Raw genomic sequence first — 72,089 nt, forward strand, 5'->3', positions numbered from 1 at the left:
TCTGCCATAGTAGTACTGCGAGGTGACTACTTCTTTATTTAAATGATTACCCCTGAAAGTACAGGTTTATACCCTTTAAACTGGTAGAATCTTGTTTAAATTTTCTTTCCTTCTTTCTTTTATTGAGAACATTTCTGTGTTTGCTTTTTTTGATTGAATGTTTGTGAGGATAATGATCTCATCGTTCAGTCAGAGGACTTGATCAAGACAAGGCTCGTGCAAGGCAAGGTGTCACTGAAAATAGTATAGACTACAGTGCATATCCACACCTGCATGTGCATAACATATTTTTTTAAATAAGAATTTGATATAGGCAGCCTGCTGTATTTATTGCACATAGATCATAAAAAGACACCTGGTTTTGTGATTTAATAAACATTTGGTGGGTGATAATATTTGTCCTATTTCATACATACAGACTTACAACCCAGCTATCAAATAATGTTGTGAGAACCATAGAGCTTGGTGAGAGCGTGGTGGTCCTATAGTTATTTTGCATACAACCTTCCCACAACTTTGTGGGAATGGTGCAGAATAGTAACTTGGCTTGGGGACATTCTCAGCATATTTAAGGAACTTGACAAAAAAACAACACTGTTAATACTTCCAGCAGAACATTTCCTAAAAGTTCAAACATGGTTACATTTCATTTCAATTTTGGGAATGTTTTGGGAATGTTCTCCAACTGGTTTGACATTGGGAACGTTCTCAAATAGTTAAGAAACAACGTTCTTCTGTGGGAATTTCAGTACTTCAGCATAATGTTTCCTACTGGCTTCCTCATAGTTCTATTTAAAGTCATGTTCTCAAATTGTTCCAAGACTGTTAATTAATAACCTCTTAAGGATCCGTCCCTTTTTTCAATTTTCACCTAAAATTACATACCCAAATCTAACTGCCTGTAGCTCAGGCCCTGAAGCAAGGATATGCATTTTCTTGGCACCATTTGAAAATAAACACTTTGAAGTTTACGGAATCCCTGGCCGTGCCCTCAGAGCATGCGTAGACCAGCTCATTGGTGTGTTTACGGGCATATTCAATCTCTCCCACATGCTTCAAGATGGCCACCATTGTTCCTGTACCCAAGAAGGCAAAGGTAACTGAACTTAATGACTATCGCCCCGTAGCACTCACCTCTGTCATCATGAAGTGCTTTGAGAGACTAGTCAAGGATCATATCACCTCTACCTTACATGCTACCCTAGACCCATATCAATTTTATTACCGCCCGAATATATCCACAGACAATGGAATAGCCATCACTATGCACACTGCCCTATCCCATCTGGACAAGAGGAATACCTATGTAAGAATGCTGTTTATTGTCTATAGCTCAGCATTCAACATCATAGTACCCCCCCAAGCTCATCATTAAGCTTGAGGCCCTGGGTCTGAACCCCACCCTGTGCAACTGGGTCCTGGAGGTGAAGGTAGGAAAAATCACCTCCACTTTGCTGATCCTCAACACTGGGGCCCCACAAGGGTGTGTGCTCAGCCCCCTCCTGTACTCCCTGTTCACCCATGACTGCGTGGCCAACCACCCGAGCCACTGCCTGTTCCCCCCGCTATCATCCAGAAGGCAAGCGTCAGTACAGGTGCATCAAAGCTGACTGAGAGACTGAAAAACAGCTTCTATCTCAAGGCCATCAGGACTGTTAAAGGACTGTAACGAGCACATCACTAGCACATTAGAGCCTGCTGTCTATAGGCACAGACTAGGAATCACTGGTCACTTTAAGGAATGGAACACTAGTCACTTTAATAATGTTTACATATCTGGCATTACTCATCTCATATGTATATACTGTATTCTATACTATTCTACGGTATCTTAGTCACTTAATAATGTTTACATATCTTGCATTACTCATCTCATATGTATATACTGTATTCTATACTATTCTACTGTATCTTAGTCTGTTCCGCTCTGACGTCGCTTGTCCATATGTTTATAGTCTTAATTCATTCCTACTTAGATGTGTGTGTATTGGGTATATGTTGTATAATTTGTTAGATATTACTGCACTGTTGGAGCTAGAAGCACAAGCATTTCGCTACACCTGCAATAACATCTGCCAATCACGTGTATGTGACCAATAAAATTTGATTTGATTTGAAGACATCAAAACAATCAGTTGTGTTGTGACAAGTTAAGGGGATATACAGAAGATGGCCCTATTTGGTAAAAGACCATGTCCATATTATGGCAAGAACGGCTCAAATAAGCAAAGAGAAACAACAGTTCATCATGAAGGTCAGTCAGTACGGAACATTTCAAGAATTTCGAAAGTTTCTTCAAGTGCAGTTGCAAAAACTATGATCTATGATGAAACTGTCTCTCATGAGGACCGCCACAGGAAAGAAAGATCCAGAGTTTCCTCTGTTACACAGGATCACTTCATTAGAGTTACCAGCTTCAGAAAATGCAGCCCAAATAAATGCTTCACGGAGTTCAAGTAACAGACACATCTCAACATCAACTGTTCAGAAGAGACTGTGTGAATCATGGTCAAATTCCTCCAAAGAAACCACTACTAAAGGACACCATTAAGAAGAAGAGACTTACTTGGGCCAAGAAACACGAGCACTGGACATTAGACCGGTGGAAATCTGTCCTTTGGTCTGATGGTTCCAAATTTGAGATGTTGTCTTTGTGAGACATAATAATAATATATAATATATGCCATTTAGCAGACGCTTTTATCCAAAGCGACTTACAGTCATGTGTGCATACATTCTACGTATGGGTGGTCCCGGGAATCGAACCCACTACCCTGGCGTTACAAGCGCCATGCTCTACCAACTGAGCTACAGAAGATTAGCCCGCGGCGTAGATTAGACGCGGCGTAGGTGAACGGATGATCTCCGCATGTGTGGTTCCCACCATGAAGCATTGAGGCATTGAGAGAGGAGATGTGATGTTGTAGGGGTTCTTTACTGGTGACACTGTCTGTGATTTATTTAGAATTCAAGGCACACTTAACCAGCATGGCTACCACAGCATTCTGCAGCGATACGCCATCCCTTCTGGTTTGCGCTTAGTGGGACTATCATTTGTTTTTCAACAGGACAATGACCCAACACACCTTCAAGCTTTGTAAGGGCTATTTGACCAAGAAAGAGAGTGATGGAGCGCTGCATCAGATGACCTGGCCTCAACAATCGCCTGACCTCAACCCAATTGAGATGGTTTGGGATGAGTTGGACCGCAGAGTGAAGGAAAAACAGCCAACAGGTGCTCAGCATATGTGGGAGCTCCTTCAAGACTGTTGGAAAAGCATTCCTCATGAAGCTGGTTGAGAGAATGCCAAGAGTGTGCAAAGCTGTCATAAAGGCAAAGGGTTGCTAATTTGAAGAATTTAAAACATTTTATATTTGTTTAACACTTTTTTTGGTTACTACATGATTCCATATGTGTTATTTCATAGTTTTGATGTCGTCACTATAATTCTAAAATGTAGAAAATAGTACAAATAAAGAAAAACCCTTGAATGGGTAGGTGTGTCCAAACTTTTGACTGGTACTGTATATGTTTCGTTCTCAGCATCAACAAAAAAGGCCCAGTACAGTCAAAATTCAGTTTTTCCGTTTTTTATATCATATTTTACAACAGCTAATGGAACTAACACTGAAAACATTGATCAGTGTTATCTCTTGATAGTTTCTGGTTGAAAATACAATCTACACGGGACCTTCTTATCAGAAGGTTTGCATGGGTGGGAGTTTTGGCTTTCCATGGTGACATCACCATGCATTCAACTGGTTAATAGACCAATAACAAAGAGAGTTCGAAACTTTTCTGCCAATAACATAGTTTTCCCCTCCCTCCGCACTCAGACCACTCCGAGACACTACTAGTAGAATTCTTGCTTGAGAATCGTTTTTTGCTATAAAGTCCATTTCAATGGAAATCTATTACAGGAGGGTACCTAATTTTTTACCCAGAATTGATTTGTTATTGATATAACAACGGTTGCGTTGAGATTTTAGGTGTGTTCAGGTGAGTTGGCCCTGCCCAATAATTGGCTAGACCTGGTCTTAATTAGTTCTTATTTCCTTTGAAATGGGTTCTGTTTGAATAGACTAGAATAGCTTTGTATTGCGTTAAAAAAAAACTGGCATGCTAGCTCCATCCTGGTGGCGCAGTGGATTAACTCCATGATGGCGAACAGAAGATGATAGTTTTGAATCTCACTGTCACAATAATAAATACATGTGTTTTCATGATTATTGCCTAAGGAAATTAATTTCCATATGTCCTATTCGTGCTTCGAGTTTAAAAAAAAAAGTTAACCCAGCAGTGTTATTAAGAATCTTATTGAAACATTCAGTGAAAGTTTTAAGGAAGTTATTTGGATAACTCAAAATCATTTCAGTTCTTAAAACTTTCAAGAAACCAGAATAAAACATTCTCAGAACCTCTCTGCAACCTAGAAATAAACATTCCCAGAACAGGCAACATTTTCACCTCTGTTCTTAGAACGTTTAAAAAACGTTCAGTTTTACTGGTCAGGAAAAGTATGGCTTCGTTTCCATAACCAATAACAGACGTTCTCACAACTTCCAAGGAACCAAATGTTCTAGCTTGGTAGGGTGTATTATAAGCATGTGTCCTTTGGAAATGGGTTTTAATAACACTGCTAACTTATTTTGGGTTAACGTTTTTGAACTCCAAGCAAAGATAGAGTGTCTCAGGAAGAGTTGCGATTTGCAAAAAAACACATTTCCAATTCATGCATATACAGGAATACACACTTCCCAGCTAGCACATTTGCTTCCTTGGAAGTTGTTGGAACATATGTTACCGGTTGTGGGAATGAAACCATCTGTTTCCAGTCTGGTAAAACTGATTTTTTAAAACTCTGTTCTTTGAAAGTTTTCCTGGGAGGTTTTATTAAAGCTCTGAGAAAGGAAATTATAAGTTATTTTGAGTTTTTTGAATAACATCCTTAAAACTTTCACTGAATGATTCAATAGAAAACCTGGAACAATTAAGATTATGTGTCTTGCTTAAGGGCACATCAACAGATTTTTACACTTTATCAGGTCTGGGATTGGCCAATTTGAACTTGTGGCCTTTTGTTTACAGGCCCAACGCTACACCACTAGGCTGCCTGCCAAGCACATGTGACTTGGTTGTAGTGTTCTGTAAATCGATACGCTGATCACAGTTGAGAGCACATCCATGTCCTTGGCTTGATCTGATATGGGTTTGGAGATGAGATGTGATGCATTCAGTAGAGAAATGTAGCTTCTGCAAGATATTCATTTTTCAAGTCTATTTTCTCAAGAAAATATTTCAATAATATTGACAATTCCACATAAATATCCTACACTAATTCCCATGCAGTCTACAAAACGAAAGACAGTCAATGTTTCCTTTCTGAATATTCTGTTGTTAGATGTGAGCTCCATCTCGTGTTTTCCCTGTCGCATTAGCCTGTCTGTGGGGCCCCTGGCTGGATCACCCTGCTGCCAGGACTTGGCTGTGCAGTTCTCTGCATCCTCCAGATGAGGCTGTGCACATCATAGAATAACATGTATATAGAACACAGTCATTTATATGTTCTCTATGGTGCCCATGCTATGGATGGTTTAGACTCTATAGGACAGTTTCCCGGACATAGATTAAGCCTATTCCTGGACTAAGAATAACAAGCACTTTCAATAGAGAGTCTCCATTGAGAATTATGTTTTATTCTGCATTAAAGTTAAGTTACCATGTTCCTACAGGGCCAGTTTCCTGTACACAGACTAGGCCTAGCCTTAGACTAAGTGCAAATTATAGCTGCCCAGACACTTCAACCTTGTTAATCTCACAACGTGTTGAATTCTCTTTTGTAGATGTCAGTTATATCCATATGGACAATAAGCCTATTTATATTATTGGATGGCCATGTTGTTCTCTCATATAGTAACATCTGACCGTCAAAGAGCCTGTAAGGAACAATTCAAGTCCCAGTCTTGAAAGTCGTCACTGAAGAATAGTTCTTACACTGATATGAATAACATACACAATTACGCTGTAATGGGAAGAGAAAGGATGGCCATTTAAGTCTGTCATTACAGAATCATTTTGCATACTGCTGGATCCTCACTTAGACACACACTCCTTATGAACCAGTGTAGGTGGCACCTATTTTTCTGCAACGGTAGTTATTCTATCAGTACGATGACCTTAGCTGGTCCCTGTGCACTACTACGTACAACACAAAAGCACATGTGTTTTGGGTGGAACTGCGTAAACCACAGAAGAGGTCATTTATATAAATAAAAAAGGTTTAACAAAAAAAAAAAAGTCATAATAATGGAGGTCTGACTTTTGACATGACTCTTTATTACGTTCCCTTACAAGAAAAATAAATTATATTCTATTCTCAAGAGCAGCAGCTTTGCAGTCTCTCCAGTCCCGCAGAACTGCATGGTGGCCATTGTGCATTATATCAACACTTACTGTAAGAGACAGCTGGTTAGCGGTGAGTATAGTAAAGCCCTATCCTACTCTACAGGCCAGAGACAATGCACTCTCATACTCAGTTGACCGCAAATCCTGGAAATGTATATTTATAGATGATGCAAAAAAACTTGAGGCAAATATATATAGTATCAGTATGACTGTTAGTATGTATGTATTGTAGTTGTAGAGTTGCTCAAAAGAAGAAAGGCATCCCACTAAGGGGGGAATTGGGGGAGGGGGGCTGAGAAGTCAGTGAATTCTAGAGTGAAATCAATTCATATCCATTGATAATCTCTGTTTGTTCGGATTCAAATTCACGTCATTTGGAACTTGGCACCTTCACAAATGTGTTTTGTTCCTTTTCCAGTCTATGTGCTCTTGTCATTCATGGTCGTGAGAACCTGAGGGCAGTCTCAAATCCGGTGGATATGGAAGAGTGGAGTGATGACGCTGTTGCCATGCATGCGGGATGTATAGGACAGGTTCTTTAACAGTGGTCAAACAAGCTCCTCTCTTGTCTTGTATGAACCTCTCTATCCTGAGGCCAAAGCTGTCAAACTTCCTGTTAGAATGTCATCGTTCAATAAACAATATTTGCTGGTCTGCATTATTGCAGGGATATTTCACATACTGTCTGTGTGAATTGAACTAGTTTTTTCACAATCTGAAAGCAATTTTACTGCAGTCTTTCGCTTCAGACCCTTTGACTGCTGTGCAGAAACCGTTTTCTTCCTGTTGATGAACGCCTCTAACCTCTGCTGTCAGCTTGATTACTGATGCAAAGGCGCCACCATCTGGACAAACATGTACATTACAGTCCTTATCCAAGCAGCGTGACCTATTGTTTTGGGTTGAGCACGCTATTGGAGGCTCGTTTGCATACCTTTATGCTTCGCAGACGTGGCAGGTTGAACTGCAGGTGCAGTGTTCGTATTTCAAGTGTGCTGACTTTTATTATGCCTGACAACATCTCCTATTGATGGCACTTGTGTTGTCACCAATTTGGTCACTTTATCAGTGACCTCATATACTTTTCAACTCATGTCATCTTTAAATTAGTGATTGAAATGTTGACATGTAGAACATGTTCTAGTCTAGTTAAATGATGCCATCTGCTAACTCAAATGGAACACAGTATGATGGGGAATACTACTAGTAGATGTAAGCCAGTGTCAGTGAGTGCCAGTAGGTGACACTCTTGACGAAGAAGTACTTCTGAGAGCAATGATGGGTTTGGTTGAGGCTTTTTGTGTGGGTGTGTGTGTGCGCGTGTGTTTACCTGTGTATGCTTACTCCTCCCTCGTGCCGCCACTTACCAATGTTGTGGTAACAGTGTGACAGCTCCACCTAGGTGCTCTGCACTCTGGCACCACTTCATACTGGTTCTCTTCTCTCAATATTCTGTCTGGGCTGATTACATTTTAAAACAGGGATCTGCCTGCATAAAGAATGATTAGTAAAGAATGATTCCCCTTACCCTAAGAATTATTTATGTGATTATTTATGCCTCACAATTCTCTATGTAGCCTATTGCAAATCGATTCTGTAATAGGGTGGAACTAAGGGGTTTTGTAATGCATTTGGAATACTATGGTACTAAAGTATTTTAAATATGTCCAGGAAGTAAACTTTTTGCCTGATTAATCTGCTTACAACTGCTTACAACTCCTTAACAAATCTTCTTAGGGATAGGGGGCAGTATTTTCACGTCTGGATGAAAAGAGTGCCCAAAGTAAACTGCCTGTTACTCAGGCGCAGAAGCTAGGATATGCATATAATTGGTACATTTGGATAGAAAACACTCTACAGTTTCTAGAACTGTTAAAATAATATATGTGAGTATAACATGAGTATAACTGATTTGGCAGGTGAAACTCCGAGGACAAACCATCCAGGGAGAAAAAAATTGAGGTCATAATATTTCCCATTGGTTCTCTATTGAAAGCCCTATTTAAGAGGAACCTGGTTGCAGTTCCTATGGCTTCCACTAGATGTCAACAGTCTTTAGAAATTGGTTGATGTTTTTCTTTTGAGAAATGAAGAAGTACAACTGTTCTTTGTGAGTGTCAAGCCAAGTGCACTCTACTGTTTGGTGCGCGTGAACTGGAACGCGCTTCACGTTGTTTTTATTTGATATTGAACACAGTATATCCCGTCTTAAATTGTATCAATTATTTACGTTTTAGGATACCTTAGGTTGGAATAGGAACATTGTTTGAAGTGTTTGGATCAAGTTTACAGGTAACTAATTAGATATTTTGTAGGTATGTTGGGCGAGTTGAAACCGGTGTATTTCTGAATCAAACGTGCCAAATAATTTGACATTTTGGGGATATAAAGAAGAAGGACATTATCGACCATTTGTGATGTTTCTGAGACATTTTGCTTTGCCAACATAAGAAGATCTTCAAAGGTAAAGCATTTATTATATCGTTATTTCTGACTTTTGTGTTGCCACCTGCCTGGTTGAAAAATCATTTTCATGTATTTGTATGCGGGCGCTGTCCTCAGATAACCGCATGGTCTGCTTTCGCCGTAAAGCATTTTTAAAATCTGACACTGTGGCTGGATTAACAAGAAGTTAAGCTTTATGTTGATGTATTACACTTATTTTCGGTTATCTTGAATATTGATATTTCTTTCGTTTGAATTTGGCGCTCTGCAATTTCACTGGATGTTGTCAAATCGATCCCCATAAAGGGATTGGCGCACGAAGGGATCACTAACAGATTTTAATGTCAGAATATATCTGATGTATAATTTAGCTGTTCTGAATCTATACAGTATCGCATAAAGAAATAGCAGAATCATCACAATATAGTTTTTTCCCCTTGCCCTAAGAATTATGTTTATTGTGTGTCCAATGTCCAGGATGGCTGGGGGGCTCGGACCCTAAAGGTTAGAATAAACCAACACCGCTCTATCTGAGAACCTGCTGGGAATGGACACGTGGGATGTTTCTTTGTTTGCTCCTTTAAGAAAGCAGAGAAACTTCTGCTTGGCCATGTCATGATTTCTCTCTCTTGGACTGAGCCCAATTGATTATGCTGAAAATGTATCCGTAGTTGCCAAATTCAAGTAGCATCATGATGTGTTGATAATAACGACAAAAACAAGGTTCACAATCTGGCAAACATTGCCTTTGGGCTACAAAGCTTTGGGCTACAAAGTGTGCTTTAATAAGCCATTAATCAATCGTATATCAATTACAGAAACGTCGTATTTGTCCAGAAATAAAGCAGCGTACATTTGAAGGAAGGACCCTTCAGGGAGTGATTATATCTCAAGAAGCAGGCAATCAGAACGTGCATGGGCACAATGAGAGGTGATTCGACTCTTTAGGCCATATAGGCAGCAGTGTGTACCATAGAGATTGTAATTCTATGGTGTGTACACTGTGAGTGAGAGAGTAAACATGTAAATATCAGTGAAGTGGTCTTGTAAGCGATAGCCTCTCGCCCTGTCTAAATGTGTTTGAGAACCGCTTTACTGGTCAAACAAATACGCAAGTGCTACCAAAGTAATAATACAATAATAATAATAATTGTGTGTGTGTGTGTGTGTGTGTGTGTGTGTGTGTGTGTGTGTGTGTGTGTGTGTGTGTGTGTGTGTGTGTGTGTGTGTGTGTGTGTGTGTGTGTGTGTGTGTGTGTGTGTGTGTGTGTGTGTGTGTGTGTGTGTGTGGTGTGTGTGTGTGTGTGTGTGTGGTAGAGGCTGCTGGGGTCAGAGATGAATGAAGAGATAGTTCATTGAAAGCAGTTGAACACCATGACAACCAGGAGGAACCACGGATTTATTCCAAACAGTTACGGCGCATTGTAAGGGGGGCGTCAATCATCTATTATCTTGCCCCCGAAATAAATGCTAAATCTCAGCCTGCACAAAAACTTCCAAAAGAAGCAGGACATTTGTCTACATTTCCATCATTGTCCGCAGCTTAGCAATCGGTTTGTACGTGTGTTTGCTTAGTACGACCACCCAGGACGCCCGGAGGATTCGCTGAGAACGAGAATCATTGTCACCCACATCACATACTAGATGAGAGCATTGGAGCATAGAGAAGGGGAGAATAAAAACATCCAAAAAAGAAATAATATGAACATGGTAGTCAGCGTCTTATGTTGACCCAAGAGCTTATCATTCGATTTCCCACGTGAATTAAACACGACCAATTGCTGCAATAAAATAATTGTTATTGTTATAAAGAAATTGTAAGCTAATATTCCCAAGGGATATACTTGTATTACAATGTGTTGCAATGGGCATGCCAGGTGAAGGATGGAGGCTGCGCTGCAACCTGGTCTCAGAGCATTTCATATGATTCTTTAAATTCATCTGAGACTATCCATTTTGTATGAATTGTTGTGTTCCATATGGTATGTAATTACTTTAGCTTCATACGTCCACCCATCCACCCTGACCAACGACCCTACTTTTTTTTTGCTTTTAAGTTATCATCTGTCTTATGTAAAACTATCAAACGTAACATATCATACTAATTTGAGTGTGGCGGATTTCCGTTTGCAATGTTACGTCTAATCTATGAGTAGGGCCTATGCGCTACTTTAGTTAAGCCTGAACCAAAATATTGACCTAAGTGGATTTCATGAATGAGCCTACCCATATTACACCCCCAAAATTCACATTTCGATCTTTAGGGTAATAAAATACATCTCAAAATGACGTTTTTGCTCTTAAATAAATATGATTTGTATGACGCTTTGAAGCAATATATTGTAATGGTTTGTATGGAAATTACATGCACAAATGTCCCTCCCCATCTCGGTGATTAACTGTCCCATAATACCAGTCATCACATTTCTGAAGAACCAATGACAGAGATTCGGATGTCCCCAAACCCGAGCATTTCACACCCACAGTCTTCATCCACTTGACTCCAAGGACCCGCCTACACGCGTTGTCTTTCTCCGTTATTCCGATTCATTTTCCATTGCAGATTCAGTGTTTCAACGAACCTTATATGGACCAATCCGTCTGGCGACAGCTTCCTTTATGCCCGTGCTCCTAGCCATGCTTTATCCATGAGCCTCTCCACCAACTCCTGCGCTCCTCCATGACCAGCACATTGGAGTCCTCTCTACGAGCCAACGGTGAACTACTGCATGCCGATTAAGTCTCCGTTTAGCTTAACCCAAAGGACACAACCCTGAACATCTTAAAACCTCATCTCTAAATACTGTACTCTTATTCAGTTATACTGGTTCAGAACAGTAACAAGGGGAAAAAAACGAACTCTTGTTTACAGTGCGCCCCACATACTTTCTCACGCCATGTCGTTCAGCAACACAAAGACGGGCTTCTCTGTAAAGGACATTCTGGATCTTCCTGACACCAATGGAGATTCTGAAACGGAGGAGCCTGAAGATGAGAACGAGGTGGAAACGACTGAGACTTTGACGCAAAATCCATCTTCTGAAAACACTGGAAATGTGCCCTACAAGAGCCTTTTGTGTGATGGTGGTGGTAATCCCTACTCAAGATGGTTTGCCTCCTCCAGCACCATCCAATATTCATGTGAGTAGCTTAAAAAAAGTTAGTTTCGTGAACATCGATGTATAGAACTCATTGATTTGCCTAATTCCTAGTCATAGCTAATCCGTTAAGTTATAGGCCTATGTCATTATTAAAAACATTTGCATTCATGATTTGGTTTGTTATGCAAAACGTCACGATTTCATTTATTTCATTTAAACATGTATTGTTTTAACTTATTAGGCTACCATTAAAGTATTAGTCTATCCATGTCCAATCAGAATTTATAAAATTATCCGTTCGTAATGCCATTTTAATTAGCCTATCAATGCGTAGAGCCTGATCAAAATATTTAAATTGTTGTCACCAATAGGCCATTGTTTTCGAATATTATAGTAGTCTCTTCAATATTTTTTATATTCAACAAATTGCTATACGATGAAGATTTGTTTTTAGAAATTAAGAAATGAATGTACCCCCATTTAATAGCGTTTGTCAACCCTAGTTGATTACCAGATCCACTTTGTTTCCTTCCAAACAGTGCATAGTTTGTCAGTTGATTCTCGAAACGAACCGAAATATCCAGAGCTGTCCGCCGACGAATCCCAAGATATCGACAGGGACGCCACAGGTGACAGCAGCGACTCGGGAAAGAAGAGGAAAAGGAGAGTGCTGTTTTCCAAAGCTCAAACCTACGAACTTGAGCGACGATTCCGACAACAGAGATATCTCTCGGCGCCGGAGAGGGAGCGCCTTGCAAATGCACTACTACTGACACCGACTCAGGTGAAGATCTGGTTCCAGAATCACCGGTATAAAATGAAGAGAGCACGCGCTGAGAAGGGTATGGAGATGGTTAATCTCGTGTCCCCAAGACGGGTGGCCATTCCGGTTTTGGTTCGGGATGGAAAGCCATGTGACACTAACAAAAGTCAGGAACTCGAGGCCTCATTCAGTGCTGGAATACCTCTGTCGGCGTATAGCGCCTATTCTCTCCATCACATGCATATGCGCTCTCACTACAGCCCCGACGCCATCTCACAGCTGCCCAGTGTGCATCATATGGCGCAAATGTACCAATGGACTTGGTAGACGATGGATACTCAAAATAACTTTGATTCAACAAAAATACAATCTGAAGAAAGGGATTGAAATTGTATCGATATTATGATCTCTATTTTACCCATATCAGAGCTAATTATTCTGTGGCCCATGAGGTCTGGACAATGTTAGGGTTCTTGAAATTCCGTTCTTTTTATAATGTTTGCCAAATTAATGTTATAAAGGAATGTTATTTATGTTGTAAAGTTCGCAAAATGCTCATATTATAAATTAATTTATGTTTTTGGGTGGACTGTTGATTGATCTTGAATATTTATGGCCGTGAATAAACCTCTGTCAGTTTGATGTGGTTATTATTAATTTATTAACCTACAATAAATTACTTTTATACCGGCCCAGTAAGGGGAATCGAACAGAACCTCGGATATAAATGTTTCGTTATTCATAAAAATCGCTACATACACACATGCCATTATGCACAGAACTAGATGAAAACGAGTTCCCTTATTAAAGTAGAAGATCGTGCAAAACCTGTTTAATTACTTCCTGTATCTAATTCGGTTCAGGGTTTACTTTGGATCACAAAGCAAAAATGGAAACAAATAACTCTGAAGAGAATATCTTGCAAACACAGTCTGGACAATTTCGTTCATATCGAAAGTAAAAATTGCTTTTTTGAGTTATGCAAAAGTCTACAACAAATATATATATATGTTTTGTGATGTTTTCCTTACATTTCCTAATTGAAAAGCATGCATGGCTTATTACAGCACTCCAAATGACCAATTAAGCTAGAACAAAAATATATTCTCAGTTCTCAATAACAATATTTGCTAAAACATTAAATGAATTATAGTCAATATAAACCATTTTTTTAAAAAAATGTCTCACTCTGTTTTTCACAGAGCAGCATTGCTTATCAATTCACAAAGAAACCCCAAATATAGAATTGAGTGCAGCTGTGGATCTTTAGGGGTTTGCACATGCAGAATAGAACAGAGAGGGGATGTTGTGGCAGTGGTGGATGGAGAGATGTGGACGTTTTTGTTTCTATTCAGCTGTCAGTTGGGTCAGCTCATCTCAGAGTAAGGATGAGGAGTAAGTATCTCTGGGGTTTTGTAAAGGCTGTCACTTGGCTCTTTTGTGACCCTTGTTGGACACGTTGTATTCCATATGGGCAGCTGGCCTCGTGAAGCGGGTCGCTAATAAAACTCAACTTGTTCTGCTTTCAAACATGCCATTGTTTCCTCCCAATGGGAAAAAAATCATTACAAATTCATGCGGTATCCTTTCTGAGCAAAGACACCCCATTCACATATTAGAACAGGGAGATCTTATCCTAAGGTTTTTCTGTTCAACCCCTCACGCGCTCTCTCTATTTCTCACTCCATTTCGCCCCGCTCTATTTCTCATACTCTCTCTAAATATTTGAAACCAGTTTTACAAAATACTTTGCTCAAAAAATATCTGTACTCGCTCTCGTCATCTAAAACACGGGTCAGTGGACACATGTACTCACCATGTACTTCAAGCAAATGTTGAAGTGATAAATAATAAATGATAGCGTATAAAGTATAACGTTACTCGCATTCCTTATTGAGTCAATCAGCAACTGAGCGTCAAACAACTTTCTCACCACAAGATGGCAGTCTATACCTTGATGAAGAAGGATCTGTATTATACTGGACAGACCATAACTGCTCCCAGTTCCAAAATCACAAATAGTTTATAATTTAAGCAGTTTATAACTTGTTTATTCTGCATTGAGCATTTTAGACAAATGTTTTTTTATGTTCAGTTAAGTGTTACAAGGCAGGTGTAGGTATTTAATCAACGAGATGATTTGAATAGAACATGCGTCATATCTATTTAAATCCATTTTGTGTTTAGAGGTTAAAAGTTTGAATATTAATTGATTAGTTGCATAGACAAATAATGGTTCAACTAGGTCTCTGTTAAAAGCTAATTTTGCTGAACAATCACCTTATTCAGACCAGGGCAGACAGCAAGGGCACGTGGGACAGCAGTGAAGTGAGTGGTTCGTCCACAGAGCGGAGCAGTTGGGCAACGAAAGTTTTTGGATGAGGACACGAACGTTCTCATTTACTAGCGATATTGTAACCTGCTTGAGGTCATGGTGAGGGGTAATAGTGACATGCAGTAATAACCTCTGTATGTGAATTTGTGTCTTTCAGAGCGGTTGGCGTTTTTTATCAACTTGCTTCTATCACTTTCTAGCACATCCGGCTGGTTTACGGAGTAGTTTAAAGAGTGGTTAGCTGCTCCCGAGTTGCTTCAGCGTCAGGTGTCACTACCGTCCCTGGTTTGAATCCAGGCTGTATCACATCCGGCCGTGATTGGCAGTTGCATAGTGCGGTGCACAATTGGCCCAGTTCTGGCTGAGTTTGGCTGGGGTAGACTGTCATTGTAAATAAGAATGTGTTATTGGCTGACTTGCCTTGTTAAATAAAGGTTTAAAAAAAACAAGCCAGTTAGCTTTGTAGCCATGGACTGTGCACCTTCCATTGTTTAGCTAAGTAGCTAGCTGGTTGATGTTTTCCTTTGGAAACCAGGGCAGATGAAGGAAACATTCCACAAATGCTGTTTACGTTGATATCTATACTGAATGGCGCAGTTAAGGGACCTCATGGGCACCTTTAACTTTTTCACTTAAATTAAGGAGGAAATGCACCTGAACATGTTTTGTGCAACTTATTTACATTTAAGGAACTTTAAGGGAGAAGTTAAGGGGAAAATGTACCTGTGGTGTTTCATGTAACCGGGCGCATTATGAGTCATCATCCAATCCCTCCTGGACAATGGCTACACCCCCATGTTTACTCAGTGCCCTCTCCACCTCTGTCATACCCACAGCACGGTGGCGCTCAGGAAGTCTTGTCTACTTGTCTAAGCGTGGCCTCGCTTGGCTGCTTGTCGCCCACAGACTCTCGAGAGCTCTTCACTAGGGATCCGACCGACGCCGCAGTCCAAGCACACAGCCAAACTGGGGGTGGGTGTCCCAAACGGCACCTCAACAGTGCACTATTTTTTGACCAGGGCCCATAGGGAATGGTGTGTCATTTGGGACATACCCTGGGTAGAATGCATGGGTACGCTACTTGGCTTCTCAACCACAGCTGTCCTTGGGGTAACGTGATGCGAAGGTGACAATATCTGTGGTAAACAAAACCAAAAAAAGTATGCATTTTGACTATTGTATGGAGCGAGACATTGTGGCGTAGTCTTGACCTCGGACCTGAGCGATGGAGGGATTGTATAATATAATGTTTACATACCCTACATTACTCCTCTCATATGTATATACTGTACTCTATATCATCTACTGCATCTTTATGTAATACACTAGCCACTTTAAACTATGCCACTTTGTTTACATACTCATCTCATATGTATATACTGTACTCAATACCATCTACTGCATCTTGCCTATGCCGTTCTGTACCATCCCTCACTCATATATCTTTATGTACATATTCTTTATCCCTTTACACTTGTGTGTATAAGGTAGTAGTTTTGGAATTGTTAGATTACTAGTTGGTTATTACTGCATTGTCGGAACTAGAAGCACAAGCATTTCGCTACACTCGCATGAACATCTGCTAACCATGTGTATGTGGCTAATACATTTGATTTGATTTGATTGTGCAAGGGGGGAGCAGCTCAACTCAATAACACAACCTAACAGAGGCAGGCTTTTATTGTGGATTAAATATACCCAGATGTAGGACCCATTGTTCATCATGTTCAACACAAAATGTTCTTTTTTTGACATGGTGTAGGGAAACATGTCCTGTTAAATACATGATGCAACATAACTCAATGACGTTGGATCCATTTTGTTGTTGCATGCACTGAAAATTTACTTTGTTCATAGATTCCATAGATTCGTCTGTGTTGTGTGTTACGGTGTCCATCGGGACACACTGGGAGAGTACTGAGGGTCAGAGGTCGACGATCACTCTTCCCCATCCCCCACCCCGGCTATAGTTTGAGTCTTTAAAGGCAGCCCCATCTTCCCCTGGCTGGGAGATGGAAGCTGGGCTGGCCAGGACAGGAGCCAGGTGGTCTGGATCCCTCCTGTGAGTGGCTTGAGTGGCTGCCTTTCCAAGAGCCCCGGGAGCACAGCTGCTTGTCCCATTGCTCTTCACAAGAGCAGGGGATTAAATGGAGAAGAGAGAGAATGAGGGACAGAGAGAGAGAGAGAGAAAGCGTAAGAGGTAGAAATTGAAAAACTGGAAATCTAAGGGAGAGGGTAAATTGAGATCTGTCTAGCAAACATAGTAGGCCAATGCCACACAGACGTGCACCAGGTTCGTGAGAATGGATGGGTTTCACAAAACAGCTTTTTTGAAATTTGAGATGAAATATGAATTCAAATAGGAACATAAAATAAATTGTCACCTCAGCTCAATTGTGGTATGAGCACCCTTTACCTGGTATACAAGTTTTTCTTACAGTGAGGAAGTAACTGCAGAAAAACCTGGGCCAAAAGTACTAGTTTTCCTACAGCTTCAATGCTAGGAACTCTAATGATAATACGTAAGGAGTCACACAAGGGACAACACATAGAGGGGGAATGGCCCTGACAACAACAACAAAAAGGATCTTAGGATGCAATTAACCACATAGAGGTCAGAGTCTATATGCCAAGGGTTCTATTGGGAGATCCTCCATATAACATAAGAACTAAAATCATTACAGCCTATAGACATCATGAGTGTTAATGATGTCTCTCACAGGAGGGATAAACTGTCGGGAACTGTTCAGCCAGGTGGGTGGAAATCCACTGTAAACTGTCTTTTCACACCATAATGACGGTGTCTCCTTAACACAAAAGAGAACACACAACGTGATTAGTCTCATAATATCAATGCCTCATTTCAAATACTGCATTTTTCCTGAGGGCAATCTTCTTCGGTTATCTGGGACAGGGATATGGGTGATTTAGATGAAAATGCAATCACTCTCCTGAGTGTTTATGTGGTTTGCTAAATGAATTGTGACGTGTACTTCTAAAGAATTGGCCAGAGAAAATCAATTTAATTGAGATACCAACACTGCAAAGTGCCACTTATCTTTATACTCGCTGTTGGACACGTTGTGGCTGTGCTTTTTATTACAGTGTATTAGATCAAGCGGCAGAAAGTCATATTACACCTGAATAACCTGACTGAATTAGTGATAATATCCATCATATTACATATTACATTATATTCAACATGATAGAATTATTATATCATCAGCATATGAAGTTGTACTATGCTCATAAGGCATTTATAAGGTATATTCTTCAAGAATCAATGGGTATATCCTTCACTGAACAAAAATATAAACACAACATGTAAAGTATTGATCCCATGTTTCATGAGCTGAAATAAAAAAAGCACAAAAAGCTTATTTCTCACAAATTTTGTGCACAAATTTGTTTACATCGTTGTTAGTGAGCATTTCTCCTTTGCCAAGATAATCCATCCACCTGACAGGTGTGTCATATCAAGAAGCTGATTAAACAGCATAGCCATTACACAGGTGCACCTTGTGTTGGGGACAATAAAAGGCCACTCTAAAATGTGCAGTTTTGTCACACAACACAGGTGTCTAAAGTTTTGACGGAGCGTGCAATTGGCATGCTGACTGCAGGAATGTACACCAGTGCTGTTGCCAGATAATATGAATGTGCATTCCTCTACCATAAGCTGCCTCCAACGTCATTCTTATGCCCTACAAGGCCCACCCATGCCTGCACCCCTGCCCAGTCATGTGGAATCCATAGATTAGGGCCTAATGAATTTATTTCAATTGACTGATTTCTTTATATGAAACGTAACTCAGTAAAATCTTTGAAATTGTTGCATGTTGCTTTTATATTTATGTTCAGTGTACATATCATTACCACAGAACAGAAGTACATCTTACAGACTATTCTCATGCTCCTCACAATATGCTATGGGCTACGGCTCAGCTGTGTGAGGCTGTAGTGTACAGCCGTCGCATTACACCCTGCATCTGCAAACTCTAAATTGGCCAGAATGATACAATGACTCACATCAAAGGCACAATCACAGTTCATTTGAAGTGCATGCACAATGCACCAGGGCAAGGATCAGCCATGTCCAGCGAAGTGGTCTTCTTCCCAGAATACAAACATCTTCCTTGTTCTTGGTGGATGTCTTTGCATATTCATGCCTTTCCAAGTGGCCCTTTAATTATAGACTGCAGATTCATATTCATTGGATCTTTGTTTTTGTACAGATGTTTTCTAGCCACATGTGCAGGAATAGGAATGGGTAAATATTTCACCACAGTAGCTCTCAATTTGTTTTGGCAATAGGGGAAAGAATCACAATAGAACATGTTTATACAGTATATACACACATATACGTTTATATTTGTTATAATATAAACCATTTATTGGCTTAACAAGGACATTGAAGAAGGTGGTATAGAATACATTAAATATCCACATTCCCTATCAAACCAGTATTGATGCTTTGCCTCAAGGTGTCAAAAAGACTAAACATAGGCTATCAAAAGAGCTGTTGTACATTTGCGCTGGGATGTCTGGTATCCAGCATCTAGGAGAGAGATACATGGAGAAATACCCAGAACCGGAAAAGGGTCTATACCTATCTAAATGGGTCTATACATATTGATGTGTGTGCTCTTTAGGTGATTGGACCTGATATTGATTTGTGTGTCACAGAAACACCTGAGAAAGATGACCTTGTGATAGGCTATATAGCTACAGTATAGGCGTATATAGGCCTATCGTCATCATTATCGTCATTGGTACAACTCGTCTAACAGCTTACTAGGCTATTTGGTGATTGCTGGTGCAATTCAAATACAATATACTATAACATTCATTTTTCTTGAGATCACAGGTGGACCAGGTGGATAACATTGTTTTATATGGATTAATAACAAATGGGTCGTTCCACTATTCCTGTGCCTTTTGAGAAGTGTAACTTGGTAAAATAAAAATATTTAAAAAAACATATCTGCAGTAAGCGACTTTTAAGTGGTAAATAAAGTAACTGGGTTGACCGTCACAAGTTAAGGTTAAGTTTAGGCATTAACTCAGACTTCTTAAGGTTAGAGTTAAGGTTTGGGATAGGCTTAAAACAAAAATATAAACAAATAAAAATAAACTACTTTCTATCGCTGGATTCCAACATGCAACCTTTGGAATCAGAGGGTCCTTACTCCTGTCCGTCATTCCCGTTCCGCAACGCCCTAGAAAAAAACTAAACCTACTTGAAGGTAACAGTGCTCATTGTTCCCCCTAGTGGACGGTTTCCATGACATCTCCCGACGTCCTCAGACATGTATGGACGTCTAACACTGATTTGTTTCACGGGTAACCTGTCTGGCCATACAAATAGTAGAACTAACTCACAGCTTTTACGCGATGATTTCACTATTAGATGTGCAATGTCTCTTTGAATTTTGTTTTGTTTTATTAGGCCTAGATGACATCAGATCAAGCGTTAACCTGCGATAGCACACACCCAGCATAGCGGATGTTTGGCGATGTCAGCGGTGGAACTGTGCTGGAGCCATGAAATCAGTGAGCAGCTGCTCTAGCGATCATTCTCGCTAAACCACAGCTGCCCCACTTCTGTTAGACTTTCAGAAAGAGAGTGTGTGCTATAGAAAATGACGCTCAAATTGTAAAATCATTCAACAAAATAATGAGGATTTCTTTAATCCTAATCAAGGTGTAGATGATTTCTCACATTCCAGTGTTCAAACTTGGAAACAATGCGACTCAGTGCAGCCAATAGCAATCTCCGCTTGTGGGATTTGACAGCTCTAATGCAGTTCCACCTCCAACATCAACTATGCGGATATCGGCTAAAGCGGATATTATTGAAAACTAGAGTTTAGTGCACGTTACATGGTTGACCTTAAAATACGGGACATACTTAAATGAATCACTAATCATATAAAATAGCCGAAATAATAATCTTCAGAAATGACTTTGTCAAAGCAACAAAATAACTAGGGATTTACAATGATGGGGAAACTTTACAATGATGGGGAAACTTTACAATGTGGGGATTAAATTAGTTCAATCTTCCTAGAAGTGACACAGGGTTGACGGAGGGCACTTTAGCAAACCTTTGTTCATATAACAAATCAGATGAATTAAAATGCCCTGTGGTCTATATTAAAAATGACTTCAGTTAATATAAAAGGTTTCTAAAATAAAATATTGGTGCATGGTTTCTACTTAACATTTCAAAAGGGACGCAAAAGGCACTCTTTTCGAGGAACAGACCCAAATAACTGAATAGACGAGTCGCTATAGTCGCTTCCAAGATTTGTAATAACGACAACAAAACAAAGGACAGGATAATCTAAGGGGGGTTAAACCCATTTAGAAAAAGATTATGGCATTCGACCAATTCCACTTCCAAAATATGATTTTTTTTACATTAAAAAAAAAGATTTTAAACGCACAAAGAACATTTGCTTAGAACGGTAAAGTTTCCGTTTTGTTAATTGTTCATGCACGACATTTATTGGTGGAGGTGTATATATACATAGTTATATTTATTCTGATAGAATAAAGACCTCCCAACTATCTAAAGTATTAAGCCTATGTACGATAATTGATTTGATCACATCGGCTGCTGATATCATCAAATCGCACTTTTAATAAATCCACTTTAAATCCACACTTGGTCCAATGCTAAAGCCCCCGTCCCCCTTAACATATAAGCATCATTTAATTTATAATATAAGAAACATGAATTCAAATACAAATAATACTGGAGTGGATGAGAGGGTCTTGACTGAGGAGGCTTGGCACACACGTTTATCACTTCATCTATGCTACTCATGAAAGAAGATTAAACAGTTTGGTGCAATAATCTGAAATTCACATTGGCGAAATCTAAAAACAATAAAAGCGATCAATTAAAGCCGCCCATAGGCCGAAAGCTTGAGAAAAAGCTGCTATCTACTTCTAATAATACATCTATACTATTATTATTTGTTACAGTAGGATAGTAGTAATTATGCTCTCAGCACTTTATATAGTGAGTATACAGCCTATACAATTTTCTGGAAAATATGGCACACAGTAGGCATCAATGTTGTCTATAATACAACTTTCTCTTCGCAATGCATAGACAATGCTCTTTACAAGTTACCGAAGTGCTTCCATTATATCAATACAAAAATATGACAGGTTTGTGAAATAATATATTAATATGTCATAAGCTAAAACAATTCTCTATTATCCATCATTCTTTGGTGACAGGCTTGTCTACATTTGATTCCAAAGCAATGACTATGACGTTTCATTTTGCCATGATGTTTCTTCCGAATGTCAACATTTTGATTTAGTAGACTATACTTAATTCACCACTGTATCAACTAAATTCATATTCCAATTCTTGATTTACTAATTTAGGCTACCACTGCCCTCTCCAGACCACCAACGCGATTTTTTTCGTGCATGCTCAAAAAGCTATTTTGATAGGGTTTATAGGCTAGCCTACCTCCAAGTTATAGCAACCGTGCACCTGCCGTGCAACATTAATATGTAAATGTGACTTCTCTTTTGAAACATATTGTCATTATTTACAATTCTGTAAGACAGTGTCATCGGCAAACATAGCCTAGGCCCTCCGTTGAGCAAATACCCACAGCTTTTGGTGTAATTGAAATTAACTAATCGTTCATAAGACATTGCCCAAACAAAGAGAGCAGGCCTACAGGTTGATTGTGGTCATGGGGGGCCTTTTCCATCGTCCGGTGCACATGGAATGATGTTGCAACACGATTCGATGCCTTTGGTAGCTTGCCGCACTGGCGCGTAGCTTAATACAGCTGCCATTTGTCTTGCGAAGAGCTGGGATTCCACTTCTGTAAGTGTTTCGCCTGAGAAAGGAATATACCACAATTGTCCAACATTCTGAAACCGTCGAACAGTGTTTGCTACAAAAATACTCCAGTGAATAATTTCCATCCATCTTGTTTCTTTCTTGTTGCCCTCACCGTGACATGAAAGTTGAGATCATAGCTTTTCATTTTGTTGAATTGGGTTAACAAGCACGGACTCCACACAAGCTCATTTGCTTCACTTACATCTCCGGTGCATTAGCAGGAACGGTTCAGGACCCGGGCCCTCACTCTAAGCGCAGAACCCCTTTACTGACCTCTCCAAATCTCTCTCATGTTATTGAGCCAGTGGTGGCGGAATGCATCAAGTGCCCCATTGACAGCAAATATGCCATCCCTCTACTCCAAGACGTTCGGGATCTTTTCAAATATAACCTCAAAAGAGTTGCTTGCGTTTTTTGTATATTATCTCAAAATGTTCGATATGCAAGTAGACTGTGCGTTTATGGGGGATAGAAGAGGTGATGCAAAATTATAGAGCTAGTAAATAGCACAACGTTAACACAATTCAAAGATCATTCCGAATTCACACTATAGTTAGTTACTGAAGGCTACAGTCACCTCAAGAGAATCGGTCATTGCTGGAAAGTCCAAACACAGGCCTCTATCATTAAGGGTCATTGTTCTGATTAGTGCTCGAGTGTCTCCTATTCCCAATCAAAATGTCTGTTTTGCTTTGTGCTATATTAATTACGGTGCAAATGTTGATCTGATTACAAGTGATACTGAATTTACTAGCTAGTGGAAAACAGTATGTAGTCTAAATGGAACATTACTTGGACTTGTTTCATAATATGAAACTCAACGAAAGTTATAGACCTATAGATAGCCTATGGGGTATATTTCTATAATGATGTAGCCTAATAATGTAATAACACTAAAATACATTCCTATAGGCTACGATTTTGACCTATTATGGGTTTGTATATATAAATAAATGGTGTAACATGTCAAGAAGAACCGTAATTATCCTATCAGTTTGCCATAGCTACACCAACGACTGGGTTATGGAACACCAATCTAGCATAACAATTTGAGTCTAATTTTACCGGTTGAATTAACATTGATCAAATTATCATTCATTCAAAAGTTACAGTAAATGAAAACATCAAGACAAAAACAAGTTACCTGCAATAAGCTGGAATTCAACAGTCCCGAGCTGGAAAGATTCCCTTTTCATGCTATATACCAGCACAAGCGATAGTGGTACATAAAATGGACAAACATTTTGTGAATATAGGCCTATGTATTTATGGTCCCGAGACATGCAAGTTTCAATAGAAAGACCGAAGTCATTATTGCTATTTTTGTTATCGAAGGTTTCTCTGTGCAGTCATGATAATGGGAACGTGGTTGGAATGGAAGAAATTTGAGTGCAGTAGCCCATAACCATACCCTTTGGAAGGTCCACAAGATTGAGCGGTTTGGTTATTTGCATGGGGCTACATCCAGGAAAAAGACCGAAAAGAGCCATCCACCACAATACAATTCGTTTATGATATGGCTCATTCAACAGATGCATTATGGAAAGCAGACAACTAAGAGTTTATCCGATCTGAACATATTTTAACAATGAGCATTATAGCCGATGCTACAATTGTTTGCTAGGCTGAAAACTTTGATGTAGCCTAGGCCTACCAAAAAAAATGAAAGAGCAAAATGGTATTCAAATTTAATAGTTGATAAATGACATTAGGATATAGCCAATCAGAATTTTAAAAAGTGGTCTACAAAAAAATTGCCTAACCCTACATCTTGACTAAGCAAGATCGCCTATCAGACAGAATCAAGACAAGGCCATTTATCAAGAAAATACGTTCTATATGATTACCATACTTGGCCTAAAATCAGAAAAATTCACATTCACAAAACAATTATTTAATTCTAAAAAAATTAATGTTGAATATGCATGTGTGTGGGCTGCACAAATGTGACTGTGCTTCAGCACTTGTCATTTCCTGGTATTGCCACCTCTTTCTGCCACAGGGATCTTAGCATATAGACTACCGCTATCTGCACGGATAAGAAATGATCAAGTATAATTAATTTAATACAGATTGACAAAAGATAATTTCACGGAAATCAACTCACCTGATGTCAAGTCAATACCTCTCAAACATTCGAGGTAGCCTAAAAATGATTTAGACAGTGTTATAGTAACTTAAATCGCGCAATCACCGTATGGCCTATATTTTATCTTTTTAAAATGTTCAAATTAGCCTGCATGCGGCTCGCATAGCCTACATCTGAAGCGTTGGATGAGCAGGTGAACTCGTTTCTCACTGGGCACAGACGTCAGTTTAAAGACCGTTTTTTGTTGAGCTGTCAACTTATTTTCATTCAATGTGAAATTAACAAAATGTCACCATGTCATTGGATTTAGGTTAAACGTATGTTGACAACTTTTCCACCTTCATTCAACGTCACACAAATTTTGTTTAAATGACATGGAAGCAACGTTGATTCAACCTGCCGTCGTCCGGTGGTCTACCAGAGATAAATGACCATTATAGATCAAAGTAAATGGCAACAATGAGTTATTAACTCAATTAGCATGCTATTGGTGATCCATCTTTTTGATTTTAAAATAGATAAGGACTTAATACACATGTAATTGTTTTTGATGAATCTCGTTCATATCAAGGACTGAACTTTGATTTGAATCCATGCCATCTTTGCGGTGTAGGACATTGTGCCATAGGGTACTCTATCCGTTCCCATATCCACAATTAAATATGCCTAATTGGAAAGTACCAGGGATGACTGGACAAGTAAGCAAAAGTGGAATTTGTTTGTCTTCCAATGAGTGACACATTAAACGCTATTAATAACATAGGGTTGGTTATTTTCACATCTAAATATGATTTGAATAAAGTATTATTTTAAAATACTAATCCATTGTATTGTCTGATTACATTTTGTAAAGAAGCAAAAATAATATAATTTTTATGATCGTTATTGTATGGGGTAATGCAAGCCTACCAATATGTCAATTGAAAAATATATATAATCACACCCTTAAATGCTAAATGTGACAGCTTGGATGGTGAAAGAAAGTCTTCATTGTGGTGCCTGATTCGGTCCTCTGGTGTCTGTTCGAAGAGCTCTCGAGTTAAAAAAAAGGTTGCCATTTTATTTTTTGGCTGGAGCAACAGCTTTACCCGAATGCACCAAAACTATAGCCCATTGCCTCACTTGAAATCCGACCAAAGAATCAAAAAATATATAATTTTCGAATTAGTTCCATATCACATGTATTTATCAAGTTGACGTTTAAACCATATAAATTACATATTGCTTATCTTAACTCAAAAGTAAAATGTTCCTAAATTACCCGGTTAAAATGTCAATGCCCATTGTTGGCATGTTTGGCTCGTTGCTCCGCCCCTCGTGTTTTTGTCGTAAACCTGGCGCCTGGCTAGAGTCAAGACAAGATAAGAGCGCCCAAGGCTCCCCTCCTTCTCCAAGGCGATCCATTGGAAATCTCAGACGGACTCACAAGTACTCTTGTAGGTGTCCTTGCAGCAGAGACACAACACTACGGTCGGACTTGTTCCGCGTTCAGCCAAATTCACCTGCGGGCTAAACCATGTCCTTGAGCCCAAAGCACTCAACTCCTTTCTCTGTGACAGATATTTTAAGCCCGATCGAGGAGACCTACAGAAAGTTTGGAGGCATGGACAGTACAGGGAACCTCGCGTCTTCGCTGGGCGCATACCGACAAACTCAGGTGTCTCAACCGGGCATCCAGCAGCACGCCATGTGCCATAATACCGGGGTAGGGAGCACCTATCACATGCCACACAGCGTCTCCCAATTTTCCAGTGCCATAGGAGGCTACTGTAATGGGAGCATCGGGAATATGGGAGACCTCCCGTCTTACCAAGACACAATGAGAAACGGCGCAGCAGCAACTGCGTGGTATAGCGCAAACACCGAACCCCGCTACCCAACAAGTAAGTTGAACAAGTAGCCTTTGATGTTACTTTTAAGAAATGCAATTCTTTTTGTATAACTTAAATGTAAACTACAACTTGAAATGGTGATTAATTGAATTGCGCACCACGATTAAATTCAAATAATTTTAAACGAAACCGGTATCTAATATGCATTTATTTAACTGTGCCATTGAAGTTTCTAGATTCATGGGGGCTACCACTGGGATGAACATGACCGGGATGGGGACATTGGCAGGGATGGATGCCACCAAATCCATGGTCACCTTACACTCTGCGCCCAGGAGAAAACGACGGGTGCTCTTCTCTCAGGCCCAGGTGTACGAGCTGGAGAGGCGCTTTAAGCAGCAGAAATACCTGTCGGCACCCGAGAGAGAACACCTGGCAAGCATGATCCACCTGACACCGACCCAGGTAAAAATTTGGTTTCAGAACCACAGGTACAAAATGAAACGCCAGGCAAAGGACAAAGCGAACCAGCAGATTCAACAGGAGAACGGCAGTGTGTGCCCACAGCAACAGTCACCGAGGCGGGTAGCAGTCCCGGTTCTCGTGAAGGATGGCAAACCCTGCCAGAACGGGTCAAGCTTAACGACGTCTGGGCAACAGCAGGTGCAGCAGCAGCAGAACGTGTCCGGTGGTGCGATGACGGCATCGGGAAGTGTGGTGGTTAATCACCATAATCAGCAGGTGAATAATCCGTTATCATCCGAAGAATTGGAGGAAATGTCCCCCAGTTCCCCTGTCCTACACAGCCAGATAAACATGGCTCAGACAGACGCGGCTCTCCTCGAGTACACCAATAACATGGTCAGTTCAAACCTGCTTTATGGCAGAACTTGGTAAAAGGGATAAACCTGCCATTTTATATTTTCATTCTGGAGAATACATCAAGTGGATTTTAAGACGAACAAAAACATCGGGAAGGACAGTGGTCGTTGGTGACATGGACAACAGAAGCACCATACTTCCTTGACATTTGAGAGGTGCATAGACCACCTATTTTTAATTAAGTCGACCGTGCGTGTTTTACTTTTGAAGAGTTTTTGAAAAAAAATGAGACTCCAAGCACTCGGTGACGGTGTGAAGGGAGTGAAGTTTTATTGGTTGGAATTAAATTCTTTAAGGACACATTGAGGGTATCAGGCCAAAGTATTGTAATATTTCGATGAATGAACCTGAACTGTATATATAGTTAACACATTTCATGTGACAGTGATTGTTTTTAAACGAAATATTTCTTCGTTCATTTTTTGTAAATTACAAATGTGATGGCTGCATAGCATACATATATACACATCACAATCCAGTTGAACTAACAATAAATTGCTTGACATGTAAGCATATCTGCTTATTCATGTGGCACATGTGGATGTAATGAAGTTCTCCTGTAGGTTTATAGCGCAATTTTGATGAAGACGTTGGCCTAATGCAATTATTTGTTATTAGTCCGTATCACCCAATTATTGAACGAAAGAGTCAAAACATAAATGCCAATATTTCTTACCGTTACAAGCAGGCCTGGTTAAGTAAACAAATATTTAAGCACGTAGTCTATAGCATGATACAGTCCCAAAATGCAAGACTATTTGCAGGATATTTAAAATTGGACCGTGACTGATTTGGCCAAACAATGGAAAACAAAGATGAAAGGCGAGAATTTTCAAACTACTGTAACAACTGGAGCTCAATTGTTGTTTCACATTTTCAATAAATATAATTTGTTATTCGTGGGCTCTTTGATTTGAACATTTGAAATATAAGCACGCAAAAATGTTAACTATTAGTGATAAATTTGCCTAGTTTATAATAGGGTCCGCATTAAATAAAGGGCCACCGAATGGCATATTAAGTATATTTATTTAATATAAAATAAATTACATCTATTTAAAGGACCATCAAGTTACTTATGTACCTGTGAAACTGGGAGAGACTGATTTATTAAAACCGGTAGGAAATGATATATGGTTTCTGATTAGGATATGTAATTATGTCTCAAACAAAGACTATGCAACTGCTATGGAGCTGTCAATCCAAGGAATTTTGAATTGACAAAAGAACAAAAACATTCGAAAATAATTAAACCATTGTCCAAAGATTTGCTATGTTCATGATTTAGGAATATTTAGTTTACATTTTTCAATGAATGCTTCACATCAGAAAGCTTACGACGATTGTGAGGATTGATAGGAGGAATATGATTTGAAAAATGTAAGGTATAAGTGATGCAAATAACAATCGTTTAATTTGGCTATTTTCTTGAACATTAATATTTTATTTCAAATCTAAATTAGGGTCAATATCAACTTTACAAACAAACTGACAATGACACAATTGTCTTGACTCACTTGTATTTCACAAGTTTTACAGGCATTATTCTTAAAAATTCAGTACATAAGAACATTTCCAGAATTATTAAAAGAAAACAAGTAAAACAGCCTGAAAGACAAAGCGAAAAAAAAAATCATATTCGCCTTCTGCCCATCTAAGCCTAAATTTAACTCCAATTGTATCGTCTTGCTGGGGGTGGCAAGGGGTAATTCCGTCCAGCGCTGTGTCCCTGTAAAACACAGAAAGGACCAAACCGGTCAGAAGGGCTGCACAATAAACAAAGCATAAAGGGCAAAGACGGCAGCCATTAGTGCAGTATAGTATGCGTAAATTATCTGGAGGTGTCCTCGTCAGGTGGATATGGTCAAAGTCATTACCGGTTGTCCTCCACGGTCGTCTCTGCGGTCTCCTCTACGGTCATCCTGACCACGTTGTTGGTGGTAGCCACCCTGACCCTGCCCCCCTCCATGGCCTCCTCTCTGCATGTTCTGCTGGTAGGCAGCTCCCTGGGACTGCATCGACCGGTCCCAGCCGTGCCCACCACTACCACTATACTGCTGCCTGCGGGGGAACAAACATTAAAATTGTCGTTTTGGATTTTACATTTATGGACTGTATGCCTACATTGCAATTCGGTTCTTAACTGCCATGTTGAAGAAGATTACTAAAACTACATCACTGCCAATTTGCCTTTGATTCTAAAACAATGCAGATTAGTTAAACACGAAGTTAAAACATCTAACTAATGACTAGGGCCGGAATGATACCAGTATCGCAATATCTTTTCCATGGCGAAAATTAAAACACGAAGCAGACTAAAATCTTTTGGTCCTTTAGAAACCTGCTGTATGTAAAATATTGTGTTCCATAGTTTGGAAAATAAATATGTGACTGGATGACAACACAACATTAGTTTCCAACAAAAGTTCAATCCACTTCGTGTTTCCTTGTCGCAATCCTGGTATCGTCCCGGCCCTACCCAAATAAACAAATCAGAATTTGTATTGAATTCTAAAGAAAGTTCAGTCTTTCCTCCTAATTGACAGCTACAAAAACACATTTGCCATGCTGGACAATTTGGGCTTTAGGCCCTCCCTGCATTTGTCCTACCCATTTAGTCAAAATATGTCAGAGCACCTGATCAGGAGCAAAAATAAAATATATGTTTCAAGTTCTATTGATGCAGCCTTCAAAATTGACCGTGGTGACCTAGCAACATCCCTGCTAATTGGTATAGACCTGGAGATTGAATTCATAAAAAAGAAAGAAAAGGGCCACCCATTTCACATGATTGAAAGTATAAGAATATTAAATTAATGCCAGAGTATGAAATAAACCATACATTTACATGTGGCTTGAATCATGAACTGCATTCATCCCTGAAATGAGGACACCACATTTCCTGTGTGTGATGAGCACACAGTGGGTCTCCATGAATAACACCTCAGCAATGTGTCCATCCATAAGCCAAGCCACCACATTAAGGTCTCATCTTATTCACTACAATTGGCCAAGGAAAAAGTAGGAACCGTTGTCGAGGGGCCCATCCCTCATTATTGAACCATGTCACATTCTTCCCCAATGCCAGACTTAGCAGAGCACTGGAATCTGTAATCCCTCCTCAAAGTTCCTTATGAGTTGCATTTCGGTCCTGTTCGTATAAGTAGTTAAAAGAAACTGTTTTCAATTCGCCCACTAATAACTAGTGACCTAAGGTGACAGAGAGCCACAATAGGCCTGGTAGGCCTGAAAATTTGAACCAAAGAAGCTGATTAGCCCTTCAAGAGGTCTGGAGCCAGAAACAATGGCGGGTCTGTGCGGACACAGTGGCTGTGGTGCAGAAATGTTACCGCTGGAGCAGTATTAGTGATGCCTCATTAAGTCGGCCAAACCTCAAGAGAAATTTGTTTAGCACTCCCAAATTGTTAATTCATCTCTAAGCCCCCCCATGGTGCAGCCCAGTGGGCTCAACTAATATAGGAAGGCCTGTCATCTACCTGGACATTAAGTGTGACTCCGTAGTCACCACTAAACCACTGGAATATTCTCTACTAATCACATACAGTAACAGTCAAACGTTCAGACAACTACTCATTCAAGGGTTTTTCTTTATACTTACCATTTTCTACAAAGTAGAATAATCGTGAATATATCAAAACTATGAAAGAACACATTTGGACTCATGTAGTAATACATAAAAAAGAAGTGTTAAATTAAAACATTTTATATTCTTCAAAGTAGCCATCCTTTGCTGTCATGAGAGCTTTGCACACTCCTGGCATTCTCTCAACCAGCTTTTCCAACAGTCTTGAAGGAGTTACCACATATGCCTCTTCGGTCCAACTCATCCCAAACCATCTCAATTTGGATGAGGTCAGGTGATTGTGGAGGTCAGGTCATCTGATGCAGCACTGCATCACGCTCCTTGGTCAAATAGCCTATACACAGCCTGGAGGTGTGTTTTGGGTCATTGTTCTGTTGAAAAATTAAATGACAGTCCCACTAAGCGCAAACCAGATGGCATATCGCTGCAGAATGCTGTGGTAGCCATGCTGGTTAAGTGTGCCTTGATTTCTAAGTAAATCACTGAGTGTGACCAGCAAAGCACCTCCTCCTCCATGCATCACAGTGGGAACCACACATGCAGATATCATTCATTCACCTGCTACGTCTCACAAAGCCACGGCAGTTGGAACCAAAAATATCATATTTGGACTCATCAGACCAAAAGGACAGATGTCCACCGGTCTAATGTCCATTGCTCGTGTTTCTTGGCCCGAGCAAGTCGCTTCTTATTGGTGTACTTTGGTAGTGGTTTCTTTGCAGCAATTTAACCATGGATGGCCCGATTCACACAGTCTCCTCTGAACAGTCGATGTTGAGATGGGTCTGTTACTTGAACTCTGAAGCATTTATTTGGGCTGCAATTTCTGAGGCTGGTAACTAATGAACTTATCCTCTGCAGCAGAGGTAACTCTGGGTCTTACTTTCCTGTTGCGGTCCTCATGAGAGCCAGTTTCATCATTGCGCTTGATGGTTTTTGTAACTGCACTTGAAGAAACTTTCTTGACTGACCTTCATGTCTTAAAGTAATGGACTGTCGTTTCTCTTAAGGCACACCTGTTAATTAAAATGCATTCCAGGTGACTACCCCATGAAGCTGGTTGAGAATGCCACGTGTGCAAAGCTGTCATTAAGGCAAAGGGTGGCTACTTTGAAGAATCTCAAATATGATTGATTTGTTTAACACTTTTTTTGGTTACTACATGATTCCATGTGTTATTCCTTGTTGATGTCTATTATTCTACAATGTAGAAAATAGTCAAGGGTTTTTGTTTTTACTGAGTAGGTGTCCAAACTTTTGACTGGTACTGTATATTACACTAAACCTCATGTAATAAAATAAAATTTAAAAAAAGGTACTACCATGGTTAATTTCCTATGCTGCAGTGAAGGCTTTGGACAAATACTACAACATCCATTCGTAAAGTGTATATATAAATGCCACTGCAACAGTCAATTACTTATCAGGCCCAGGATGAGAGGCCTTGCGAATACACGCCTATGTATTAAAAGCAGACAATGCCGTAGACTCACCTTGGATATTGCTGTACAGGGTTGAATGGGGGAGGTGCCCCTAGAAGACCCTGCTGCCTGGAATCTGTGACAAAAGAGAGACATTCAGAAAGTGGTTCTGGGGAACCAATGTCTCTAACACGCTACTAACCTATCGAGAGCAATACACCCTTTTAAAAACAGCAATACTTAAGGTGTACCTACCTAAGAATTGAGAGTTGCCATCAGTGTCATTTTTATACACCTCCGTACATATTGCATAGATAAAACCAACTATGAGACTTCTGTTTAGTGAAAATGCTAGTTTGAAACAAAGTGAGATTCCAAGGAATCCATTCCAAAGCAATCCCTTCGAGTGAAAGTTAAATCTGTTGCACGCAATTGTTTGCAAATCAAAACGGAAACTCAGGTTTAGCATACAACAGACTATGTAAAAATTTATTAAAAGTTAATTAACCCAGTTCACTTCAGCCTTAACATCAATATGAAACCAATAGATTCCAACCTAAAAACTGATCAAAAGAAAGTCACAATGATAAAATTAAGCCCATTCAAGCACTATAAACCACAATAGGATTTGAGGTGGGGATAAAAAAAAAAAAAAATGCTGCATTTGCATTTCTTGTCTCCAGCAAAATGAAATAAGCATTCAGCGTGCAGCATTGTGGATGACTCAAGTACCCCTGGTTCCATCGCGGTGAGCCCCTTCACAAAGCCACACTTTTTAAAAAGTAGCGAGAGCGGCTTCTTCCAGATCCGCTGTTGCCAAGGCAATGACCAGCTGCAAGCCCTGGACTTGTTTGTTTATAGGGGCAGGCCTGGTGAGTGGCTGAGACGGGAGGAGAGGGGGCGGGGTGAAATGAAAAGAACTTCAGCAAAGGAAAGCCAGTCATTTACAAACCTGGATCGGAGGTTGGTGTTAAAAATGTTTGATAGGAGGGGATAGGATATCTGGAAATAAGCATTTGGCCTGCTGGCACAGCACAACAAAAGTTTCACTTTGAGGCCAATGCTCAATGTTATGGAGAGAGAGTTTAATAATATGGTCTGAGATGACCAAGAGAATATGGACCGGTCAGTCTGACTTGCAGGGTGGAGTAAAATTGACCACAATAGATGTTTGTCAAGTGATTGAAAATTCTACAGATAAGAACTACGTACAATTGAAAACAGACTAACAACGCATAACTGTTCATCCAAACAAAGTGATTAGGTTGCATCTGTGGACTTGTAAATCTTGACAGTTAATAATCTTGTGGACCAACAACCTTATTGCAGACCACCCACTCTGGCCCCAATTATACTCCGGTAACATTGTCATCCGTCTTCTGTCCTGATGACCGGCAGTCAGTCAAAGGAGGAAATTACAATTAGGCGCCTGTCCTTCTCCTTAATTAACAATGATCTAAAACTCTAGAGCTCCAAGCCATGTCACACAAAAGACAACGAACGATTACGCCTAAAGTCCCCCAGTACACTTCACATTCCCTTTATTAACCCAAGGGATAACAACTAGCTCAAACCAACTCCCTTTTTCTTCCAACAGTTGGCAACGTTCTATGCCTAGACCTTTCGGCCTGAAATTAGAATCACCTGAATACCATGAGAATGCCTTAAAAGTGCAACTTCCAATAATGCAGTGACAAAGTTGCTAGTACAATGTGACTGGACGTCAGAAGACTAATGGCCACCGGCGGTGTCTCTCCGTTGGGTCATTACACAGCAGCTGTTTTTATTAGGCCCAACAAAACCCCGCAGCATGTTTCAGAAGCAGCCGGTTGACACATCACCGCAGGAGGTAGTGGCACGCTGAAAGGGGAAGTTAACTTTGGTTTCAACCCTCTCCAGTCTACCACACATCCAATCAAATGGGATCGTCCCAGAAGGCTTTTATCAGAGGGGCCAGTGTGTCCAGAAGCACTCGACAATCTCATTACCACCCGCAGTCTCCCAGTGCAGCCAGCACCACTAATCAGCGACACAGGAGCTACCCCCAACCCAACACAAAAGGCCCCAACCTGACCAGGGTGATTACTGACAACCTAGTGGATCCTCCCTGAGAGACAGTTCACAGCAACAAAAGCCTTTGAGCGCTGAGCTCCCTACTGTCCCAGAGTTGTCACATTTGTAGTCTCGTCTCAATAACTTGTCTGGCTAATTGTGCTGTTGGGACCAATATCATCTCACACCATATATAGACTAGTAAATCTGTGCATCCTTTTATAAATTGGTTGACTAAAACTGCTAGATTCTCTTATGGATGGAATGGGAATATATACACACACTTACAATTATTTGATGTACATTTCCCTCTGACTTAAACCTGCAATGTCACTTTTGTGGCAATCTGACCAAATTCAAATAGAAATGCAAGTTATGGATTGAATTCTCATTGAAGAGAAGTTATAGATCGGTCACTCATTGAAAGTGTGAAGAAGAGGCAGATCTGTTCAACGTGCGCCATTTCCATGTTTCCCGTTCAAATGGAGTCTTTTTTTTAGACACCAGCTTCAAACAGCAAAATTAAATGTAAAAAAAAAAAATAGTTATTGAAAATATAATTTGTGCCGTTGGTTATTCAAGGCAAGTGTCAAAGGGACAGTACGCTAAAATTAAACTTACATTTGTATTATTCCTGCAGTTTTGGCAAATTGTATCGTCAGGACTAGAAGGCCATGAATTTTAAAAATCCCACCGCTACATAGTGACAATTTGAAGAGAAACAGGCCCACAATCAGATGGGCCAGAGTATTAACCCTGATTGCCTTAATCAAAATAACTAATATAGAAAGAAAGAGGATGAAGTCCGTCCTACGCTGCTAATTGGCAAGTTTACCATCAGGGATGAACAGCAGAGGCCAAGGGAGGCTGCCGCAATCCGAGGGAACCAAAAGCCTTATTTGCATCAAGTGCCACTGGAATAGCCTCTGCTCCCCCACAAGCTATCAGCAGCCAGATGAGATTATTCATCAACTTGCAAATGGGAACATCAAAGTCAAATTGGAGAACTGAGTCCGCGTCCCAAAAGGCTCACTATTCCCTGTATAGCGTACTACTTTTGAGCAGAGCCCTGCTATCAGAGGAGCATGGGGCTGAGACCGGGGCCTGGGGACAACTAGGAGCCTCTGATTAGGGGCTAGGAGACCGAGAGAGAACAGCCCACTCCAGATTACGCCATTCCAACTCCCCAGTGTTGAACAAAAGGGCCATTTAATTGTATAATATATAGTTATTTTTATTCTTAGAAGAGGTACAATATGTCAGCCGAAGACAAAGTGAAATGTAGCAGCAAGTAAGAAAGGATGCAACAAAACTACTTTTTGGATCTGAGATTACTGTCCATCTTTGCTAGCTGTCCTATCACCTATTCAGATAGTTACTTCTCGACACCTGCATTGAACACGTAAAGACTTTTTTAAATGGGAGATGCAGCGATTGTGTTTGTCTAAGGCCTGACTGTGTGTGTGTAAGAGGACTTACGTGAGAAGTGACCACCACCACTGTGGGGGGGCCTGCTGTAGTTCCCCTGGTGGTAGTTGCCAGGGGGTGGAGCGTTGCTGTACTGCCCACCTCCCTGCTGCTGTCGGTTAATGCTGTGACTGAAAACATGCAGCGTAAGTCACAGCTATTAAATAATCTGCTATAGGCCGTTCCATACACACTGTTCCTTAAGCCCCAGCCGCCAGTCATATAGCTGACTACAAACCCTAATGTGGCCTGCTTCTTCATTGAGTAACACATCGGGTGCATCAGATGCCTACCCATACATTTTTATATATTATAGCTGCTAATACTAACCATTTGCTGTCACATCAACACAAGCATACCAAACTCTGTGTGTGTGTGGGGGAGAAGAAAAATAAATAACTAATTTATGCCAGGTTTTCCTAATTACCAGTCTCTAAACACCTGCCCATTTGGCCCCATCAAGGCAAATAACTGTTTAAATTACAGAATTAAGGATTTGGTGGACAAAAAAAACCATTTCTGAATACATCAGGTTTCTTTGGCAGCATGCATAATTCATTCCTGAACATGCTACAGTCCAGAATCAGCCAGATGTTCAATTACCCAGGTTCCTTAAAGGGGCATTCCGGGATTGGTACATCCATTCTTGGACTTTCCGTGAGCTTGGTTCAACTGTATTTACTTTGTAAACAACTTAACAGTAAACAAACGGCCTTCTGTGAATGTCTGACTAAGTTAAAGAGCTTAGATATCATATGTCAAAGGGTGACAATTGAAGGGATATCATACAAGTTGGTCTGGCTGAGAGTCTAAAATGGTCAATGCTGTCTAGTCTGAAGAGATGTGCACGTACCCCAGGGCCCTGAAGGCTGACTGGTCCAGATGGACCTGCTGCCGGTTGGAGTTGAAGCCCAGTTGGGGCCTCCAGTTACCCCTACCACGGTTACCCCTCTCCCAGTCTCCAGGCTTCAGCACCTTGGCAGGAATCCTGAGAGACAAGGAGACACCACAAAACAGTAACAGAATAGGAAACACCACACTGGTCATAAAGAGCTCCACGATCCACCAAAAAAATGAAAAGACAACGAACACACGATGACCTTCTCAAAGGGGACAGGGAGACATGAGCGATAAATGACAAATATACCAGATGCCATTCTTTAAAAATCAGACGCAGTGTACAAACTCAATTGACAAACCATTTTAAAGGTGTAGCAATAAGTATTTTGATAACATTTAAGATAAATATTGTACACTATATTAACATTGCTTAAAGAACAATGTGTCTAAGCACATACAGAAGGTGTAAGATAATATACAGCTCTGACTCAATGGGAACATGTTAATTATAAAACAATGCATTTCAATAACTTACTTTGCTCCATGAAGAATGACAGCCTTGAACACAAAGGTCTCTCCAAACTGTGGGTCCTTATATTTCACTCTGCCAAGAAAAAAAATGAATTTTACAATCATTTATTTTATGAATAATTGAATTTGAGTTTCAAAAAAACAAAATAAAAACAGTACTCCCTAAAAAAAAGTTTACATTTCGGTGAAACTCCAGGCAAAGCCGACTCCAAGCCTTGCATTGGCAATGAATTTAATAACCATCCTGCCCCAAGGAGAAATAGCGAGCCAAGGCATTTTAAATCAGATACTCCAGCGTTGGTCGTAGAAAATGGCATCAATTCCGTTTGACATCAGCTTTGCTCTACTTCCAGTGTGAATGAGAGGCCATGTCCCAAAAGGCACCCTAACCCCTATATCTGGTCTAAAGCAGTGGACTATATACACGGAATAGGGTGCCATTTGGGACACAAACCCACTGAGAATAAGGGAGTCTCAGCACCTCTTAGAAGGTGACCCCCAGAGGGCCAAGCAGGTCGTTACATCCAAGGACTTTTTTTTATTGTGCGGTAAATGAGCATTTGAAGTCGACCACTGAAGGAAAACTTGAAATTGGTTTCACACAGAAGATGACCTTAAATTTCTCCTCCTGGTCGAGATCAATCATGTAACGTAAAGCAGTAATGTGCCTTTACGACTATCACTCTGAGGATTGTCAACTGGCCCTTCAGGTGAACATTTGTCTGAAATTCAGTCTTTATACAAACTTGCACGTGTCCCAACTGGGAAGACCAACTGGTGTGATTAAGGTAAAAGACAATCCTTACCCAATGGCACTGTTCTGTGCAATGTCCCGTAGCATGGGGATGGGAGACTCCACTGGTCTAAGAACAAAAGCACATAGGTTAGCCATGATTCTCTCCAGAGAAGGATGAATAATGTATCAAAAAGAGTGATGAGAAAATAGATGTTCCTTACTTATCTGGTAGGATAGGGTCTCCGTCAAGATTTAATATACCTTGAATTCCATGGCATAGTTCCGCCGGCATCTCGGTGCCCTGAGGTAAACAGACAATATTGCTTAAAGTTCATTTTAATGTAATGGTTTATGTATTTAGCCAGGACAGTCCTGTCAGTAATTGCAACTGTTTAAGGGAGTTCTACTACACAAAAAAATCCTCACTGTCAACTGCGTTTTTTTTTCAACAAACTTGTGTAAATATTTGTATGAACATAAGATTCAACAACTGAGACAAACTGAACAAGTTCCACAGACATGTGACTAACAAATGGAATAATGTGTCCCTGAACAAAGGGGGGGGAAGTAACAGCCAGTAGCTGGTGTGGTCACCAGCTGCATTAAGTACTGCAGTGCATCTCCTCCTCATGGACTGCACCAGATTTGCCAGTTCTTGCTGTGAGATGTCGCCCCACTCCTAGCCCTCACCCCTCGATCCAACAGGTCCCAGACGTGCTCAACGGGATTGAGACCCGGGCTCTTCGCTGGCCATGGCAGACCACTGACATTCCTGGAACTCACGCACAGAACGAGCAGTATGGCTGGTGGCATTGTCCTGCTGGAGGGTCATGTCAGGATGAGCCTGCAGGAAGGGTACCACAGGGAGGAGGATGGCTTCCCTGTAAAGCGCAGCGTTGAGATTGCCTGCAAGCTCAGTCTGATGATGCTGTGACACACCGCCCCAGACAATGACGGACCCTCCATCTTCAAATCCGCTCCAGAGTACAGGCCTCGGTGTAATGCTCATTCCTTCTTTCCTGGTGTAACCCGGGCAGTTGTTGCCATCCTGTACCTGTCCCGCAGGTGCTTCTACACCTGCATTGCTTGCTGTTTGGGGTTTTAGGCTGGGTTTCTGTACAGCACTTTGAGATATCAGCTGATGTACGAAGGGCTATATAAATAACATTTGATTGATTGATTGATGTTCAGATGTACCGATCCTGTGCAGGTGTTGTTACACGTGGTCTGCCACTGTAAGAACGATCAGCAGTCTGTCCTGTCTCCCTGTAGCGCCGTCTTTGGCATCTCACAGTACGGACATGGCAATTTATTGCCCTGGCCACATCTGCAGTCCCCATGCCTCCTTGCAGCATGCCTAGCATGCCTAATGCATCCAACCCGGAAGCCAACCGCACCAATGTGTCGGAGGGTACACCGTGCACCTGGCAACCTTGGTAAGCGCGCACTGCGCCCGGCCCGCCCCAGGAGTCGCTGGTGCGCGATGAGACAAGGACATCCCTACCGACCAAGCCCTCCCTAACCCGGACGACGCTAGGCCAATTGTGCGTCGCCCCACGGACCTCCCGGTCACGACAGAGCCTGGGCACGAACCCAGGGACTCTGATGGCACAGCTGGCGCTGCAGTACAGCGCCCTTAACCACCCGGGAGTCTTAACGACCGTTCCACAAATGCATGTTCATTAATTGTTTATGGTTCATTGAACAAGCATGGGAAACAGTGTTTAAACCCTTTACACTGAAGATCTGTGAAGTCAATTGGATTTGAACAAAATTATCTTTGAAAGACCTGGTCCTAAAAAAGGGATGTTTCTTTTTTTACTGAGTTTATTAGGATGATGTGATCAAATTGCAGGGATGCTGCTTTCTTGCCATACCTCGTGAGATTCTCCACGGTACAGTTCCTGGATGAAGTCACAGATAGAATGGGACTTCCCCACAAACAGCATATCACTGCCAAGGCTGTTCCTCTTGTCTGAAACAAAGAGAGTGAACACATTAGCGGACCGACTAAGTCCATATTCAAAAGGATTCCTGTAAGGGAGTACTTTACATATTAAACCTATTGATCGGCACTGACAACCGTCATTGAAAAGACATTGCCAATTGAACACAGGGAGCAAACTTCACACATGGAATACTTCAGAATCAAAGTAGTGTGACATTCATCGTCAAGGAGTGGTATTCACACTTCAAATATTTCATTAATAAAGTACTGTGACTACCACTTAAAAATAGATATTCTGAAGGAGTGGTTTACAATGGTGGCTTGAAGTTGAAGAGTCCTATTACTCACTTTCCTCTGGAGAGAGGTTTGGGTAGACTTCAGCCAGGGCTGCCCTGAGACGGCGCTCATCCACGAAGGGGAGCAATGCAACGCCTGCACACAAGGTGAAAACAGTCAAAACGCATTTCAAAGTTTTTTTTTACATTAGCAGTAGCGCTTGAGTGTTTAGCCGTTCGAAACCCGGAAGAGCAAGCAAAGCACACCGACCGGCATTCAGTGCCATGCCAAGGTGTTCAGGTCAATGGTCAATTAACCTGTCGACTTACCTTGCCAAGCATACTTCTTTCCATTCAGGTCAATGGCAAAGTCGTCAGGGTAGAAGTCAATGATTGAGGACTCCTGTTGGAGAACAAGTGCCAGGTTGGGGAATCAGTGACGAACAGAAGCAGCGTAGCAGTTTAGCAACTAATATGATGGCAACATTGGTCACACTTTATTATTTGGATAGTATTCCACACAGACAATATAATTTACAGTGAGCTGCAAACGCACTGGGACTGTACTCAATTTTGTATTTTTTATATATATTTATATTTCCCTCACTAACTTTCAATCAACTATCTGAGCAGCTAACCGATCGCTGCAGCTGTACATTGCCCATCTGTAAATAGCCCATCCAATCTACCTACCTCATCCCCATATTGTTTTTATTTATTTTACTGCTCTTCTGCACACCAGTATCACTACTTGCACATCTGCTCATCCATCACTCCAGTGTTAATCTGCTAAATTCTAATTACTTCGCTACTATGGCCTATTTTATTGCCTTCCCACACACTGTACATAGACTTTTTCCCTACGGTGTTATTGAGTGTACGCTTGTTTATTCCATGTGTAACTTTGTGTTGTTGTTTGTGTTGCACAGCTTTGCTTTATCTTGGCCAGGTCGCAGTTGTAAAGGAGAACTGGTTCTCAACTAGCCTACCTGTAAATAAATTATTATTTACAATGGACGGCCTACCCAAGCCAAACCCGGACCAATTGTGCGCCGCACTATGGGACTCCCAATCATACAGCCTGGACCATGAAACTCCAGCACTTTGGATTTGAAATGAGAGAAAAAAAAGAAAAAAAAAATTCTAAACACTTCTACTTTACAATAATTACAGGTGGTCCTGAATGAATCATGAAAAATGTTGATACCCAAGACATGCTAACCTCTCACCATTACAATAGAGCCCCACAGCGGTGTCATAATGCTCTCAGACAAGGCAACTTTTTTTTGGGGGGGGGGGTATGATTCAATAAATACACAAAAGTATGTCGACCATTTCAGCCACACCCATTGCTGACAGGTGTCTAAAAAAAATATTTAAAATCAAGCAATCTCCTAGGACAAATATTGGCAGTAGAATGGCCTCACTGAAGAGCTCAGTGACTTTCAACATGGCACCGACATAGGAAGTCAAATTTCTCCCCTGCGAGAGCTGCCCCGGGCAAGTGTAAGTGATGTTATTGTGAAGTGGAAATGTCTACGAGTAACAACGGCTCAGCCGTGAAGTGGTAGGCCACAGAAGCTCAGAACGGAACCGCCAAGGGCTGAAGAGTGTAACAATCATCCTCGGTCGCAACCCTCACTACTGGAAGCAACGTCAGCACAAGACCTGTTCGTCGGGAGCTTTATGAAATGGGTTTCGATGCCGAGCAGCCGCACACAAGCCTAAGATCACCATGCGCAATGCCAAGCGTTAGCTAGAGTGGTGTAAAGCTCACCGCCATTGGACTCCGGAGCAGTAGAAACGCATTCTCTGGAGTGATAAAATCACGCTTCACTACCTGGCAGTCCAATGGACGAATCTGGGTTTGGCGGATGCCAGGAGAACACTACCTGCCCCAATACATAGAGGAATAATGGTCTGGGGCTGTTTTTCATGGTTCAGGCTAGGCCTCAGGGAAGGAAAATCTTAACGCTACAGCATACAATAACATTGTAAATGATTCTGTGCTTCCAACAACAGTTTGGGGAAGGCCCTTGCCTGTTTCAGCAATGTCCTTGTGCATAAAAGAAGGTCCAAACAGAAATGGTTTATTGAGGTCGGTGTGGAAGAACTTGACTGGCCTGCACAGTGCCCCAACCTCAACCCCATCAAACACCTTTGGGATGAATTGGAACGCCGACTGCGAGCCGGGCCTAATCACCAAACATCAGTGCCCGACCTCACGAATGCTTGTGGCTGAAGTACCCCGCAGCAATGTTCCAACATCTATTGGAAAGCGTTCCTAGAAGAGTGGAGGCTGTTATAGCAGCAAAGGGGGGGGACCAACTCCATATTAATGCTCATGATTTTGGAACGAGATGTTCGAGCAGGTGTCCACATACTATGACTAACTTTCTCACTCATTCACAATTCATCCACATTAATGTAGACGTGTTTGGAAACATTTATTCTTACTTACAACAAAAGTACTCCAAAATGACACAATACGTTATATACAGTTGAAGTCAGAAGTTTACATACACTTAAGTTGGAATCATTAAAACTAATTTTTCAACCACTCCACAAATTTCTTGTTAACAAACTATAGTTTTGGCAAGTCGGTTAGGACATCTACTTTGTGCATGACAAGTAATTTTTCCAACAACTGTTTACAGACAGATTTCCCTTATAATTCACTGTATCACAATTCCAGTGGGTCAGAAGTTTACACACACTAAGTTGACTGTGCCTTTAAACAGCTTGGAAAATTCCAGAAAAATGGCTTTAGAAGCTTCTGATAGGCTAATTGACATTATTTGTGTCAATTGGAGGTGTACCTGTGGATGTATTTCAAGGCCTACCTTCAAACTCAGTGCCTCTTTGCTTGGCATCATGGAAAAGTCCAAAGAAATCAGCCCTCCGACCTCAGAAAAATAATTGTACACCTCCACAAGTCTGTTTCATCCTTGGTAGCAATTTCCAAATGCCTGAAGGTACCACGTTCATCTGTACAAACAATAGTATGCAAGTATAAACACCATGGGACCATGCAGCCATCATACCGCTCAGAAAGGCTACGCTGGGCGGCAGCGTAGCCTAGTGGTTAGAGCGTTGGACTAGTAACCGGAAGCAAGTTCAAACCCCCGAGCTGACAAGGTACAAATCTGTCGTTCTGCCCATGAACAGGCAGTTAACCCACTGTTCCCAGGCCGTCATTGAAAATAAGAATATGTTCTTAACTGACTTGCCTGGTTAAATAAAGGTAAAAAAAAGAAAGGAGGCACGTTCTGTCTCCTAGAGATGAACGTACTTTAGTGCAAATCAATCCCAGAACAGCAAAGGACCTTGTGAAGATGCTGGATGAAACAGGTACAAAAGTATCTATATCCACAGTAAAACGAGTCCTACATAGATAACCCGAAAGACCGCTCAGCAAGGAAGAAGCCACTGCTCCAAAACCACCATAAAAGCCAGACTATGGTTTGCAACTGCTCCTCTGGTCCTCTCCTCTGGTCTGATAAAACAAAAATAGAACTGTTTGGCCATAATGACCATCATTATGTTTATAGAAAAAAGGGTGAGACTTGCAAGCCAAAGAACACCATCCCAACTGTGAAGCACGGGGGTGGCAGCATCATGTTGTGGGGGTGCTTTGCTGCAGGAGGGACTGGTGTACTTCACAAAATAGATGGGAAAATTAGGTGGATATATTGAAGCAACATCTCAAGACATCAGTCAGGAAGTTAAAGCTTGGTCGCAAATGTGTCTTCCAAATTAACAATGACCCAAAGCATACTTCCAAAGTTGTGGCAAAATGACTTAAGAACAACAAAGTCAAGGTATTGGAGTAGTCATCACAAAGCCCTGACTTCAATCCTATAGAACATTTGTGGGCAGAACTGAAAAAGTGTGCGCAAGCAAGGAGGCCAACAAACCTGATTCCATTACACCAGCTCTGTCAGGGAGAATGGGCCAAAATTCACCCAAAATATTGTGGGAAGCTTGTGGAAGGCTGCCCGAAAAGTTTGACCCAAGTTAAACAATTTAAAGGCAATGCTACCAAATATGAACTGAGTGTATGTAAACTTCTGAATGTTTAATCACTGGGAATGTGATTAAATAAATAAAAGCTGAAATAAATTACTCTACTATTATTCTGACATTTCCCATTCTTAAAATAAAGTGGTGATCCTAACTGACCTAATACAGGTCATTTTTACTAGGATTAAATGTCAGGAATTGTGAAAAACTGAGTTTAAACGTATTTGGCTAAGGCTAAACTTCCGATTTCAACTGTACCATAAATTTGTATTGGGCCCAATATACTCTGAAACAACCCAAACAAACAGCATATGCATCCAACAAATGTGTCTAGTCACAAGCTTGATGTAGTCATTGCGTGCTAGAAATATGTGAGCAAATAAACTATTTTAATGTAAGTGAATTTGTCCCAATACTTTGTCCCCTAAAATGGGGGGGGGGAGACTATGTACAAAAAGTGCTGCACATTTTTCAACTGTTCACCTGATATGGATGAAAATACCCTAAATTTGAAGAGGACAGTCTGCACTTCAGTGTAGCATTCCAAATCCAAAGCACTGGAGTACAGAGCCAAAAACAACTAAATGGGTCTCTGTTCCAATAGTTTGAGCTCACTGTATATTTATGGTCTCCTATGTGTGATCTACAGTTGCGTACACTATCAACGATAACATTTTATGCTGAAAATGTGTACTATCAAGTGAAAACTTACTGGATTGCTCATGAGTGACCGCCATGTTTCAGGCAGGAAATTTCCACTGGCAGCAGGGAAAACACCCATCAGCTGCTCCAGGGGTTTGAACTGAAACACACAGCAACAGACTAGAACACGCCACACAGAACATTACAGGCTTAAACCAGGGGAAGACTGAAGTGGAATGACAGAAAAGAAAAGCCTGCAGCCAGAGCATTCTTACCGGCTTGGTCCCAAGCTCGAAGTCGGTGAACATGCCTTTGATGTCTTTGAAGTCTGAGGCAAACGGGGCGTAGTGGAACGGGAAGTACCACTTCCAGGATGCGCACCCCTGTGAAAAGCAACAGAAACAGTTGAGACGGCCCGGACAAATAATCCTCCAATACCTCACCAACTGCACTGACAGTGGACTAATTAGATGACTGGCTAACTGGGGCCCAATCACTGCAGATTTGTACTTTACTCATCTTTTATTTGTGTAAATATTCATTTGCGGAAATGGCAATTCAACAGTAAAATAGTCAATAGATAGCCTACTAAAAAGGGTGCCCAAGTGTGAATAAATTCCATTTTAATTATATATATATATATATATATAGCCTACATGACACTAATCTCGGTGACATTTGCCAGTGAGTATGACTGACATTTAAATCTTATAAGATTGCATACTCAGGGAAAAATGGAAAATGGAAGTAGTAGAAGTTGCTAAACCATGAAGTTTAATCAGTGTAAGGAAGGAATGGTGGGAAGGACTTGGAAATCCATGAACATGTCCCAAAAACACTTTCCAATACCAGTTTAGTACCTCTTCACTTACTAACAAAATGAACACTGAAATTCATGTCATCCAATATTTTATGTATTTTCATATATACACACATTAGGCAGAGGTGATCAAAAAATATACACCCAAAGAATCCAACCCTGAAACGCTTATCCTCGGCTAGTGAATGACCGTCGCCGGCTGGCTGGTGAGAAGGCTCTTCTCGTAGAGAACCAGGCCCCCTAATCATTTCAACAGTCTTCACATCAGACTTGGCAAAACTAATTTAAAAAACACAGACAAGTCTATTATGAAAGGTAAACTCATTCAAATAACAAAAAGGTGGCCCACTGTGCCAACACAGGATAAGATATGAGTGAGTCGGACAAAAACAGGCAAATACCCATGTTTAAATATTTACATAGCCCTAGAACATATACATAATCAAATTCCCCGGCACAAATCGATTGTTTTTAAACGAACAACGTGACAAATCAAGGTAACGCCGTGTTATGCAGAGCGATCCTACTAATAAAAATAAAATGGGTATGAGCTTTAGCTTTGTGTTTTGGCGTCCGACTAAACCGGTCCGTTTTCCCACAGCGTTTGGCAACATGTGTGCACGCATCATAACTCCAGTGGCACAACTAGCCCGGTGAATGTCTGGCGGAAACTATGAGACACGTCTCCATCAATGGAGGGCCCGGGTAATGAATACATTCAGGCCGTCCCCCGGGACTGCTGTTGATTGCCGAGCATGTGGTGTCAACACAAGGGCCTCGCATGCACAGGGGCTCACAATTACCTTGGACAAATCCCTAAACACCAGTCTGATTTAGACTAGGATCTTCTGGAGAGAACCAACACCTAATTATTACATTTTAAGTTAAAGATCAGGATCTGCATCTACAACTAACATTTAAACCGTTTTTTTTTTTATTGTTCGGTGACAAAGCAAACAGAGTAGCGAGGACAGCTTGAGTCATCAGATACTGGACAAAGACCTCCAGAGAATACGCCGTAATCCCCTGAGACCTGAAATTAAGGGTACATTTTCAGAGATGTTTTTTCTCCAATTTCAACTTAATACTGCTCAATAATCAGTAAAATAATTGACCATTGAAAGATGACCCATTGAAAGATGACCCATTGAAAGATGACCCATTGAAAGATGACCCATTGAAAGATGACTCATCCAATTTGACCAGGCCTTGTTTTTTTTTTTTTTAAAAGCCCATTCTGAGAGGGACGTTATGATGTTAGTTCTCAGCTGTGCAGGTTAAGCTTTTAAAGTACGGCCTTGTGTATGTGACTCTGCATCCCGTGCATATGACAAATAAACGTCGGTTTGAGTTAGTGTTGTACCTGGTAGTAGTACCTCAGGACCCAGCAGAGACCCTCCACGTAGGACATGACCACCTTTTTGCGAAAATCATCGTCAGTCGCGTCAACGTCAAACTTGGTCTTGTAGTATCGCTGCTTCCAGCCATCCTCCCACAACCTAACACAGGGACAGTCGTATTCATTTCCCCATTCATGCACATGGAGTGGTGTTCATGTTCTATTGTGGGGGTTAGATTCTAGATTCAGCCACGGGACGATGTGTGTCAGGGTGCCGGAACATAATTATAAATAATTGGGCTGCGCCCCAATAAATAAATCTTGGTCAACCGAGAGGCATCTGTTCTTTCGGCCAATCGATTCTTAAACATTGAGAGAGAAACATATACACACTATGTTTGAATAAAATCCACTATATGTAGGCAGAGCTTTTCTGCTTTAAGCACTGACATTAAAAAAACGAAGATGCATTTCTAAAAATAGAAGCCAGAGATCAATTTAGCCTAAACTGATTTTTCTTTTTAGAGAGAGAGATCATATATCTTTTCCCGACCCTCCTCCTCCCACTGACCTTCGCTGCCGTTACGCTCCCGACTTTGCCGGTAATAGGCTACACCAGCGATCAGCAACCTTTTCAATTTGGAGAGGCAATTTACTCTACAATTTCCACTGACCTGCATGCCAGTTAAGATTTTCATATGCACATTTTTCATGTATAATAAAGTCTTTATATCTCAAAATAAAAGGTAATGTGGTTAATCAAAATTGTAAATGAAAATTATACAAATCTAAAAGTAACTTGCAAAAAACAACCTACATAAAGCCAACAAATCAAAACATTGCAGCCTACAGGAAGAAAATATCCTGATGAATATGAATATCCTATAAATCACATTGGCTACGCATGGCCTGTCTGCAAGGAACTGGAAACATTGCATTAACTATTGTATTAACTCAGTCCTGCATTAACTATTGTATTAACTGGGCCCTGCCTGAAACTCCTGCTAGCAAAACTGCAACCTTGTACAATAACCCATAATGACAAAGCGAAAAAAAGTTTTGAAACATTTTGAAATAAAACCAACAGAAATACCCGTTGCAGCATTGAAAGTCCCCAAGAACAGTGGCCCCCATCATTCTTAAATGGAACTCAGCCAAACTGAGCAATCCGGGGAGAAAGGCCTTGATCAGGGAGGTGACCAAGAGCCTGATGGACAATCAGAGCTCCTCTGTGGAGAATCTTCCATAAGGACAACCATCTCCGCAGCACGCCACCAATCAGGCCTTTATGGTAGAGTGGCCAGACAGAAGGCACTCTTCAGTAAAAGGCACATGACAGCCCGCTTGGAGTTTGCCAAAAGGCACCTAAAGACTCTCAGATCATGTGAAACAAGATTCTCTGGTCTGATGAAATTAAGATTGAACTCTTTAGCCTCAATGCCAAGTGTCACATCTGGAGGAAACCAGGCACCATCCCTACGGTGAAGCATGGTGGTGGCAGCATCATGCTGTGGGGCTGTTTTTCAGCTGCAGGGACTGGGAGACTAGCCAGAATCGAGGCAAAGATGAACAGAGCAAAGTACAGAGATCTTTGATGAAAACCTGCTCCAAAGCGCTCAGAACCTCCAACTGGGGCAAAAGTTCACCTTCCAACAGGACAATGACCCTACGCACACAGCCAAGACATCACAGGAATGGCTTTGGAACAAGTCTCTGATTGTCCTTGAGCAGCCAAGCCAGAGCCTGGACTTGAATCCGATCTAACATCTCTGGAGTGACCTGAAAATAGCTGTGGAGCAACACTCCCCATTCAACCTGACAGAGCTTGAGGGGATCTGCAGAGAAGGGGAGAAACACCCCAAATACAAGTGCCAAGCTTGTAGCACCAAACCCAAGAAGAATTATTGCTGTAATCACTGGCAAAAGGTGCTTCAACAAAGTAATGAGTAAAGGGTCTGAATACTTATGTAAATGTAATATTTCTTTATTATAAATTAACAAAAATGTCAAATAAACTCTTTTTGCTTTGTCATTATGGGGTAGTGTAGATTGAATCAATTGTTTTCCCCCTCAATTTTAGAATAAGGCCAAAATATGTAAAAAGTCAAGGGTCTGAATACTTTCCGGAGGCACAGTATATAATTTTACTTAACCGTTGTCGACTCCTATTGTATAGGTGACAAAGCCTTTTACAAGTAAGGATGAAAGCCTTGGGCCTGCTCATCAATAAAACCATTCTCAGGCTTTGCATTGTGTCACTATGCCGAGTAAACATATAGAGCACCATTTCCTTACATACAGGATCTGGTAATTACCATAGTAGTTCATTTCTACGAAGGCTTGGGAGACAAACTAGTTTGCTTCTTTAAGAAGTAGTGTAATGGTTTCGACATACTAGTAGATTGGCGATGCAGTGCCATTCTGCACACATAATCAAGGATGAGCAGCATCTGTCTAGTCCATCCTCCACACTGGCCCACAAGGAGAGCAGCCTAGTAACAGGAAAGCCTCCATGAATACCAATTTAGCCCAATGGATTTAACAGCTTTGGCGAGCGCATCAGGAATTTGAGAATATTCCTTCTTTCCATATTAATCAATTGCATGGACTAGGAGAGGGTGGTTGGAGGTGGTAAGAAACCACAGAGGGGCCCCTGCAGTGGAGAGGCATAAATCACACCATCTCCCTAGCTGAGATGCCTGCCTGGATGGTTGACAGAGTACCTGGTTGACTGACTGTAGCGCAGGCGTTTACCTGACGTTATCTTCAGGATCTGGTTCGCTGTCGCTGTCCTCGGCTTTCCGCTTCACACCCTGCCCATCACTGGTCCCTGCCTGGACAAGATACAAGACGGAGAAGACAGTCAGGAGATAGCATACAAGGAAGACATATCCTTATAAATAAATATACCCACATCATCTTTCAGTCTGACAAGATGCAACCCACGAAGCAACTTAAAAATGAAAGCGCGTTGACAATTTTTCCACCATCGGAGGAAGCAAGAGCGGTTGGGACTGATATTCTCCTTTGTTTGAGAGCTCATACCTGATCCTATTGAAATAAAACCACCTCAAGTAGGGAGTGAAGACCTTCCCCTTTGCCACGCTTCCCTTGTGAACACCGCATTCATGTGCAAACTCGGGCTATTGTTCTCATGCATTTATGTAGCAAAAGCAGAGCGAATGGAGGCACTGTAACAGCTTCTTACAATGTACATTCATAACTTTAATAAATTACTTGTAAAGACTGGCATCAATAGAAAATGGCTAGCACGCTCAGACTTAACATCAGGTACATACAGGGCTCTAAATTAAAATTCTTCATTTGGTCGTAATGACCTACTGCTCAGATTTGTTTGTAACATGACAAACGTAAGCCTATGTAACAATTAGGCCAGACAAACTTGATTTACAGTTTAACGGATGCCCCTCGACCTTTATTTTTTCCAATTGATGCACTGTCCACTCGAGGATTTCCCAAGCTGATACCAAAGAGTAAAAGACCAAACCACTTCAGATCACACGCTTGTTAACATTCAGGGCCTCAGATTGAACAGTGACACCCACTTGGAACCGGTAAGTGCAGATGTTTCATTTCTCTAGCATGCCAGCATGGCTGAGGCGGTGGAAATTCCTACTATGTGTGTGTCCAGGTTAAATGTAGGATGTCCCTCGTTATAAACAAAGTTGGTTAAATCCACAATTAAATGCTTAATTTGATGTCCTATTAGAAGCAATTAATACCCAAAAACAACGTCAACAAACCAAATGACTGACCAGAGATCAGGGCATTCATTGCCAAATCAGATAGTATTGGACAACCAGATTGAAATCAAAATGAGCGATGACATCGAAGTGTGTCAGCTGCATGGTGATTTGCGATTCATAAATTACATTTCACCGGTTCTGCCTGTAGCAGGTCGACAGACAACAAAAGACTAAATTCATTTGAAGTTATCGTGCGCTGCCAAACACAGCCAGCATATCCTGCAAAATGCATTGCCAGTGGCACGTGCCGATCAGGAGCTCCACAATGATGCGGTAACTGACTCCAAGGTGGGGGCTTTTCATGGCAGCCGGATGAGGATGTGTTGAGTGATTGACTGTATAGGCCAACTGGGCTCAAATTTGCTTCAGTGGATTGACGTTTCTAATTGCGTATGTTAAATAAATAAATGTATTCTGTAGATGCCACACAATGGCTGGATTTAATGCACTTTTTCCAATGCTACATGACAGACCTTGAATGATTGTCCATCTACAAAGTAAAGGCCTAGTCTATGCAAGTCACTTAAGAAAGAAAATCTCATTTAGCAGACGCTTTTATTCTAATTCAATAATACAATGTAGCAAATATTTAAGCAACCAGGGACAAGAGGCAGGGCACGCTGTATCCTGAATACAGTCACAGGTAAATGCCGTTCAGCACGACACGATAGCGGAGGGCTAGTCAACCCATTTACCTGGGCACAGTTCACTCTAGGTACTACAGAGATCGAAATTCGAAAGTGAAACATTGTTTCCGAGGTCGGACATGCAGACAGCGCGGCTTAGATTAACCCCCGCCGTATCAAACTAAATGCTAGGCAGCAAGGGGAAATAATGTGAGAGTTCAGATAAATACAACAACAAAAAAACTCAGCTCACTCAACTTTTCAGAAAAAAATCTACATCTGTTTAAAACAGTAAACCATCTTTGTCTGGCCTAATCAATTAAAAACAGTTATGTATCAATGTGGTTTGTACAGTAGGCTATAGGCCCAATCCATTACCACTATGCTTGAATAGCCCTGTGTTGCCAATGTTGTTCTTCTCAGACCATATTAAAATGATACTGCTAAACTTAAGGTTTATGATCACACTGGTAATAGATTAGTTGTATTACTTGTGAGGTACACCCAGGTGAGCATAAATTCAAATAATTTAATGTATATATTTTTACTGGACTGATTGCATCTGATGGTCACCACCCCTCTGCATCCCCTCCTGCTGCAGAGACTGACCTTGACCAAAAATGGGACAGTGGGGGGGGGTGTTGGTCACACATCAAAACATTTAGGAGCATATGAGACCAAAAACGGTCACACTTTAGAGCCCTGGATACATACAGGGTACTGTCAAAATGAAGGAAACGCAACAGTGTCTTAATATGGCGTTGGGCCACCAGAACAGCTTCAATACGCCTTGACATAGATTCTACAAGTATCTGGAAATCTATTGGAGGGATGTAACGACATTCTTTCATGAGAAATTGCATAATTTGGTGTTTTGTTGATGGAAAATGCTGTCTCGGGCACTGCTCCAGAATCGCCCACAAGTGTTCAATTAGGTTGAGATTTGGTGACCAAGATGGCCATGGCATACAATGTTATAATGCTTATCAAACCATTCAATGACCACTCATGCCATGTGGATGAGGGTATTGTCATCCTGGAAGAGGCCACTCCCATCAGGATAGAAGTGCTTCACCATGATCACTCAAAATGGCGGTGTATTTATTGCCGTTTAACATTGCACGCTAAGGGGTTGAGTGGACCTTAGGAAAATGTACCTCACACCATAACAGAGCCACTAGAACCCCCATTTACTGTATATACACACACACAATTTAACAGACACAATTCCCGTGCTGCATTTGATCAATACAAGCCATACATTCTGGTACAGTCTTCAAATCACTACAAACTGCAACTGTAAAGTTAATGTTGTGCAACTTCACACATTTTGCAATAGGGCAGCGAAATGAAGCAGTTTTAAAGCTAATTTCCTGCAATTCTACACCTTTTGCCATGACTTACAATTGGGGGGGGTCAAGTGCCAAGCAGTGGTCTTGGTATGACTCGGTTGGGAAATGAACCCCCCAATCTCAGAGCAGACACTAACCACAGAGTTGTACGAACATCCCATAATCGCCTGCTGCGCCCTAACATCTCATTAGTAGCTAGTAAATAATAGGAGTCTTCCTTCTGCACCAAGTTAACCAGAAGCAATATCCCCATGATCAGCCCTCATCATACCCTGTTGTGCTGGTCCCTGCCCTGCATCCGCATATCGAAGGCTTGGTGCCGGGCATTCTGAACCACCTCAGGTCTGCCTCTGCCGCCAAGGGCCTGGGGGGCAAACTGACCGCTGGTCAGGTAGGATGGGCCCTGCTGCTGAGCCTAGGGAACACAAATTCACACACACATACTCGCAATTAACAACGCAAGTTTCCCCTCTTGTTTCCTGGTTTCCAAATCTTGTAGACTTTTGGTTTCCCAGGTCCAAATTAGTCAAGTCCAAAGAAAGAAGAACTAGCATACAATGCAGCAGCCCTCAAGGGCCAGAGTTGTGCACATCTATTGAGGGAACATTTCAAACAGTTCCCATCTTCAATACAGAGCTACAACAGACAGTTTCAGAATAAATGAAAAATACCATGCGTGCGATTGCCCATTGAAACGAATGAACTTGCATAGTCCGTTCAAAGAAACACGGAAAATGTGAGGACTGAGGGCTTCATGCAAAACATCTCGTCAAACAAATAGCCATAACATGGGTACATCTTTCCACTTACCTTCATCCTCTTCTTTTTCTCCTTATTCCTTCGCTTGAATCCCTCCTGCAAGACAAACCCCATTAGTGACAAACAGTGAAGCTGGAAAAGGACATGGCTTTCAGTTCACAATGACTAATTCCCTGACTTTTGAATCAACCACATTATCTTAAATAACGACAGTGTCAAATACCTACCTGAACGAGCAATTTTAAATCAAATGCCCATGCAGTGGTTAATGCAAATCATATGGAAAATCTCCCAGCCCACTGATTAGCCAGAGAAGAATATAATCTATTGAGCAGTACTTTCCCTGCTGAAAGCTACTGATCCTCCTTAGTCTTACATCATCCTCTTTGCGCTTCTTGAAGATGTTGTCCTCAGCCACACCGATTGCCTGCATGATCAACTCAACACTCTCCAACTTGACAAAGCCATTCTCTGTGATGTAGCCCTGTGAGGAGGGACAAAGACCAAGTTAAGGCTATGAACAAATACCTGGGCAAGGAGGAAAGTCAGGACAGCTGTTAAGGGCAGGTGTCCTAGACAACTTAAGCCTAGTCCTGGACCAAAAACCTTTTTCAAGGGAGAATTCCAATTGAACATGCTTTTTAGTCCAGGACTAAAAATAAAATAAATAATAAAAAATAAAAAACAGTGTTTGGGAAACTGAACCAAATACTTTTCTTGAAGGGGACATACCTAAGCCTACACTGAAAACACTTACCCCAGTCTTGTGCACAACGTCTTTGTAGATGCCCACCAGTCGATCTATCGCACCCTCTCTGAAAGACACGAAAAGTATCATCAACTGAAATGTATGGAAAGAGCGAGAATTCATTGTTGTCAAGGTGTTTTCAAGACCGTAAGCATCATCTCAGTTCAGTCAGGCTTACCTAATCTCTAAGGACGGTAAATGAGGCAGGAAATCGTTGCCAACGAAGAAGCACATGAAGACCCAGTCGTCGACAGTCCTCTCAAAGTCAAAGGGAAAGGGCAGACTGGCCATTGTCAACTCTCGCTCCAGGTACTATGGAAAAGAAAACAAACCTTGAAAAACAGATCTAAAACTGGGGAGACTCATGCCTCAACTTATCCATTTTTGATCTGAAGTCAAGGACGTATTTCACACATACAACCAATAACACAACGGATCAGAGAATTACTAGCTACATGTCCAAAAACACAACTAGCAGTATTTTTTTTCAATTCAAAAAGATATGACAGAACGTACCTCACGCAAAACGCACAGCCTGATGAATATGAACTCCTGTTCAGAAGCCGGCATAGTGTCTGCAAACTCATCATGCTGCAATAAGAACACAACATTGGTCAACGCTGTTGATCAACGTAGAGAAAACGGAATGTTCACCTTTTTAGAAGAGGTTTACTGAACGCATAGTGCTGGACTAAAAACCAAACTCGATGGAGAAGCTCCATTGAAAATGATTTTTAGTCCTGGACTGGGCCTAATCTATGTCTGTGAAACTGGCCCTTGGAGACATAGCGATAATGTCAATGTACCTCTCCCTGTTTCTCCCTGGCCACTCCCTGGCAGTCCTTGATCTCATGGCCTTTCTGTCCACACATAGCACAGGGCCTGGGCTGGTTGGGCTTGAACTCCTCTCGGATGATGGTGAAATTGGGCTCGTGAGTGGCAAGGCCCAGCATGATAAGGTCAGCTAGGGAAATCCAAAATAAAATATGCAAACAGAATAGAAGAGGACATTCAGCAACTCTTGGATAACAGTGGCAGTTGATGAAAGAGCGTCTATTGTTAAAATGTAAAAACCCACGTGTTTCGACCCTTCAGTATTGTTGTGCAAACAGAAAACCTTGAATACATTGAAAGGCTGAAAATAGCTCTGAAGTACTGCATTTTATACATGCTTTGTCATCCGGGACAATTAACTCAGGTTTCTACGGCATTATGTTAATTAAACGACCTAGTCTATATTATGAGTAATGCCGCATTATCATCTACAAATGCTAATATGCACGTACAATACCATGATTTATCCATTTGGAGGGAGGGGGGGAAGAGTGCTGCGCCCAAAATGGCACCATTTCCCTGGAAAGTACACAACATTTGACCAGAGCCCCACTGACCCTGGTCAAAAGTAGTGCACTAATGTAAGGCCTAGGATGCCATTTGTGACACAGCCTGAATTTATCAATCTCCTCTTCAAGCTAATTACATACAACAAAATCCATCCTTTGCTCACCAAGTGCATCATGAACCATGGAATGCTGAAGCTTTTATCTATCATGTCCTGTGTAAGTGCACCCATTCAAAACTAACTGGCCATTAATATAGCAGAACAATAAGGCCTGCAGAAAACCGTGACGCTCTATCGTCTAACAATGTACAAGGTTGGAGAGTTGCAAGTAGTACTGCTAACTGTTTTTAAGGACTGGAAACCAGGAACCTGTTAATACGCACTGACGTCTCAAAAGTAGTCTTAGAAAAACAAAGCATGTACGCCATCACCGTCAACCACAGACCTTGAGCCTGTCAGGCTCAATAAGATAATGTATTCCCTACAATTATTGACAACTACTCAACAAAACCTGAATAGGAATCACTGCATCTACATACTTTCAAGTTGGTTTGACAAGAGTCTCAACAGTAATTGTGGCATCTAATTTGCTTTTTTGTCTTTACCCATCATGCTCTCTCATAACTACAAGTTGCAGGATATATAAAACACAGCTTTGGGGAAAGCTCTTGCTATAGATGCTCAACTTTCTCCCATTGTTGGTTACTCTTCAATACTTAAGAGACCCTTGTGGTGCAAAGCTTTTACCGTCAGCTCCACAAAGACAGTGGTGTGTGTTGGGGTCATGGTGAGGCTGAGCTGTGAGAAACAAAAAAGATAAATGGATGGATTATGAGTCATTACATATAGTTAGCATATATGTGATTGCAGAGCTTGAAATAAAAAGTTGCACTAAGACAGAAGGCCATTTGAGACCTTGTAAATATGCCTGGCAGAAATCACAATGTCACAAATGACCTTTAAAAAAAAAAAAAGGGGCCAATAACCACATATTGAAAATGACCATAAATGGCTCATACCTCTCTGTCGCCTGATATAGTCCATGATCTTATGCTCCCCCTCACCAGGGACACTGGCGTCAGACAATATGACCTAAAACAAATAAAGAATGTTTCCATATGAACAATGATAGCAATATTCAATGCATATGACCATGTCAGACTTGACCTTGGTTTCATTTCCAATAAGCACATTTGAGAAATGTTCTAAGGCAGGGCTGCCCAACCCTCTTCCTGGAGATCTACAGTCCTGTACAATTTCAGTCCAACCCTAATTTAGCATATCTGACTCAGCTAGTTAAGGTCTTGTTCAAAAGCTAATTGGTAGAATCAGATGTATTAAATTAGGGTTGGACTGAAAACCCACAGGACTGTAGATCTCCAGGAAGAGGATTGGGCAGCCCCTGTTCTAAGGCCTTAACATGTCTGAGCAGAAGAACTGACCAACATAACACTTAAAACGTTTCAGCTTGAGGCCAAAACGTGTCAGCTTTTAAATAAATTAAAGACCACCAATGCATTAGAATCTGTCGTGTTCTTTTTCGGAGATGCTATCACCTTTTTTGCAATAATACTTACTGTAATGTTACGCCATCCAGGGTCATTACTGAGTCTGTCTGCAATGTAGTAACGGAGACACTTCGCAAGGTTGTCCATGAACTCTGTGCCCTAGACAATATTCAAATGAATAATGAATTTCCAGACAGTATTCACAATTTAGCAGCCTGACAAAAATGTGTCAAAAAGTACCCGGGGCAAGTTCCTCTGCAATCAGAGATCTCAGCTTTAGTGCACAGTCATGAAGACATTTTACACTGCAAAATATTGGTAACAGTAACACAGCCTTAGAAAATATTGTTATTATACAAGAAAAGCCTCAAATGCTTACTGGGGTGATACAGTTACTGTCAAATCTCTCCTTGATTTCATCAGGTGGAAGATACCCTCCTAAAAGGTGAAGATTCAAAAGTTGTAATTCTGTTATGGCAAATATTTCTCATTAAATGTGCTTAGTCTAAATTCTAACGGAACGATAAGTATAGACAGTTTTCTGAAAATATATGCACCTCTCCCGAGGATCTCCTCTCGGATGCGGGATTTCTCCTCAACCAGTTCCACTCCTTCCTTGGAGGCACGGAATCGCCTGGACCGCTGCTGGTTCATTTTGGCACGAGGGGCCTGTTCAGAGAAACAGAATGTCACAACTGCTGCACAGGTCATTGGCCAACATATTGTTTGAACAAAACTGTAGGATATCTAAAAGGGGTTAATAGAAAGAAAGTTTCTCTCCCATTAAAAGAAAGCAGCAGAACGTACCACTCCATCAATAGCCATGTAAAGAACCCTTCTGGGCCGCACAATGTTGAAGAGCCGATCCATGTATTCAAAGATGGCAACCATCATTTCATCTTCATTTTTGGGTGCAGCCCTGTGAAAGTGAAGTGGAGTTTTAGAGGGTAATACTAGAATAACATCACAACTCAATGTAATACACAATAGTACTACCATAGAGATTCATAGCTATTGAGTGTATTCCAAATGGCACAGTATATATATATACTGCACTACTTTTGACCTGCGCTCTACGGGACCTGGTCAAAAGTAATACACTATAAAGTGTATTATAACGTTTCTGTACAGCACTTTGTGACATCAGCTGATGTAAGAAGGGCTTCATAAATACATTTGTAAGATTGATTGATATAAAGGGAATATGGGGCAATATGTTCTGTGAGGAGGACTCACTTGTCTTCAGGATGTGTACAGGGGTGAATGATCCCATTCATGTCCAAGTACAAATTGTCAAACTCCACTTCATTTGGATTCGGTTTGCTGGTATCAACAGGAATCCGTACACCGTTGCATTCCTTGGACTGTGAGTAAAGGGAAGATGGAACCTAAATTAATTAAACATTCTTGCAATGACACAACTAATGATAACCTTATTTATGTAACAATACTTGGCTGCGCCATGCATAAGACTCTGCCAAACGTTCTCTAGTCATAACATCGACGGGCCGTCTAGTTTCAGTTTTGTTTGCAAACCAATGGAAAGCCAACTCGACTCGCGAGTTTGTCACTCAATAGTCGTTTCACAATGAATTATTCTCGGCCCGGGCTCTCTCAGCCCTAGACAATTAAACAACGTTTTTACGATGGAATTGAGTGGCGACAGGTTTGAGCGGACTGGAGCTCCGACGTAACAAAATTAAGTGAATATGAAAACGTATTTTAGTGCCCAAAGAATTTACACACGACATTGTTCTGTGTAATGTGTCATTTTTTGGGGTGCTGAGGTCAGTTTTTTATAAACTTCCTTTTATGTAACGTCGGAGCTCCAGTCAACGATAAACTCCACAATTTACGATTGAGTTGGCCATCTTAGCCCAAGGCAAGACTGGCCCTGTGATAATGATGTGCATGTGTAGCCATCTAAATTGCAAGTAGCATAGTTGGTGCGCTGGCTTGCTAACGTTAGTTGCGTGCATCCCATACATTAGCCATTTTTAGATTGAACGAACATGTTACACTACTAATATAGTTAAGAGATATAATAGCTAGTTAGGTAATGTTATAGCTAAAGTGCAGTAACGTTCGTACCTGCTAGCTGCGCTAACAACCAGTTTACAGGAATAAATAGCATAATTATTACACGGCCTTAAAAAATGCGCAACACTAGCTGGCGCTACCAATCAGGCAGCTGGCTACAAACAAAGACGTACCCTCTCCTCAGTACAATGGACAACAATCGTAGAATATTTCCGACTCAACCAACGAAAAAATGCGGGGACTCCCATCTCCCGTAGTTTCACAATACGCTACACACAGCTATAAATTATGACATATGTTTAAAACGACTTGATTAAAAACGACGGCTGGAGGAATAGCTAACTGTTTTGCTAGCTACGCGTTTCCAAATAAACTACTGATCACGTTTGATTTCCGGGTTATAGGGTTTATCTTCCGGGAGCCATTTTGCACATGTGAGGAATCGAATAGCGCCGCCATCGCGAAATCAAAAATACCTCAGAGATTCAAACAATAAAGAGGAGAATGCTGAGGTATTACATGTTGAAATGTTCAAATATTGCGTTCGGAACCAAGTGGAAATGTTGTATTTACAACACTAACGCCCCTCCACATTTTAACTTGTATTAATATGGTTTTTGAACACTATAATTAGTTTACAAGCATGATAGCTGTACTTTTAGTTTTGGGTTTTACCAGCTTGTTGGCAATTAGCTAATCTGAGTTTCTCAGTGAGTTCTACTAATGAAACTAAAAGGGTGCATACTGTCACCCTGTGTGTGTTTGAACAGGTATAAAGCTAAGGTTGGTGATTTACTGCCACCTGCAGTTTACAGACTGCTGCTGTTGGGAGGATGGCTCATAATAATGGATGGAATGGAGTCAATGGAACAGTATCAAACACATGGAAACCATGTGTTTGTTGTGTTCGATACCATTCCATTGATTCCGTTCCAGCCATAGGAGCCCGTCCTCCCCTATGTACCATCGGCCTCCTGTGCTTCAGTCATGGGGTTCCCGAGAGACGCAGCAGTCTAAGACACTGCATCTCAGTGCTTGAGGCATCACTACAGACACCCTGGTTCGAATCCAGGCTGCATCACAACCGGCCGTGATTGGGAGTCCCATAGGGCGGCTTACAATTGGCCCAGCGTTGTCCAGGTTTGGCTGGTGTAGGCCCTCATTGTAAATAAGAATCTGTTCTTAACTGACTTGCCTAGTTAAATAAATACAACTGGAATGTTTGTTCATGATGCATTGGGCCATCCCTCCTGATGACCTGGAAGGAATAATTTAATCCTTCCCACCCTGTTGACTACCTCAAAATGGTGAAAGTCCTCAATGGCGCTGCCCATGCTAAAACAGACTATTGGTCACTAGAGTCCTCTATCTATCTCTATGGCTGTAACAGGGTAGAGGACAGGTGCCTCTGAATTATGGTATACTCATGGAACGTTTCCTTTGAGGATTTACCCCTGTGTTTTACCCAAAAGGCTCTGACTTTTCTGTTTCCATCTACATGGTCCGGCACCGTGTCTCACTGGGCCATGGCTCCGGAGGACCTGCTCTAACTTGGATCCAAGGCATGGCCCAGAGTACTTTTCAACTTGCATTCACATAACAATGGCCAGGGTTGGGTAGGTTACTTCCTATACTAGTTACCTGTCAAAAATGTTAATCAGTAGGCTAATTTAACTTTTGGATTACCCAAACTCAGTAACGTAATTGTATTACTTCAGTTAATTTCCCCCTGATAGGAATTAGAAGAAGACAAAAAGGATCCATCAAACGTGGTTGGTGTGTCATCATAGTGTTCTCTGACTTGTGGTCAGACTTGGTCAGGTAGAACAAACTTATACTTGCACCTTTTTTCAATGCTGAATTGAAGGTCCTTTCTAAATGTAAAAGTAATCCAAGAAGAATCATCTAGTTTTTCAAAAGTATCTGTAATCGGATTACAATATTTAGCTGGTAATGGCGACGTCCAGGTTGTCTTGGGGGCTGCCATCCTTACCTCAAGACGGAAGCCTTCCGCGACGGTGGCCTCGGGGGGTCCCATTCTGACCTTGCCACTCGGGTGAGGATACCGCTGCATTGTCCAATGGTCCAGGGCTGGGAGGAGGAGTAACCAACGTCAGAAAATCGTTCCAGAACTGTGCATGGGCCTTCCCACTGGTTCATGAGTTTTGGGCTCTTTTGCTTGATTCCTGCTTCCAACAAGCTATGCTGTAAAGAGAGTCCAGACGCTGCTGAAGGTGGAGGAGGTACTCCAAGCCTGTGGCTCTTGGAATCTCGGGCTCCGGTGGTCTTCCAAAGGACAAGTCTGCCAGTGGATCCTGCACTGTCTGATTAAACCGTTCAATTAATTCTGATTAAACCGTTCAACGAGCCCATTGCTTTGGGGAGACAGAGGTGGTCCTTGTCTTACGTACCCCCAGCGTCTCACAAACTTTGTTGAGCACCTTACCTTCGACATTTCTCCTCCGATTGCTGTTGAGTTCTTCCGGTGCTTCAAATCGGCAGAACATATCCACCAGCTTGTTGGCAGTAGTTGAGGCCCTGGCCGGGGACGGGGACCTCGTAGGCCTCTGGCCGCTTGGTAAAGTAGTCCATGGCCACAAGTACATATGGGTTGCCCTCCTCCGTCATGGGGAAAGGACCGAGGATGTCCACCCCAACCCGCTCCATGGGGGCCCCCACTTGGTATTGCTGCAACGGGGCATGGGAGCATCCAGTTGGTCCTTTGTGAGAAGTACAGGTGTCACAAGTCTGCACATACTGTTCTGTGTCTTGACGACAGCCAGCCTAGTAGAGTTTCCCTCAGAGGCATTGGAGGGTATTTTGTGTACCCAAAGTAGACTTCCCAAACCGACCCATGGATAGCTCTGAGGGCATGGGCACACATGGAACGAGGCACGAGCCGCTGCCACACCACTGAGTTGCCTGCTAGTTTACTCCATCTTCGAAACAGCACACCATTGTGAATGGCAAGGTCGTCCCACTGGGAGTAGTAGGCCTTGGCTTCGGGGCACAGGGGTGAGACACTGTTCCATGCAGGCCACTGGCAGGTCTCCAACCAGCCCTTCCCAGTTGTCAACACTGAGTCATCTTCCTGCTTCCACTTCAGGTCTTGGTCATTCCAGGTCTCTAAGGGTGCTGAGCTCCTGTCTGCCACCTGAATTGCCGCCACTGTGGGCAGGAGACCCACATTTTGTTCCAAGCGTGGGCAGTGCTTCCAGTCTTCCTCTTCCCACGACTGACAACACATCAGCGTTTGTGTGGAGATGACCAGACCGGTGTTGTAACTGGCAGTGATACTCCTGTAGCTCTTCTATCCAGGGATCCACCTGGCACTGTGGTTCTTGGAAGTTGAGGAGCCAGGTGAGTAAGGCATGGTCTGTACGAAGGAGAAACTGGGTCCAGTAGAGCTCGGGTCGGAAATGAAGTGCATCGACCATAACCAACAACTCTTGCCGGGTGACACAGTAGTTGGACACAGTAGTTGCACTCAGCACGGTTGAGGCTCTGACTGTAGAAGGCCACTACCCGTTCCTCATCCACTCCTGTGAAAGAACAGCCCCAATGAACACATTGTTGGCATCTGTGTCCATGATGAATGGGTGCTGAGTGTTGAGGTATTCCAGGACTGGAGCCTTGATAAGGGCATCCCACAGTTCAGTGAATGTAGCCATGCAGTCCTCATCCCAGTTGAACTGCTAGTCCTTGTTTGAAAGGTGGTGTAGAGGGCTGGCTACTATTGAAAAGTCCTTGATGAACCTCTGATAGTTATAATCTAGGCCAACAAAACTTCTCAACTTGAAGAGGTTCTTGGGGGTTGGTCAGTGCTGAACCTCCACCACCTTGCCTGGATCAGTTGCAACTCCTTCTGCCCTGACAACATGGCCTAGGAACTTGATCCCCTGCTGCAGTAGGTGACACTTCTTTGGTTGGAGCTTGAGTCCAGCCTGCTGGATGGCAAGTAGAACTTCCCACAGATTTGGTAGGGATCCTTGGAAGTCTGCTGCATGCACAAGGACATCCAGGGACATTGTTGCCAGCACTAGCTCTATAAGACGCTCAAAGGTTGGCAGAGTGTTGCAGAGCCCGAAAGGCATCATGGTGAACTGCCACAGTCCTTGTCCAATCGAGAAGACTGTCTTCGGCCTGCATTCAAGGGCAAGCTCCACTTGCCAATAACCGCTGCGGAGATCAAGGCAGTGTTGGGAAAAAGTACTCAATTTTCATACTTGAGTATAAGTAAAGATACCTTAATAGTAAAAGTGAAAGTCACCCAGTAAAATACTACTTGAGTGAAAGTCTAAAAATATTTGGTTTTATATATACTTAAATATTAAATGTAAATGCTAAAATATACTTGCGTATCAAAAGTAAAAATACGATTGCGAGGATCACACGTCAGCACTCAGACATAATTTAAAAACAAAGCATTTGTGTTTAGTGAGTCTGCCAGGTCAGAGGCAGTAGGGTTGACCAGGGATGTTCTATTGATAAGTGTGCGAATTTGACCATTTTATGTCCAGCTAAACATTCGAAATGTAACAATAACTTTTTGGTGTCGGGGAAAATGTATAGAGTAAAAAGTACATCATTTTCTTTAGGAATGTAGTGAAGTAAAAGTTGTTAAAATATAAATAGTTAAGTACGGATACCCCAAAAAACTACTTATGTAGTCCTTTAGAGTATTTTTACTTAAGTACTTTACACCACTGGATCAAGGGAACTGAACTACCATGACGCTGGGATGTAGTCCAGTGCATAATTTATGCATGGGAGGGGATAGAAATCCTTCCTGGTCACATAGTTCAGCTGCCTGTAGTCCGCACAGAAGGGCCATGACCGCCCTTTTTCTTGACTACGGGGACCGCCCAAAAGCTGTTGAATGGTTTGATGAACCCTGTCTGCGCCATCTCCCGGATCTTCTGTGCCAGTGGCAAGTGATGGGGCCGCAAACAAATAGGTGCTGTGTCGCCAGTATCGATAGAATTCTGTACCAGACTGGTTCTCCGGCAGTCTTCGTCTCGTGCTGCAAAGTCCTCCGCAAACTCTGCAAGCAGTGCTTCCAACTTATCCTGCTACTCAGGCTCCAGCCCTTATGAACACCTCTGCTTTAGTTCCTGCACAGCTTGCCGGGTAGCTATCGAAGGTACGTCCACCGTGCCACTGGTCACCTGTTGGGGAAGGATCTTTGTGGGACTGTCTGTCACCAATTCCTGCCGGGTCACCTGCAGCTGCCATTGTCTTCTTCCCTTGTTCCAAAGTTCCATCACATCTTTCATCTGGAGTTTCTGTGTTCCAACATCTAGGCATGCCCCTGCTTGATTGAATACATCAACCCTAGGATGCAGTCATCTTGGATATATGCCAACCAGGACTCATGCTCCAATGAGACAAGGATAAGAAATTACCGCTAAGGACCTCCGGCCATTCATGTCAACGAACTCCCCTGTGAAGACCTACCAAGATAGGGGTCCAACCCGGAAGGGAAGGGCCCACTGTGTCTGGAAGAACACCAGGCCCGAACAAGGGATATTGTGGAACCAGTGTCAATCAATGCCTGGCAGGCCTCACCGCTGATGCTGCATGGAAGGTAGAGGTCCTGTGTCTGGCCCAAACGACCAACTCAATTGCCGGTTCAACAAGGGGTCGGGGGCCTGGGATGATGTTCCCCTCACGTCATCACCCCCCTGGTGTTTCCCGTCAACTCAGGAGCATGAAAAGGCTGAGGTGGGGCTTCATAGTGGCAAGCGATGTGGCCTTTCTGCCCACAGTGGAAACAGAACCTCAGACTGGCGTTGACCTCTCAAAGTGGACCATCTTTGAGTCCGCTGCCGGTGTTACACCTTATCTTGACAGACCACCTTATTGGAGTCACTATTTATCTCCACCTATGTTTCTATCTGCTGTGTCCTTGGGGTAACCCGACTCTCAGGGCCAAGACATTTTCTGGTCTTCCTGCTTTATCCGTGGCCTTCTTCCATGTGGCCAGACGCACATGCTGTTGGAGCCTCTCTGGTGTCAAGGCCCGGAGGAAGGCATGTAGGGCCAGTACATCTTGATCAGCCTGATAGCTTCTTCTGCATACTCTCGCTGGGGTCTCCTCTAATACCAAAGCTCTGCCTCAAGGTGGTAGTTAGGGCAGTAGAATCCCTTTGTTGATCAGAGCTGAGTTCTAGTAGGGCTTGTAAAGGCACGACAGGGCACGCTGCACAGCCATTTCCTCTTCAGCCCATCCATTTTGCCATGAATGCTGCTGTGCAGGATGTTGAGGCACTGCACCTTCCTCCAGGTGGCGCTGTGGGGCGTGTTGAATCGGGAAACCTCCACTGGCTTGGAGTAGGCTGTCCTGATATGAAGCCTCCTTTGTAGGATTCGTGGCCGAGTTGCCTGTTCCTCCCAGGCTGTAATGCTTCAGGTGTCGTAGGTGTGTGGAGTCAAACGCAGGAGACAGTGAGTGCAAAGCTGTGCGTCTTTAATAGCACCAACGCACCACAGGGTGCTCACAATAGTAACGGCCCCAAACACAGGGAATGAGAATGTACAACGGAAAAGTAACGACCAGGCACTAACACGTACCTCTACAACAGAGCCGAAGGTTACACTGAAATAATCCCGCACAACAACCAGGCGGGCCGGCTGTCTAATAAAGACAAACTAATTAACTAATTTACACATGAACAGGTGCTACCACTAAACATACAAGGAGGGAGAGGAAAAACAATCAGTGGCAGCTAATAGGCCGGTGATGACGACCGCCGAGCGCCACCCGCCCGGGAAGGGGAAACACCCTCGGTCGGACTCGTGACAGTACCCCCCTCCTGACGCGCGGCTCCCGCAGTGCGCCGACACCGGCCTCGAGGTCGCCCCGGAGGACGAGGTGCAGGGCGATCCGGATGGAGGCGATGGAAATCCCTCAACATGGATGGATCCAAGATGTCCCTCATCGGTACCCAGCACCTCTCCTCCGGACCGTACCCCTCCCAGTCCACGAGGTACTGCAGGCCCCTCACCCGGCGTCTTGAGTCCAGAATGGCCCGGATCGTGTACGCCGGGGTCCCCTCGATGTCCAGAGGGGGGGGAGGGACCTCCGGTACCTCACTGTCCTGCAGGGGAGCAGCTACCACCGGCCTGAGGAGAGACACATGAAACGAGGGGTTAATACGATAATAGGAAGGGAGTTGTAATCGATAACACACCTCGTTTATTCTCCTCAGGACTTTAAAGGGCCCTACACACTGCGGACCCAGCTTCCGGCAGGGCAAGCGGAGAGGTAGGTTTCGGGTCGAGAGCCAGACCCTGTCCCCCGGTACAAACACGGGGGACTCACTGCGGTGGCGGTCAGCACTCCTCTTCTGCCGTCCACTCGCTTGTCGTAGAGATTCCTGGACGGCCCTCCAGGTCTCCTTGGAGCGCTGTACCCATTCCTCCACCGCAGGAGCCTCGGTCTGGCTCGGATGCCATGGTGCCAGGACCGGCTGGTATCCCAACACACACTGAAAAGGGGACACGTTAGTAGAGGAGTGGCGTAGTGAGTTCTGAGCCATTTCAGCCCAGGGAATGTATCGTGCCCACTCCCCTGGCCGATCCTGGCAATACGACCGCAGAAACCTACCCACCTCCTGGTTCATTCTCTCCACCTGCCCATTACTCTCGGGGTGATAACCGGAGGTCAGGCTGACAGAGACCCCCAAGCGTTCCATGAACGCTCTCCATACCCGAGACGTGAATTGGGGGCCCCGATCAGAAACGATGTCCTCCGGCACCCCGTAGTGCCGAAAGACATGGGTAAATAATGCCTCCGCAGTCTGCAGGGCTGTAGGGATACCGGGCAACGGGAGGAGACGGCAGGACTTAGAAAACCGGTCCACAATCACTAGAACCGCGGTGTTCCCCTGAGACGGCGGAAGATCGGTCAGGAAATCTATGGACAGATGTGACCATGGCCGCTGTGGAACGGGGAGGGGTTGTAGCTTCCCTCTAGGAAGGTGCCTAGGAGCCTTACTCTGAGCGCACACTGAGCAAGAGGAGACATAACCCTTAACGTCCTTAACCAACGTAGGCCACCAATACCTCCCCTGAAGGCTCCCCACTGTCCTCGTCACCCCAGGGTGACCCGAGGAGGGTAGGACGTGAGCCCACCGAATCAGCTTGTCCCGAACATCAAGCGGCACGTACCTTCGCCCCGCTGGACACTGAGGAGGCGCGGGTTCAGCCCGTAACGCCCGCTCGATGTCCGAGTCCACCTCCCATACCACTGGGGCTACCAGCTTAGAGGCGGGAAGGATGGGAGTAGGTTCGGTGGACCCATCCTCGGTGTCATAAAGGCGGGACAGTGCGTCAGCCTTCACGTTCTGGGAGCCCGGTCTATAAGACAAAGTAAACCGGAACCGGGTGAAGAATATGGCCCACCTTGCCTGACGTGGGTTAAGTCTCCTTGCAGCCCGAATATACTCCAGATTCTGGTGGTCGGTCCAGATGAGAAAAGGGTGCTTAGCCCCCTCAAGCCAGTGTCTCCACACCTTCAGAGCTCTAACCACCGCTAGCAACTCCCGGTCCCCCACATCATAGTTACGCTCCGCTGGGCTGAGCTTCCTTGAGAAGAAAGCGCAGGGGCGGAGTTTTGGTGGCGTACCCGAGCGCTGTGATAGCACGGCACCCACCCCAGCCTCGGACGCGTCCACCTCCACTATGAATGCTAGAGAGGGATCCGGATGCGCCAACACGGGCGCATCAGTGAACAGCGCCTTCAACTTGTTGAATGCTCTGTCCGCCTGTGCGGACCACTGCAATCGCACCGGGCCCCCCTCAGCAGTGAGGTAATGGGAGCCGCTATCTGGCCAAAACCCCGGATAAACCTCCGGTAGTAGTTGGCAAAACCCAAAAACCGCTGCACCTCCTTTACCGTGGTTGGAGTCGGCCAATTACGCACGGCCCTAATGCGGTCACCCTCCATCACCACCCCCGAGGTGGAAATGCGATATCCCAGAAAAGAGACGGCTCGTTTAGAGAACACGCATTTCTCAGCCTTGACGTATAGGTCATGCTCCAGCAGTCTACCAAGCACTTTGCGCACCAGAGACACATGCGCGGTGTGAGTGGCCGAGTAGATCAGAATGTCATCGATATAAACAACCACTCCCTGCCCGCACAGGTCCCTGAGAATCTCGTCTACAAAGGATTGGAAAACGGCTGGAGCATTCTTTAACCCATACGGCATGACGAGGTACTCATAGTGGCCGGATGTAGTACTAAATGCGGTTTTCCACTCGTCTCCCTTCCGAATACGCACCAGACTATACGCGCTCCTGAGATCCAGTTTTGTGAAGAACTGCGCTCCGTGGAACGATTCCACCGCCGTAGCGATGAGAGGTAGAGGGTAACTATACCCCACTGTGATGGCGTTTAGACCTCTATAATCGATACACGGACGCAAACCTCCCTCCTTTTTCCTCACAAAAAATAAACTCGAGGAGACGGGTGAAATGGAGGGCCGAATGTACCCCTGTCCCAGCGACTCCGTGACATATGTCTCCATTGCCAACGTCTCCTCCTGGGACAGCGGGTACACGTGACTCTTGGGAAGCGCAGCGTCCACCTGGAGATCTATCGTACAATCCCTTCCCGGTCGATAAGGTGGTAATTTAGTCGCTTTCACTTTACTGAAAGCGATTGCAAAATCGGCATACTCGGGGGGAATGCACACCGTGGAACCCTGGTCTGGACTCTCCACCGACGTGGCACCGATGGAAACTCCCAAACACCTTCCAGAACACTCCTCTGACCACCCCTGGAGAACCCCTGTCTCCACGAAATTTTAGGATTGTGCCGGGCCAGCCAGGAGTCCCCAGCACCACTGGAAACGCAGGCGAATCAATAATAAAAAAACTGATACGCTCCCTATGATTCCCCTGCGTCACCATGTCCAGTGGGACCGTGGTCTCCCGACCATCCCTGACCCTAATGGCCGGCTATCTAGGGAGTGCACGGGGAAAGGAGAATCTATCGGCACCAGCGGAACCCCTAACTTAAGGGCGAGTCCGCGATCCATAAAGTTCCCAGCTGCGCCTGAATCGACTAGCGCCCTATGCTGGGAAGAGGGAAAAAAGTGAAGGAAAGAGATTAAGACAAACATATGGCCAACAAGGGATTCTGGGTGAGTCTGATGCTGACTCACCTGGGGTGACCGAGAAGCGTTCCGCCTGCCATCTCTACTCCCAGACGGACCCCCCCAGCACCGATCAGACGTGTGTCCTCTCCGACCACAGTTGGTGCAGGGAAGGCCTCCTCCTCCGGTACCCCTCGGCGCAGCCCCTCCCAACTCCATCGGAATGGGAGCGGAGGGGCTGGGTGGTGGAACGCACAGGACCCTCTCTGAACGCCCGCGGGCAGCCAGCAGATTGTCCAGTCGAATGGACATGTCAATCAGCTGATCCAGTGACAGAGTGGTGTCCCGACACGCTAACTCCCGGCGGACGTCCTCTCGGAGACCACACCTGTAGTGGTCCATAAGGGCCCTGTCGTTCCACCCAGATCCGGCTGCCAAGGTCCGGAACTCCAGCGCGTAATCCTGGGCGCTCCTCCTCTCCTGCCTGAGATGAAAAAGTCGTTCTCCCACCGCTCGGCCGTCTAGAGGGTGATCAAACACGGCACGGAAGCGGCAGGAAAACTCTGGGTAGTGCTCCGCGCTGAGTCTGGGCCATTCCAGACTGCGTTCGCCCACTCCAGAGCACGACCCGTGAGGCAGGAGATGAGGACACTCACCCTCTCCGCTCCTGAGGGAGTGGGTCTAACGGTGGCCAGGTATAGCTCCAGCTGAAGCAGAAACCCCTGGCAACCCGCCGCCGCTCCATCATAAGCCCTCGGTAGCGTCAGACGGAGGGTGCTGGAGTCGAGTGATGGGGAGTCCGGAGCCGGGGTGCCGAAGGTGGAGAGAGGAGACCACTCCTCTCCCATCGGTCCATTCTCTCCATCACTTGATCCATCGCGGATCCGATCCGATGGAGAACGGTGGTGTGGTGGAGAACCCGTTCCTCCATCGATGGGAGAGGGTTGGCTGCTGCTCCTGCTGACTCCATTCAATTTGATTTAGGTGCGGGATTCTGTAATGCTTCAGGTGTCGTAGGTGTGTGGAGTCAAACGCAGGAGACAGTGAGTGCAAAGCTGTGCGTCTTTAATAGCACCAACGCACCACAGGGTGCTCACAATAGTAACGGCCCCAAACACAGGGAATGAGAATGTACAACGGAAAAGTAACGACCAGGCACTAACACGTACCTCTACAACAGAGCTGAAGGTTACACTGAAATAATCCCGCACAACAACCAGGCGGGCCGGCTGTCTAATAAAGACAAACTAATTAACTAATTTACACATGAACAGGTGCTACCACTAAACATACAAGGAGGGAGAGGAAAAACAATCAGTGGCAGCTAATAGGCCGGTGATGACGACCGCCGAGCGCCACCCGCCCGGGAAGGGGAAACACCCTCGGTCGGACTCGTGACACAGGCGCCAGTCATCCTCCTTCCCTCGGGTCCATGACTATTTTAACAATGGAACTCTAGAAGGCTCTTTGGTGTCACATGCACTTATGTCAGAGCAGAAACTATACCATAAGGAACTGTCTGTAGATCTCTGAGATAGAATTGTGATGAGGTGTATATCTGGGGAAGGGTATAAAACCATTTCTAGAGTGTTGAAAGTTTCCAAAAGCAGGGGGCGGAGCTAGCATCTTGGAGTGAACGGCTGTGTGTGAGAGGCTCCTGCGACTTTTTTGCGAAATAATCTAATTTAACCACCTTTATGGCACTTATTACAACAAACGTTTCTTTCTAATACAAGATTGTAACTTTCTATGTGAACATGCCGAGTAATAAGCGACCAAAGGACAATAAATCCACAGTGGAGGCCTACTCCCCACTAAACAACGAGACAGACATGGCGGAAGGCACAGGCAACAACATGACACTTACAGAACTTAAGAGCTACATGTTGCTATAGCTGAGGATCTTAAGGCTACTATTGCTGAACTGAACACCAAAATCGAGAGCATCATTTGAACGGTCGCTTCGCATGGCCAGAGTATTGTGGACCTTGAGAAAACTTCTGAATTCAACGCTGGTAGGATCGACGAGTTAGAGAAGCTATGCACGTCATTGCAGGATAGTGTGCAGAGGCTTTCTGTGAAAGTGGTCGACCTGGAGGGCCGATCCAGACATAATAGCCTTCGTGTTGTTGGTCTGGCAGAGGGGGTGGAGGTGGGCTCTCACCCCACCGACTTCTTCGCCAAGCTATTGAAGGATGCAATGGGATCGGATCTTTTGGCTTCGGATCCCCAGCTGGACCGTGCACATCACTCCCTTGTCCCAGTGCCTGGACCAGGCCAACATCCTCGACCCAGTAATCATCTGTTGTCACAGTTTCAAGACCAAGGATCTTATCCTGCATGAAGCTCGAATAAGGGGCAACCTGTCACATAAAGGGCACCCATTCTGTGTCTATGAGGATTATAAGCCCGA

At 42.9% G+C, this 72,089-nt stretch overlaps 3 protein-coding genes across 4 annotated transcripts; 2 read left to right on the forward strand and 1 right to left on the reverse strand.

The window, feature by feature from the left end:
- Positions 1 to 11,419: 11,419 nt before the first annotated feature.
- LOC118387170 (homeobox protein Nkx-2.2a-like) lies at positions 11,420 to 13,356 on the forward strand. Its single transcript, XM_035775346.2, has 2 exons — positions 11,420 to 11,991; positions 12,491 to 13,356. The coding sequence occupies exons 1-2, from the start codon at positions 11,748 to 11,750 to the stop codon at positions 13,039 to 13,041; spliced, it is 795 nt and encodes a 264-aa protein (XP_035631239.1). The 5' UTR covers positions 11,420 to 11,747; the 3' UTR covers positions 13,042 to 13,356.
- A 12,993-nt stretch (positions 13,357 to 26,349) lies between these two features.
- Positions 26,350 to 28,158, forward strand: LOC118386693 (homeobox protein Nkx-2.4-like). Its single transcript, XM_035774423.2, has 2 exons — positions 26,350 to 26,903; positions 27,082 to 28,158. The coding sequence occupies exons 1-2, from the start codon at positions 26,537 to 26,539 to the stop codon at positions 27,747 to 27,749; spliced, it is 1,035 nt and encodes a 344-aa protein (XP_035630316.1). The 5' UTR covers positions 26,350 to 26,536; the 3' UTR covers positions 27,750 to 28,158.
- A 1,079-nt stretch (positions 28,159 to 29,237) lies between these two features.
- On the reverse strand, positions 29,238 to 59,960 carry LOC118386692 (5'-3' exoribonuclease 2-like). 2 transcript variants are annotated; one of them, XM_035774421.1, is made up of 30 exons: positions 59,748 to 59,960; positions 58,771 to 58,898; positions 58,342 to 58,453; positions 58,092 to 58,203; positions 57,914 to 57,972; positions 57,604 to 57,693; positions 57,046 to 57,118; positions 56,774 to 56,824; positions 55,491 to 55,648; positions 55,201 to 55,275; positions 54,863 to 54,996; positions 54,694 to 54,751; positions 54,313 to 54,420; positions 53,988 to 54,032; positions 53,449 to 53,592; positions 50,187 to 50,266; positions 47,457 to 47,592; positions 45,549 to 45,656; positions 45,344 to 45,433; positions 40,939 to 41,011; positions 40,682 to 40,765; positions 40,263 to 40,360; positions 38,607 to 38,686; positions 38,456 to 38,512; positions 37,654 to 37,722; positions 37,132 to 37,266; positions 36,291 to 36,409; positions 32,832 to 32,895; positions 29,612 to 29,795; positions 29,238 to 29,463 (listed from the first exon to the last, which is right to left on the reverse strand). In XM_035774421.1, the coding sequence occupies exons 1-30, from the start codon at positions 59,820 to 59,822 to the stop codon at positions 29,401 to 29,403; spliced, it is 2,862 nt and encodes a 953-aa protein (XP_035630314.1). In that variant the 5' UTR covers positions 59,823 to 59,960; the 3' UTR covers positions 29,238 to 29,400. The 2 variants fall into 2 exon arrangements, with proteins under 2 accessions (XP_035630314.1, XP_035630315.1); XM_035774422.2 differs by lacking the exon at positions 59,748 to 59,960 and adding an exon at positions 59,626 to 59,647.
- Between the last annotated feature and the right edge of the window lie 12,129 nt (positions 59,961 to 72,089).

This window comes from Oncorhynchus keta, chromosome 8, assembly GCF_023373465.1.
Source record: "Oncorhynchus keta strain PuntledgeMale-10-30-2019 chromosome 8, Oket_V2, whole genome shotgun sequence".
In the NCBI taxonomy this organism is placed as follows: domain Eukaryota; kingdom Metazoa; phylum Chordata; class Actinopteri; order Salmoniformes; family Salmonidae; genus Oncorhynchus; species Oncorhynchus keta.

Bases quoted from the DNA above. Each gene is read 5' to 3' on its own strand.
- LOC118386692 (XM_035774421.1), bottom strand. From the start codon at position 59,822: ATGGGAGTCCCCGCATTTTTTCGTTGGTTGAGTCGGAAATATTCTACG. The intron at 54,033-54,312 runs GTAAGACTAAGG...TTTGTCTTGCAG, and splicing joins AGAAGCGCAAAGAGGATGAT to GAGGGATTCAAGCGAAGGAA. The intron at 45,434-45,548 runs GTAAGAATGCTC...TGTGTGTTTCAG, and splicing joins TCGAGCTTGGGACCAAGCCG to TTCAAACCCCTGGAGCAGCT.
- LOC118386693 (XM_035774423.2), top strand. From the start codon at position 26,537: ATGTCCTTGAGCCCAAAGCACTCAACTCCTTTCTCTGTGACAGATATT. The intron at 26,904-27,081 runs GTAAGTTGAACA...GTGCCATTGAAG, and splicing joins CGAACCCCGCTACCCAACAA to TTTCTAGATTCATGGGGGCT.
- LOC118387170 (XM_035775346.2), top strand. From the start codon at position 11,748: ATGTCGTTCAGCAACACAAAGACGGGCTTCTCTGTAAAGGACATTCTG. The intron at 11,992-12,490 runs GTGAGTAGCTTA...CCTTCCAAACAG, and splicing joins CAGCACCATCCAATATTCAT to TGCATAGTTTGTCAGTTGAT.